Genomic DNA, 72,089 nt, shown 5'->3' with positions numbered 1-72,089 from the left:
GCAGCCGCAGCATAAACAACCTTAAAAGTATGAAAACATAACGCAAGGAGAAAATTATTGGTTAGTTTGCGCTCTCTTGCCATAAATGTTTACCAGATATGCCAAATATGCGCTTCTGAAACTTAAACATTATTCGTATTGAATGAATAACAATCACAGTAACGAACTATTTCCACTGAGTGTGTCATTACTTCAAAATTCAAACGCTTTGTTAACTAAGAAACCTACGTCATTCTGAAACACCGGCATTCCATCTGAATGCTCTTTTTTGTAAGGTGATTAGGTTTCCTTGGATTCGTCAAGCATTATTCGTTCTGCCAGTGTTTTGCGCAACCTCTTTCGCAGGCCTGGCAAACGTTGCGACTTTTACGGCACAACTGACTTGAGAGTGCGACACAATAAAAAAATGAGTTCCTTAAATTACGCCCATGCTTTCGCACTGTATTTTATTCGAATTCAAAGATGAAACCGAAATCTTTAGTTCTGGGGGTTGGGAATCCGCGTATAATGTTTTCTGTGGCGTACCAAAGCATAGACACCCAGGCATGTGGGTGTAGCAGTGCCGCAACATTCTTAGCGATGTCCCTTTCCCCTTTCATACTTTTAATAAGGTGTATTCGACAATACTGCGTGTCCATGAATTTCTTATGCTATTAACACTGGCATCAATAGTCACCCTGAGGAGGTTTCTGAAGTAACCTCTGCCTTTCAGGTCCTCTCATGTGTTCCTTTTTACTTAATTTCAGCCAATTTCTGCGTACTTAGCGAAAACGTGCCACTGCCTACAATCCTTGCAGCGCTATCCACACAGCCCACACTTTTAAGGTACTTTGACGCTTTCCGTTGCACCTTTTAGTGGCATTTACCCATGAAATAATATTTCCGTTTCTTTCTAGGCTAATGTACTCTCTGCAATACGACTCTTACATGTGCGCATTGAGCAAATTTTTCTGAAAGTTGTCCTATAGTCTATTAATGGCCTACGCAGGAACACTGGCGAGGACAGCCGTTTTAGCGCTCCTAAATAGATGCTAGGCATTCAGTGTTGCAGCCGTTCCTTAAGAAATTCAGCGACAAGAGTAACGAAATGGGTATCGGATATTCACTTTCTTAAAAGTGAGTAAGTCTTCGGATGACGCACCCTTCTGTAATAAAAGGACAATGAATTAAGGGCATACGTTGAAAATATAAAAACCCTCAGTGGAAATGCATCCTCTCAGTATGTCGTGCTCTGCGTCGGGCTATGCCTGCTGCTCGTAATAGATGAACAATAATCAAGAGCTTCTTGAGGCATCTAATGTGCTTATTACTTGATAATACAGAACATAATGGGTCAAGGTTTTTACGCCAATGAAAACATGTCTTTTATCATTTCGAGCATGGCCGGGTTCTGCCCGTGGTTTGAGATAAAACATGATGAGCTTCAGAAGAATTCAACAATGCACAATCTTGATCGCGCACGGCTTCCCCATCGCCACGAAGTTCTTGCATCCATCCAAGACATAGTTGCAGAAAGAAAAAGCACCACGTATGGAAGGGCAGCGGTAAAGTTCCCATACCACGAAGTTTCTTGCCGTTAACCATAAGCACAAAATATCTATTTCCCATGAATGGCTCCTGCACTACGGTAAAGGAACACCTTTTCTATACTTCTATGCCATACAAGTGCCACTGACAATGGCAGCACAAGTTGCCAGCCCCTGGGGCCCATCAGCAACATTGATAACGTAAGGCCCAGCATAAGCCGCGCTGGCATGGAGAAAGCATCAGCCAATGTTGAAGACGGTGCCACGTAAGTTCACATTTATGAAAATTCCATTAAATGACAACTCAACGACAACAGGGATGGCTACCAGTGTAACACTCACGCCTCCGCTCGGTAATTTCTCTTTTGGGAGTGCTATCTCTGATGGTTGAAACAGCTACTGCATCGGCAGTTTTGAGCGTTCGGCTGGCGCGGCGGGCCTCGACAAACTTCATGGTTCCAACAGCGCGGCCGGAGACCACACGGCACAGTGCACGCCCCATGCCGCAATCACGAAGCTATACAAGCTGGCCCGAATTTCCATGTTGTTAACACGCCCCAATGGGCGGTAGACTTGCTGGTTTGTGGCCTGCTTACTCGCTCCCCGTTACGGAACATGTAAAGATTGTGAAGGAGAGGCGCTCATCGGAGCTCAGGCTGACGAATTGAAACAGAGTTTTATTGTGTTCCTGTAAAATTCCTGAAAGAATTACGCTGGCACTCACGCACTTGTGCGAGGGATAAATGTTGCAATAACGTAAATGAAAAATATCAGCTGCTTTTCAGACGATATTGTGTCGGCGTAAAAAAGCAGCTTTCGCTCAGGATTTACGGCATAAGTAATTTGGAAAAGAGAAATAATTGTGCTTGGCAGCACACGGTAGGTGTATTGAAGCTCGTGGCATTTAAAGAAATGTGATGTCATAATTGAAGGAGTTGCATTTTAGATTCCTCAAATACTTGAGAAAACGTTGATAAACTCAAGTAACAAAACTACATCTTTAAAACTCAGCAGTGATAACACCGCTACGATTCAATCAACTGCACCAAATAACACATTGAAAGCGCTCAAAAATCACGTATTACGCAGCGCTATGAAATTTTCTGTTTTATGGGCAGATCATTCGCCAGTATTCGGACACATTGTATTGATTTCAGGGAAATTGCTAAAAAATAAAAGAAGTTGTCCACTTGAGATGCTCCAAGAGATGTAGCTAATGTAACTGCGATATATAATTTTTCGTGTAAAATGAGTAAAAGCTTTGTAAATTCTAACCCGCAGGGGTAGCACGCGTGTGGTGTATTTCTACACCACGTACCCGAGCACACGTGAGTTGGACCCATCTGCGTCTAACCTTGCGCGGCTTTGCCATGTCCAGAAAAAAGGGTATCCTGCGGGTTGAGCCGATGTCGGGAGGTTGGACCTTTACGGCCCCCCGGCGGAGGCAACACCACTTTGGCCTCGGCTTCACGTAGACGCAACCCCCGGACTGACCCACCCGGAGGAAATTGGTAGTTGCCTTTTCTTGTCCCCCTCTCCATTCTGCGTCTTTCTCTCTTTCTTGCAATCTTTACTGTCTTCTCCTCTCTTCTATTTACTTCCGACTTTCCTGGCAGCGAGGGTTAACCTTCTGTGGGTGGCCAACCTTGGGTACTCCTGATTGGGGTATAGTAGCACCGTACAACTGGCGAGGGCTTGTCCTACTCGTAAGACTTGCCCGGTCCCCATGTTGGGCTCGATGGTGGGCGGTGGGCGCTGCTGCCGAACTCAAGACCCCTATATGGCTTCTAGTCAACCACTTTCCCTTGATCGCCTTCTAAAAGGATGGCGCACCGACAACAAGCTTCACAAGCTTTAGGCGTGCAAGCAGTGTGGATTTCGGCCCACATAGAAAGAAAACCTCGACGCACATCTCTGCCAGAATAGTAGCTGCCAACTGTGTGGAGATTCGTTTAGAGATCCATTTACACGATTGCACATCTCGACACGCATACGGGTGGGCAGTCGTAACAGTGTGACCAGTGCGCAAGTGTAGTAAATTGCCCATGGGCTTTGCAAGTGAGTGGCACCATGAAGCCGTGCAGGAAAAAGAGTGCTGACATTCTCCCGCATTGGTGATAAACTACCCCAACGCATCATGTGGAGAGACGGGCTTCTTTTGAAGTTTCCTCAGTGAAAGGCAAGACGTAAAGGATGCCGCTTGGTTTTTTCAAATTACGTGAAAAAACGTCGTCTCCAGCAGAATTTGTAATGTCTGAATGTCGAAGTATACTGCAGGTCCTGGCTAGAGCTCATTGTTTGCATAACTATGTTGTTCGCCAGCGTAGCTTTAGCGAATTCATTTCTGGACAAACCCTAATGGGCTGCAAATTCGTGTTTGTGTCACTAGAAGGGTGAGACGTTCGCACAAAATCCTTGACACCTGGTTTAGTTCTGTACAAACATTCTGATAGTGTACTACCAAAAAAACTTTACCAACCTACCTTTTAATTATTCTCCAGTGTGAATAGCAGAGAACGCCTCTCAATAGGAAACATTTCGAAAGCACTGTTTTCTTGTCAACTCAAAAAATATCTGCCAATAATTAAGGCCCCTAGAACTTGCTGCCTTCCAGAGAGCTTTTACGAAAATATGTAGACATAAACATGAAGACATTTATTTCCTTTAGAAATTGTTCAATGCACGAAATGTTCTGGTTCTTTCTTCGGTGCTTGTATTCATAGCGAAAAGTTTTCTTCTTTATCATGCCGATGTTAACACGGAGACTGAAGTAGACTGAAATCATATGTAACTTCACTATATGTGTTCTCCCAAAACGAATATTTTAATTGTATTAACGTGGAACATCTGTCAATTTTAAAGTACAGCTTCTTATTTACTCCGAAGCCGCCTCTTTACCCTTGCGCTCCATTACAGCTGTAGAATTTTTAGCCTGATGAGACAAACGTGTCCATGGGAATTAGATATATCTTAAGTTATATTATTGACACGTGTAGTTCATATGTCTTCTTACTGTGAGCACGTTTCACGGGATGCACTGCTCTTTGCATGACGCGCCTGCATGCATCAGAAGTTGATCCAAAATTTTGTCTTTTTTTCTGTATTGTTCAAGTTTTCTCACCAAATTGCACGCGCAACGTGAATGTATCTGTGCATTCTGGAAGGCACGCGAGCACCGGCGATTTCGCTGGAATTTTCTACGAATGATGTGTGAAAAGCCGACGCTCGTTAATCGCAAATCACTTGTTCGACGATCGAGTCATGTGCCCGGCACTATCTTTCTACCCGAATGTAACGTGTTTTGTGGGTTCCGGTTCGCCAAATAAAGAATGTTTCGTGAGTGATGGTTCTTGTTACTCTGTTATTCATCGTATCTACAACGCCACATCTCGTAGAGGAGCATTGTGGTGACTGAATAAACCATACCAGCCATAAAAAATATTGGAGGACGCTTAAGCTTCGCCTTCAAAAGTGGAACGCGATAGCTTCATCGCACCCCATTCGCGCCGCCCATTATTAAACGCAAGGGTATTGGGGCGTCCTCGTACCAGTCCCCGCACGGCCCCAATGCACTCAAACGAGATGAACGGGAGAAGCGGGCGAGTGGTGCGCCAACTGTCGGGGCAGCGCCATACATTGCCAGGAGGTGGACTTCTGTGTTTGCCGCAAGATGGCTCTCCGTGTGCACCAAGCGAAGAAATGTAGTGGTAACGTACTTCGCTAGTCGTTTAACTGCGACTTCAGTAATTTACATGCTCATAATTACCGATATACATCGCAGTACAGCTTTCTACGGCTTGTTTTTAAAGCAGCACCGTTTCCACTTGAGCGCTTTTGTCCTGCTTTGACTCATAGAACTCATGGTTGAGTGGTAGCGACTCCGTCTCGCACTCCGGAGACCCTGGTTCAATTCCTACCCAGCCCATCTTGGGAGTTGTTTCTACTTGAGAATTGCCTTCTGAGATTTCTCGCTCATGACCGACACCGACAACACTGTCTTTTCTGCGACACGAGCTCCTTAACGCTGCCGCGTTAATAATGCGAAAGTTGTCATGGACGAGTGAGCTAGCCGCTGGCTACGCCTACCGCCCTAGTACGGAGCTCTTCCCGAGAAGACTAGGACGATCGTGGCCCCGACAACTGCCACAGTGAGAGTGCCCGTGTAATACGCAGTGACGTGAGCTGCAAAGCCAAGGAACCCACCGATCATTAGCGGATCATCGCTTGGAAAGCTGGCAGGAAATCTTTGCAGAACCGCTATGTTTAACAATTGAATCTGGGATGAGCTGCAGTTTCGCATCATACTTCTGCAAACATTCGCGAACGTCATGCCGAAAGAGAGGGCCGAACTTGTATAAAAACGCTGAATGAGAACACCTTGACCTTCAGGGCAGAAATTCAGCCACGTCGACCCGCACATTTCTGAGAGGGAAGCGTTCTTCCTCACTGCGGTTTGAAACAAGTGGGTTACACAGGATGGATACGTAGACCAGCCAAAACCATTAGTATTTTCCTAATGGAAGCCACGGGTATTGAAAAGACGTTGGAAAAGCGCACTCAGCAACATCGTCACCTGGTGTTCTCGCTGATGTGAAAAATTCAGACTATAGGCTCCGACGAACTCCGCAAGACCCCCATAACAGTTTCACGCGAAGAACTACTTAAGATGTTCTCTTCCACGCAGCCAGCAGCCTTAATTGCTTACGTTGTCTGAGGGAAGTCCAACAGCTATTGGCAGTCCCCGAGTTTCTGCATCCGAAGCCTGGAGTGCTCGATCTGCTGCCACTGAGAAGCCGGACACGTCTATTGCTTATACCCTTACTGTGAGATGATAGGATATTTTGCCGTCAACTGCTTGCGTTCACAGCATTATTGTTTGTGACTGTTTGGCTGCAACTGAATGGAGACACCGCCGACTGTGCAGATCGCAGTCGCCAAGACACTGCCTCTCACTGAAGCACCCAGAGTACACTGGGCTCTGGGCGCTCTGCGTGTAACGTGCTCTGGGTGTAACGTGCTTATATCAGTCACGTTACAATACGTGACTGATATGTTGGTCTATATCAGGTAAACTAAACACAGCAACCTACGGAGGTGCGGTTGCTGTTCGATGAAGTGGCGAAGGTCCTCAGCCGCTAACGGAAGATCAGTCTCCACGACGAAGGAACGACGAGCTGACATTTGGACAAAGTTCCGAAGAATAAAACCACGCTGCCTAACGAACACCCGACGATGCCACGTAAATGTGGGACAGTGCGATGCAGCCATGATCCGTCATTGCGAAATAACTAAGTCCATGAACCAACAACATCGATGCTGTCGCCACGCAGTCTCCGCTTTAGTAGACACGGGACCCGACTCCTCTGTCATGAATGAATCCTAAACTGCGCAGTCGATGACAGTTATGACTCCATGGAAAGGGCCCCAAATCCGGGAAGCTGGAGGTCACATGGCACCGAAGACTGGACCGAGCACGTACGTAGAACACAAGACATGTTAGGACAGCCTTGCGTCACAGAATTATCCTTGTTTCACAGAATCGCAACTCGCCCGAATATGCATCAAGCACCAGCCAAGAACGGTCAGGCAACGCTCCAATCTTCGACGATGCTTCCTCGAATTCTAGGGGGGCGAACATGCTTGAGTTTGCGCCCCTTTACGCCGACGTGTGTTGAGTGAAAAGCTGCGGTATTTTTAACTCTACAAAAAAATTTATTGACTGTGCGCATGCAATTTCCACATAATGCCAGGCACCACGCAATCACAGCGGCGCCACTCATGCTCGTAAGCAGGCCATGTTGTGCACTTTAAACAGTTTTACCACAGATAACCAACAAAAATTGTTTTGCTTTTGCCAATGTTCTTTTGTACATGTACTTTTTCTTTTGGCACGATAATTTCTTTAAGATGGGCGCACTGACACCATCTGATTTTTACATTCTTCCGCTGAAGCGTTTCACCGCCTAACAAGTGTTAAGTTATCGCTCCGTGCATGACGTGCTTACATGTATCAGAACCTTCTGTGTCATCCTCACTGAGTTTATCTTCTGTCTATGTTGTCGTGGAACCTTGTGTATTCAGATTACATTCGTGACAAGAATGGTGTTAAACATTCTGTGAGGCGCTTGAGATCATCCGATTACACCAGATCATACCAAACATGTATGACCAAACCAACTCGCTTGAGCCGCACATGAATTTTCCGACGGTTGAGGCATGTGGCCCCTGCTATCGTTCAGCCAGTTTGAAACTTGTTTTCTGAGCGCAGTTACGCTGAAAAAAGAGTTGGTTTTGTGACTCGCGGTTCTTGCGACTGTGTTTTTCATCATCAACATCGACGATTAAACCGCGCCTTAGTGGAACTTTCGTCGACAGTAATAGAACGTTGTGCATTGCTCTGCTACCACAAACACAAGAGACCACCGAAGCTGAGGGACGTTTAGGCTACAGAAAAATGCATGCCATCTTCCTCTGTGGGAGGTTGCGGTCGGGACCGCGCGCCACTGCAGGCGTCCGCCACAGCTGAAGCGATTTGTTGACACGCCATATGCGTGGGTGTCGTCTGCCAGACGCTGCACCGACGCGACACGGCGGCAACCGTCGCATCTCCGCTCCGATGCAAAGGTAGCTTAGCTGAACTTTAGTTTGGAACTTCATGCGATGGCAGTTCGTGGGGCGAAGTGCTGGTATTCACGACTGAAATTAGTCACTAAAATCTGAGCAGTCCGTGAGGACAGCTGCAAGATGCCGCGGCCTACGCAAACCTGTCGAGCCAACAAGACTGACAGATTTCCTTCAGTGATTCCGAGATGGGGAGGATCATCGTCTGTTTCTACGGTGATCAATGCAGTACTCCGGGGTGGTAAAGTAGCACAGTCACCCGAAATGCGTAACACCGTGGACTGTGGGTGGGAGTCGTTTGAATGAGTTGCGTGTTCGCTGGAAAAAGTGACAAGAAACTTGCGAAGGTTTATGATTGCCCCGTGCTCTCGAAGAACGTCCATGCCGAGAATTACCTGCCTAGAGCACTCTGCCAGTATAATAAATGAACCGACAAATGTCCCCTCACAAATTTGTACCCCCGCAGTGCATTTGCCGATCGGCGTGAGAACGTGACCACCGAGCTGTACGGAGCTTAGGTCCTGGCCACGGTGTATTCACCTTGCGAACTGCACTAACCAGTTGTCCGCTCATGACAGAATAATCGGCATCATTATCGACAAGAGCGGTTACAGGGTAGTTATCTAAAGAAACGAGTATGTCGGCTGAAACGGGTTCACGGTTTTCGAAGGAAGGTGTCGAAGGTACGCTGTCGTCGTCGTCGTTGTCGTCGAAGCCGTCGTCGGGGTGTCGCAGCGGAGGATCTTTCGAAGTGCGTTGGACAGCTGCCCCACCCCCGGAGGTCACTGCTCTTAGTTTCCCCGACTTGGGTTCGTGGGCCGGTTGCCCACGGAAGCGGAGAACGTAGTGTAGCGGCTAGGTGACGCCGATCGTCGAGGAGGTGGGGATCGTGACTGGCGCCTCTGTGGAGACTGAGATCGGGTCTTTGGCAGGGTCTGTTCAACCGCTGGGAACTACGCGTACGGCGACGAAGGTTGACTGGCCAAATATTGCCGGATTTCTCGCGGGCGCTCTCCCTCACGTGGGCGACGAGCGCCAGGGTGATAGCCCTGGAATCCTATTCTTCGGTAGTAGAAGGCGCGGTACAAGTGGCCCGCTTCGCCACAGTGGAAGCAGACATGTACATAGACCCGTGGACCCGTACATATTTGTACGCGAAGCTTGGCCCTGAAGGTGGCACAGCGGTTCTTCAGAAGAAGGGGGGTTACGATGGTTCCCGGATTGCGCAGGTAGCCTCACTGCTTGGGCATAAGTCAGTACGGGGGTTGCTTCAGGTCTGGTTTGCACGGATGCCTGTGCCGCCTGGCGGACTTCTTCGCGGACGATATCAGTGAGGGATGTTACGGTTGGTTGAAATCACACTCCCTGTAGTCGATCGAGCTCCTCACGCACGACACTACGTACTAGCTCTCGAAGCGCATCGGTGTCATAGGGCAACGAAAGAGAAGATGCTGATCACAGGCTGATTTAGACCGAGGAGCGTTGCTGAAGGGCTCGCTCCATTATTGTCGCCTCACTGACGAACTCAACTACTTTAGCTGGAGGCCTTCGCATCAGTCCAGCAAACAGCTGTTTTTTCACTGCACGCATCAGCAGGCGGACTTTCTTCGCTTCTGTCATGCCAGGTTCAGCACGATCGAAAAGCCGCGACATGTCCTCTACGAACATGGCTACGCTTTCGTTCGGCCTTTGAGCCCTATTCTGAAGGGCTTGCTCTGCTCGCTCTTTTCTTGCGGGGCTGCTTTACGTATCGCGTATCTGCCGTTGAAATTCTTGCCAGGTGGTGATAGATGGCTCGTGGTTAGCGAACCATGTTCGGGCAGAGCCCTCTAGGGCGAAGTACACGTTCCGTAACTTTTTCTGCTTGTCCAAATAATTGACGTCAGCTACACGATCGAAGTCGTCGAGCCAGTCTTCCACGTCCTCAAAAGGCTCACCATGGAACGGTGGCGGCCAGCGTGGGGTGCGGAGAACCAGCGACGCAGGAGGCTGTCCCTTACCTTATGTCTCCTGTGTGTGGCTTGCGGTTGTGGTGGACATCCTCGGCAGATTTTGCGGACCGTATTCCGGAGGCAGGCTTTGAAGCCGTCGGCTTTTCCGTAGGTTGTCTGTAGGACTACATAGACGCGTACCCAGCAGCTCCAGCAGTTTGTCACAGACAAAGCCGCAAGAGACTTTGGTCGACGCTATACATCTCTTTTATGTATCGCTGTCAAGGCACCTTCGTCGTTCCCTTCTTCTGGGAGCCACCCAACATGCCTAGCATGTGGCACCGAATTGCACCATGTGGCTGTCAGCTGTGTCGAGGCCATGTCTATATATATATATATATATATATATATATATATATATATAGGCATGGACATTTCATTTATTCTCTCATTTTCGCGACACTTGTTTCCAGTGGTCGCCATGATTATGGCTAATTCAGTGGCGCAGAGGCCAGCGGCGCAGCGGCGCAGAGGCCAGGCAGTTGTATCAATATATTTTCGTCTTCTCAAATACTGAAAATGCTTCGTGCCTACGCATTTGCCTTTAGTGTAAGCATTCAGCGAGCGTCTAGCATAGTCGGGCTGGGATCTTGCTTTGTGGACACTTATGGGTACACACACTGCCATCCCGTTGGCTGAGGTCAAGTTGCGTCTAAAATGCTCAGTCTTCCGTGTATATTTGGCCCTCAATTGCTGGAGGTAATGCCTCACAATGGGCGAGTGCTTGGAAAACAGCTGTTTTCCTAATAATTTCTTGTATAGTTTAGGCTGAGTGAGGTATTTTCTACCCCATGTGTGTAAAACTGAATTGAATTTGTTTGTATTACCTGTCCACAATTTTTGGATGTTTGGCCTCTGTGCGCAGTATTCCTATGAGGTCTAAATACCAAAAAGACAAATCCCTGAAATTGGCTTTGTTCAACTGATGAATCGGGTTGAGATTCGCACGGGAACTAATGCTGCTTTCCTGGCACCATAGCAAGAGAATAATGCAGAAAAGGTCTGGAACGGGCATTCATACCGACCAAAATAAACACTTCCTCAATTGACAAGGACTCTTGCATCTAGCTTACGAAATTGCACGTTGCACAGATTCGATGGAGGCTTGGAAGGAGCACAGAATGTTCGCAATAATTTTTGCCAAATTATGAAACCAAGCGTTTTCCGGTAAAGTTCATGGTTGCATCAGCTACAATTGCTGGGAAGCGGCAACTGTAGCATACGATCCAGGGAGCGACGTATCTTTACTCTCATGTGTAAAAGAGAACCCACCTAGAAAAACAGTTTGCTTCTGTTCTGATAACGGTATGGAAAGGCCACGCATAGTTAGGACTCCGAAAGAGCAGCGCGAGTGCGATGGACGCTGGAAGGAACGAAAACGTGAGTGTGCACAACAGAGCCGTATTCAGAGTGAGCAGGATCCAGTTGACGACTACGGTGATCTATAGGATGCAGTGATACCACAGCGTCGCTGGCCTTAATTGGAGCCAATTTTCTCCGGGAGAGAATGAGGTGGTACACAAATTGAACACACAAATGCAAGGGGGCGGAGAATGACGCCGATGCCTTACTCAAAGAAAGCTGGGTATTAAAAAATTAAGAACAAACGGAACATAGCCACCCAAGTTCTTGAACAATAATTTGTCTAACACCACCACTATTATTGGAATTCGCGCCCTGTGGCATTGTACACTTGGGCACAGGGACACTAAGGCAAATGAACACGCCGTACCACCATCTGAACAGTGCTTGGTGCCTATAGTTTATCGCACAGAAAACCTAAAACTCCGAGTAACATTCACATAGACACTACGTCACTGCACACTCGGTGAAAGCTTAGGCAATTAGAAACTCTTATCCAATAAATTAATCTTATCTGACGGCGGTTCCTGCACTTGATAAACATCTGGTAGATGTGTGGCACTTCAGACAATCATAAAATGACAACAAAATTTTTCGACATTGCACAATCCCAGTTTGATATTTCCCGACGCTGTTTCTTTGAGTGTTGGATTGAAATTCCACTTGTTCCAAGTTAAACTACATGCCTAAAACACTGCACAAATGCGACTCACCCATTTGAAACATTATCCTCATGTCGCTCTTTCCATTTTTTTCGAATGTTTTTCCTGGCGCGTTCTTCGATGAACAGGTATGTTGTCTTTCATGCAGATTTGCCATAGTGCTGCCATCATGAAGTTGCGCAGAAGAAAACAAAATAAAGGTATGCTGAAGTAAATATAAAGTACTCCATGTGTAAGGACCTTGTCTTCTGCTCTTGAAGACTTCCAGTAAATGAGCTTGTGGTATAGGATTTATACACTGTAAGGACGTAGCAGGCAACATTTCTGAATTCTACAACAATAATCAGACGGTATCAGCCATCATAATAAAACTAAATAAGAGATATTGCATAAAGCTGGTATAATTGTGTTCCAACGTCCAATCATGGCGATGAATAATTAGGGTATTTTTTATGAACGCGTGTAATTACCAGTGAGAAAGGTACAAACTCACTATACTGTCTCATAGGCGACTTCATTGCAAAAGTGAGGGAAGGCGCAATTGCTGGGGAAGAGGCGGTTTAAATTACGGTGTCGACTGTAGGGACGTTAGAGTATAGGTTATTGTATAATTGATGGAGAAGAATACATTACGTATAATGAATACCTTCTTCATGAAGCGCAGTAAAAGGAAAATGACCTGGAAAATTCCTAATGGAGAAAAAAGATATCTATTTCGTTCTCTCTGCCAATCCTACCACAGTACAGGTTAGACAAGTGCAAGGTAGGGTAACGGGAATGCATATCTGTTGTCGCGACGCAGTGTTTCTGTTGCGACTTAACAACTCTTGGTCATCAATAGAATGCTTCTGTTCTGAATTGGGAATCGTTTCAGAGCTCTTGTTCTCGCGACAAAATGTTTCTGTTGCGACGTTCCTTCTTCCATGTCCCGCACAGCGAAGCCTATAGCGTAGTGGGGCCTGCCCGCAAAGCTCCGCCTATAGAACGCCATCGTGGCGCTAAGATTTATATAGATTTTCGATCTTCACGGTTACGTCACTACTTCTCAATTTGGCGCGTCGTTGCGATTTTGGCGGGTATGACGCGCCAGACATTGAGGCTGTCGCTCAAATATATATATACGGGGGAGTTCGCGTTGTCTCGTCCGGTTGTTGTGGTAGAGTTTGCTGGATAGCTAAGCGCGGCTTCTCGCGTAGCTATCTGGGCAACTGGCCGAGTAGTACGTAGCAGAATTAATTTCGCACTTGCCTCTACGTCAGTCCCAGAATTCTCGACGGCCGAAAGAAACGTCGCCTTTATGTTCAGTCGTAACGAGGGTCGATCACAACTGCGACAGACCTGGAAAGTGCGCAACTCATGAAGCATACGTCCTGCTTCAGCCGGTAGTTGGCAATCGGGCAGCATCGCCATGCGCCAATTCACCGCAGTGCCGTCAGGCAGCCGCAGTGAACTCAGTGAGCGGGCACTTCGCGGTACCTACGTTACACAACAGACGCAGCTACAAGCAACTGTAGTGCGTTTGTTATTTGTACGAGAAGGCTGGAGCGCGCCCTCGTCCCAGATCATCTGCTCCAGTGTGGCCGTGCTACATTCTGCGTGTCAGTTTTGCGCTGCACCAGCTTGACCGCCGGATAGTGGCCACATCCAAACTGCACATTTAGAAGCGCCATCAGTAGATTTGCACGAAGCGATGTCTGTCAAGGCATGCCAAGGCACTTTTAGTTTCACGTAGATCGAGGCGTGTTGAGTTACAGAGAAAGAAATTTCAACAGCGGACACTCTCATAGAGCACAGCGGCCGAATAGACTAACGCACCAAGCGGATAGTATTGACACGTGTACTTGTTTTTCTTTATCGGACGACACGTTTTACCGCCTAACAAATGTTATCGCACAGCGCAGGACGCGCCTGCATGTATTGGAAGTTTCTGGAATGTTATCGATGCTTCTATCCGCTGTCTCTGACCGAATCTTGTGTAATCTGATTGAATGTGTGCGCGACGCGAATAATGTAGAACTTTGTGGAAGGCACACAGATCCCAACGATTAGTCTTGAACATTCGTTGACTGCTGTATAAAAGCCGATGAGCTTGACCAGCTCATCAGATTTTCGACGATTGCCGACTGTGTTTGCTGCTATCGTTGTGCTATAAGTGTAGCCTGTTTTTGTGAGCACAGGTTCGCCCAATAAAAGTTCGTTTTGTCTTTCACAGTATTGCCACTGTGTTCTTCAACGTCACCACCACGTGACAGTATTAACGCCTTCCGGCTTCGGTTCTGGGCGTGCGCGTTTAGAACGCCAGTTGGTACACGCCACACCGGCTCCGCTTATCGGCGCGGAATTCAATCTTTTTTTTTTCAATTCTACTGCTGAACGACGCGTGGCCTTGGCACGGAATCGTTCTAATATTTAGTAAAAATGATTGCGAACGATCTTTACAAGCCTTTACCAAACCTGTGTCACGTGAAATTTCATATGGAAAACGCAAGATGTCTTCTGAAATGATGAAATGTTTATTTTACTCTATATAAATGCTCTTTCCGGGCTTTTCGTGCATTCATCCAAAGTTCTGGCACCAGGTAAGCAGCAGTCGTTGCCGTACGAAGCTCCACCGGATGACATCACCTGAAAAAATTAAATTACAAGTATGTATGATTTGGTATATTGACCTAACCGGAGTATTGTGTCTCGTGGCGAAACGTGCGTAAGTGATGACTGAGTGGCATTACAGACAAATTCACTTTAACATAGAATTCGTAGCATATAGACTCCTCCCAAACAAGGCCATGAATCTGAAGAAAACATCCGATTTTCAAGGATCCCTCCCTTCCGGGGCATTATTTCCTGCACTTTAAGAGCACAAATACACGGGTGACTGCACGTTTCCGAAACAACTTTGCCTCAATCGACGCGATGGTACGCCAAGTACACAGATACGGCTACAATACAGGCTCTCAGCCAGACCAGGTTACACGTTCGCAGAATACCTTATAGTCGCACTCAAGACAGATTCGCTGGTGCAGGGCCTGTTTTCAGCCACTCAGAACACAGACATATCAAATTTTTCAGCTCCTCGGTGTTATCTTTGATGCGTCCTGCCGTGGCAAGCAACATACTCCCGTATTATCACTCTCGCCAATCGTTAGTCGCGTTTTTGACAAACGTGAGTACCGAAATAAGGTATATGTGGTTGCAGGGCCACAAAAAGCGTCACAAATTTGCCCCACTAAAATTCAGTGCACGCAAAACTAACTCACCACGGCCGGCTTGCTTTTTTTGCTAAGAGCTTCACAACACCCAGGTGTGGCGAGCATGCTTCAAAAGTGTCCCAATAAGTTACGAAATGAGTTACAATAATTTTAGGGGTCAGAGAATGCATCACGATCTTCTCCCAGTAAGATTCAGTACACGCGAAACTGCGGCACACGGCTCAGCTGCTTTTCGCTAACTGCGCCTATACACCGAGCGCGGCCACTGTGCTTGAAAAGTACCCGAAAAAGTAGCGAAATTAATTACAATAATGTTTGGGGACAGAGAAAGTGCCAAAACGTGTCCCGGTAAGATTCAGTACATGCGAAACTGCGTCATACGGTCGAGCTGCATTTCGTCACGAAGCCAGGTGTGGCGAGCGTGCCCGAAACAACTTATAATATGGCTTGGCCTCATAGAAAACGTCGCAACCATCTCCCAGTACGAGTAATTACCTCAAATTTCGATAACTGTTTTTCGATAACTGCGTCGTGATATAGGTTAAGTTTTGGGCAGTAAGCCTAAATGTGCTTGAAGTGCACCGCAGATTGTGAAAAAAACTTCCTCACCTTGTGTCGTCCTTGGTGCACGAAAAGATAGCTTGTCACCATCGGGGACCAACTCCCCTTTTTCGCATTTCTCGTGTATATATATATATATATATATATATATATATATATATATATATATATATATATATATATATATATATATATATATATACCAGAGCGAGAGATGAAGGAATTACAATTCGTGGCCACTGCTTCATTTATGAACACGTATATCTAGCGCAACTCAAGATGGTCTCCGGCGGACTGCCTTTATTTGGACCTCAATCCTAGGACGCAGAACCTGTATTGAGTGACTAATTTATTGCGTGCGATTAAGATGATGGAACTTGGAGCTCAAAAAGGTGCGACGTAATGCTTACGCGTTTCAGTCGCATTTGCCTTTTAATCGCCAATGATTGTTTTTTGCAAGATGTTTCAAAATTATACACTGCGTTCCGTTCCTTACTTGGAACACTTTTCACAGCGAAACTATGTATCGCTAGGGCACTTCCGCGTATACGAACAACCCGCGAACTAGCTCCTTTGGCAACTCCGCACAACCGCGTGAACGTGATCGTGCCAATGCTCGCATATTCGGGGCCCTCGTCTTCTTCGGTAGCTGGCTCTGTTGCCTCTCGTCATTTCAGCATCGAATTTCATTTCTCGGCCGTTGTCGTAATGGCGAGACCATGCTAATATTTTTCATTTCCGATGGCACGCACCATTGCTTAAGGGGGAAAAAGCCATTCACTGCCATACGTGACGGACACATCTAATAACAGAGGTTATACGCGAATGTGTTTGCCCACCTGACCTCACGATGACCACTGATCAGGCCAATGAATCTGTTCGTACCTTTGTTCAAAATACCGTCACTTCACTGTCGGGTGCTAAGTAGCTTCGCTGGTCATCCACCTTTACTGCGTTAAGTGGCTCATCAAATTTTTACAGGCAAATTGCCCAGGGCTAGTTACCCCAGGACTGTGTTCGTGTGTAAACACAAAACTCCCCATACGTGGGCCGATCCCGAAGATAGCGCGATGCGTGGCCGTCCCGCGGCGGAGATGCGCCTTGCCATCAAGGGGCCTGCACACACAACTTCGCTGGACATCCTTCTCCACACTGTGGAGGGACAGTGTGATTTGTTTTTCAGAGCCCAGAACATTTATTTTAATCACGTCCCTTCAGATCTGTCGAAGCGAACGTCATACGGAAGAAGCTCAAACCTATCAATTTATTATTACAACAATATATTATAATTACCCGCTTCATTCGGATTCAGCGGAACATGCTCTTTATGAAAAGTTGAAAGCATCGTCGTAAAAGCTGATTTTTGTCTTTCAAGATGGACCTGTATAAAATATAACTAGAATCAAATTGTCCGATCAATTTGCCTTGTTACGCAAACAAGACTTTGAATTGTGGCTCGCCGCGCACCGTTAGTAAATTAAAAAATCGATCGTTTCGTTCTTTTTTGTTTTCTGCAAATGATGTCTGCGTAGCCAGATGCCTCTTTCGTAGTAAAGTAATTTGAGTAAGCTTTGTATGTTTGCAGGTGTTCACATAAAGAAAGGCGCACTGCCTAAAGCCTATCAATTGTGCAAATTGTGCTCTCTGAGCATTTCGATATTATTTTGTGTGTAATTTTTGTATTATGCATAGATATTACAGCAGAAAACATGCTCGCCCACCTCCTCTGTGGCCAGTTCTTATTATTTTGTGGCAATGCGATTTGCACTGCTGTTTAAACACTTCTAGACGCTGTACGTCATATAAGTGTTATATTATAATAAATAAACAATGCATATAATAAACAATGCCTGACGCGCTCAGTTCGCGTTTTTCTCAGCTTCATCTGACAGATGTTATTTTGCGCGCAGCTGCTTAGCTTGTGCGAGAAAAAGTTTGTTTAATAGTCTTCGTACGCCATTCGACCTACGTATGTGCATCGAGTGACCTTCAGAAAGCGTTGCTGTTTTATGTTTTAAACAATATATCTGCGTCGTACTCGGAAATATATTAAATTAACGAAATCAATTACTCGTTGTCGTTCCCCTTTTAGGTATATGTAAGAGGCTTGCTTTGAGAGTTGTGCGATCCGCCCGTCAACTTGTGCACGCGTGCCATTTAAATGACAACTATGAAGTATTTCAACTTTGCTGTGCTTATTGCACTTTTTACCGTTGCTAATGCACTCAACATTGAAGTCCTCCACAAGGTAAGCAAAATATGTTTTATACATTACTCTATTTTATCTTATTTTGGTCAATATCAATGTCCTCAATAGAATAATTTCCGCTAAGGCGAAAAAAGTCAATATTTTCCCACGAAGCGTAGTGCATGGTGTCCTCTTAGGTGTGTGTGTCCTTTCCACACTACTTTTCTTTTTCTGTCTGACATGTTGTTTTAATGAACCTGCCAGACAGCGCAAGTGAACGAAATGACTTTCAGTAATTTAACCCACCTAACAATAGCCTAATTTCGACGATGCGCCATTCTGATTGCAGATAATGATGCGTTAGTATAATTAGGGTCTAGGTTGAAGCACCGCTAAGAAGACGAGGACAGGAAGCGAAAACAAGCACAGCTGGGCGATTGCAATTTCCGATTCCTGCCCTCATCTTCTTCGCGCTTCTTCAAGTTAAACTCAAGAGGGACTAACTTCCCGAAATCAAATAGTTTCTAATTGGGTACTTCGTGCGCTTTCCGGGGGCTTTGCATTTAAGAATCTATGTGAGATTCCATATAACCGTTTCCTTTTCTACGTGCGTCACTGGGTCGTTCCTGGTCGCATGGGCAGCACATCGGGCTGCTGTGCTGGGTTAACAGCAATGGAACACAACCATTGCACCGACATGGTCATTCAGTATTTGATAATTTATACATACCTTCCGTTCTTACACGAACCTGTTTCACGCCGACATGAGTCACTGTAGAAGCGGGACTGGGTACGAACCGCATTTGGCAGAAACACTTCGACGCCAACTTGGAGCACTGCATATGTGTCACATAGTCTGTGGTGGTCTTTAATGAACGTCTTTGATGCCTACTGAGGTGACCCCGGTATGTGCGAGTAGTTCATACATACATAGTCACCCATACATGCCGACCTTCATACATATAGAGTCACCCAACATGGGTGACTTGTGTGTGCCACTCGGAATGTGCCGCTCAGCGATGGCGAAGAACATGCCTTAAGTTATTGTTATGATGAGAGGAATCGAATCCACATAACAAAGATTCCTCAAGGACAGTAACCTGAAGCACTTCGCCAAAAATACCCTGCCTGTGTGTCACTTTTCAATGAACGCCTTTCACGTTAACGCTTCCGCGAGCTCCACATGACTACGTTGGGTATGTGCCGCACTGCAACGAACGTCTCCCCAACATGGGTCACTTAGTATGTGCCAAGTGATTGTGTGACAAACGAGGGAAGAATTCTCAGCGTTTGCAGGCACCGGCGCGCCACGCTGTTCGTCTCGGAGGCCAGGCACGCACTCGTCCGGAGTGCCCCTAGGTGGCGCAGCTTGTCCAGAAAGAAGCACTAGAGAGGAGCCCAGTGGTCACACGGCGCATTACTCAGCGTTCGCATGCAAGGACGCGCCATGTATTTCGGACGTCACGCACGGACTTGACGATGACGGCGGTAGATGGCACCGACAGTTCCTAGTTAAGCGTGAAAGAAACTTCCAACTGATGTACAGGCTTCCCAAATAACTCGTTTGAATAGCGGCAATACTTTGAGCCGCTACTTTGACTCACTGCTAACGCATCGGCGTCGACGGTCATCGTGACATGGGTTCTGCCGCAACCTTCTGTATCTTGGGAAGTCTCGGAAGAGAACAGCAGCTTACGATGGGTAGCGAGGCACCGGAAGCGGTAAGGGAATCTATCTACTTAGGGTAGGTAGTCACCGCGGATGCGGGATCATCAGACTGAAATAATCAAAATAAGAATCGGCTAGGGTGCATTTGGAAAGCATTCTCAGATCATGAACAGCAGGTTGCCATTATCCCTCAAGAGAAAAGTGAATAAGAGCTGTTTCTTACCAGTACTCAGCTACGGGGCAGGAACCTGAAGGCTTACGAAAAAAGTTTTACGTGACTTGAGGATGACCCAACGAGCTATGGAACGAAGAATGATGAGTGTAACGTTAACAGATAGGAATAGAGCAGATTTGGCGAGGGAAAAAGTGCGAGGTAACGACATCTTAGTTGAAATCAAGGGAATGAAATGGGCATGGGCAGGGCATGTAATGAAGAGGGAAGATAACCGGTGGTCATTAAGGGTTACGGTCTGCATTCCGAGAGAATGAAAGCGTTGCAGGGGGCGGCAGAAAGTTAGGTGGACGGATGAGATTAAGAAGTTTGCAGGGACAACATGGCCACAATTAGCACACGACCGGGGTTGTTGGAGAAGTATGGGAGAGGCCTTTGCCCGGCAGTGGGCGCAGCCTGGCTGATTATGATGATGATGATGAATACATCACGCACCAACACTATAGGTCTTTTTAAGGCCGATAGTGAGCCAAATAAAAGTGAACAGTGTGCTACGGCCCTCAATAATTATTTTTCACCATTGTTTTGTGGCTTGAGAAGCTTTTCTGTTTAAACCGCCATTAACTTCCCGTTGAACAAAATGCCTGAACTAACTATTACCGTTCAAGCTATACATAACCTGATTAATAGACTCAAACTATCTTCAGGTCCTGGGTGAGAACAAAATCTGGTGAGCTTCTTAAAAATACTATTTCACAATGAGTTAAATTATTGAAGATAACATTTACGCATTTCTTAAACTGAAGTTAGGGCCCCGACGACTAGAGAAAAGCGGAAATAATCCCTATTTTCGAAACAGGTGACTGCACTAACGATAGTAATTACCACCCAATTTTTCTGACAATCATTTCGTCTAAATTACTGAAAAACGTGTCAGCGTCCGGTTTAATCACTGCCCTAGAGAGAGAGAGAAATAAACTTTATTGTGAGACCCGCCTTCTTGAGCCCAAAGGTGGGTGGCCTCCTCAGTCCAGGTAGCCATGACTCACTGCCGCCGCCCGAACCCTGTTCACCAACCGCAGCTGGCTGTCAGGGTCTTGCGTCACCAGCAGAGCCTCCTACTGGTCTTCCAGTTCTTCTTCTGAATCCGCCTCTTTCTGCATGTTATTGCCTAGTGGTGATGATGATGGTGGTTCATCTCGATTATTCCTGCATCCAAGCACCATATGGCGCAAGGTGTTGGGCGTGTCCGGCGGGCAGAACTTGCAGTCTCACCCGTAGATGCCCGGGTACATGGCGTGCAGCAGTGTTCCGTGTGGGTAGGTTCCAGCCTGTAGTCTTCTCCAGGTTACCGCTTGGTCCCTACTCATCATCTTATGCGCGGGCGGGTAGCAACGCCTCTGCTTCCTGTAGTGCGCCAAGATATCCGAGTACTTCTTGGATATGCGTTCATCATCCTCGTCACAGTCGTTGGTACGTGCTCTCTGCGCGTCAGAGATGGCTCGGCGTGCATGATCTCCAGCCGCGGCGTGCGCCACCTGGTTCCCCGTGAGAGACTCATGTCCCGGCGTTCAGAGGATTTGCGCTGCTTCTATCTTGGTGTTGTTCAAGACATGAAGTGCTGCCTTTCCAATCCTTCCATTCATATACCTTCTGCATGCTTCTTGCGAGTCCGTCACCACGGTAACCATGGCCTTCTTGCACGTTGCGATGGCCAGGGCTATGCCCACCTCTTCCGCAGTGCTCGCGTCCTTGGCACGTATGGATGTGGCTGTAAGTTGTTCGCCCTTCTCGTCGACCACGCTGATTGCCAATCGGTCGTTGGTACTGTACGCAGCGGCATCCGTATATCTCATGTTTTCTTCTTTGCTGTTGGTGCGTTCGAGTATGCGCTTGAGCGCCTGTATTCTCGCCTGTCTCCTTTCCTTGTCGTACTCGGCATGCATGTTTGTGGGAATGGTACTTATGTGTAGCTTGTCTCTCATCTCATGTGGGATACCCTGAGGTAGGTGCCTTTCATCCTCGACTTGGTAGCCCAGATCTTGCAGCAGGGCTCTTCCCGTCTTTGTCAGCTTTAGTCTCTCCAGTTGGTTGACGTTGTGCGTCTCCACAAGCTCTTCCCACGTGTTGTGGACTCCCATTTTCAGTAATTTCACTGTGGACGTGGAAGGGGACAGACCCAAGGCAATTTTGTATTATTTTCTGATGAGGGCGTTTACTTTGTCTTGTTGACTGTTCTTCATGTCAAAGTATGGGGTCCCATACCTGACGATGCTCGTGAGCAGCGCTTGTATCATTTTCGTGCAGCCTTCTTCCTTGAGTCCGTGGCTTTTGCTCTTCACTCTTTTGATAAGGTGGGTTATTTGTTGCACTGTTCTCTGAATTTTTCTCAACTCTGCTCCCCCGGCGCCATCCTTTTGAATCAGGAGTCCGAGGATGCGGAACAGCGTAACCTGCGGAATCATGATGCCTCCCACCTTTACTACCGGGTCTGGTATCTGCTGCGGTTGTCGGCCTCTTGTGCGCTTTCTTAGCACCAAGAGCTCCGATTTTTCAGGTGGGCACGTCAGTCCACATGCGTCCAGGTACTTTTCCGTAGTGTCAACCGCTTCTTGCAGAGCGTCTTGCTGTTTACCTGTCGACCCTTCCATAGTCCAGATGGTGAGGTCGTCAGCATATATTGCGTGACCAATCCCTTCTATTTGCTTCAGCTGCTTGGGTAGTGAGCTCATCACCAGATTGAATAGCATCGGCGAAATGACGGAGCCTTGTGGCGTTCCCTTTTGCGGTATGTCGAATTTCTCAGAGCGTAAGTTGCCTATCCCCACTGTGGCTGTCCGTTCTTTCAGAAAATCTTTGATGTAATTATCTATTTTTTCGCCGCAGTTATATACGTTGAGGTGCTGCAGTATGGCTTCGTGAGACACGTTGTCGAAAGCCTCTTTCACGTCAAGTGCGAGGATGGCTCTTTTGCTGTGCGTGTCCAGCTTGTCGATGACTTTTTCCTTGATTTGGAGCAACACGTCTTGCGCGGACAGGTGAGCTCTAAATCCGAACATAGTGCTTGGGACGTGTTCGTTGTCTTTGAGATAGTCGATCATGCGGTTGTGCACCATGTGCTTGTAGAGTTTTCCAGCACACGAGGTTAGGGATATAGGTCGAACGTTCTGCACGCTGATGGGCTTGTTGGGTTTAGATATCATGGTTACCTCGGCATCATTCCGGTGGTGCTTTACCTTGTTGCCAGCACTCGTTGATGTATATTAAGAGCGCGTCTACAGAGGGTCCGTCAAGGTTCCGGAGTGTCTTGTTGTTTATTCTGTCGTACCCCGGCGCCGTGTTGCGGGTGAGTTTGCTCAAGGCCCTCTCGATTTCTGCTTCTGTGAAGGGCCGATCCAGTTCTATATTTGGGTTGCCTTGATACTCGTCGAAGTGCGAATCTACAGTTATGTTTCGCTCCGTACCGAGGAACTTCTCCTTCACTTCTTTGATAATGTCTTCCTCTTTCCCCGGGTGGTTGTGTATGAGTCGCTGCGCTTTCTGTTTTGCGGCGTTCTTGTTCTCCTTCTTTGATAGGAGGGTCTTGAGCACCGCCCAAGTGCGCTTGCTGCTGAAGGTACCTTGAAGCTTGTTACATGTTTCGCGCCAGTTCGTTCTTTCAAGTTGTTCAGATTACTCTTGCGTTTCCTTGATCAGCTTAGAGATTCGAATTTTGAGTTTCCGGTTGTACATGTTACGCTGCCAGCGTTTGGCGAGACCCCTCCGCGCCTCCCACAGGTGGAGTAGGTGCGGGTCGACCACGGGGGTGATTTGCGACAGCTGGATTGTCCTCGTATGTTTCTCGGCTCTTTCCACGACTGCTCCGACCCATATTTTTATGTCGTCTATCGACGCATTAATGGCGCTCTCATCTTTGCGAAAGGCCTGCCAGTCCGTGATCTTGGCTTTTCTTATCTTCATCGTTGCTTTGTGGGGCGGAATGATCGTTTGCACTATATAATGGTCGCTACCAAGATTCTCGTCCATGCAGCTCCACTCATACTGTTTGAGTCCGTGTACGAATGTGAGGTCGGGGCTGGTGTTTCTAGATACACTGTTGCCGATGCGCGTGGGTGTCTGCGGGTCGTTGAGTAGCGTGAGGAGGTGTTGTTGGGCTACGTTGTGCACGTCTTCTCCTTTTTTCTTTGAGGCCGCATAACCCCACACCACATGGGGAGCATTAAAATCTTCAAAGACTATCAGCCCGTTACCCTTGCACAGCTTCTTCACCTCTCTCATAAGCTTGTCTAGATCCTTCAGGTGGTCCTTTGGTGGGCTGTAGACGTTTAACACAAAGAGGCTTTCATGCTGTTTTTTCTCGGGTACGATTTCGACGAGGGTGTGTTCGATGCAGTGTTGGATGTCGCTTCGTTGAGCGTTGATGGCCTTCTTGGTCAGGATTGCTGTCCTCGTTTTACGGTTAGTGACGTGAGTGAGGTAACCACTGACCTTGAAGTCTTCTGCTTCGGTTTCTTGTAAGGCTATAATATCTGGGTCAAACTGCTTGCAGAATCGTACAAGGTTGCTTCTCTTACTTCGGATAGAATGACAGTTCCATTGCCAAATTTTGAGCCATGGGTGTCGCTTGTAGTCATCTTCCTCTTTAGTTTGCCTCGCCATCTTGTTCGCTTAGGGTCTGCATTATCTTTGCTTCTCTCGCAGGGTACTTAGGTTTCTTGAGAGCATTGTCTCTTTCTTCTAGCATGTGAATGCGTTGACTGAAACTTTCTCCGGATTGTGTCATTTTGGTCTGTAGAGCCTGAATCTGGTTCTCTATTTCCTTCGTGAAAGATTGGAAGCCAGTCTGTATCATCTGTGTTACCGTGTTAACGTGCACACACTTATAAAGCTTTTATCGTGCGAAATTCAACTCGCCTAGTTCACTGATGGCATTTTACATTACATGGAACTTCACATACAAGTAGACCCCGTATTTAGACTTCTCGAAGGTGTTTGATTATGTAATTCATTCTCCTTTGCTTAGTAAACTATCTAACCTCGGCTTTCCACGGAACCTAATCCCATGGAATGAGCGCTTTCTCAACGGACGGAAGCAATTCACTTCAGCTAATCACAATCGCTCGCCACGAACGGACGTCACTTTGGGAGTACCCCAGGGTGCTTGATTATCCCCTTTGGTATCTTTAATATATTGTAATGGCCTACTGCCTAACATTACTAAAAACCTATGGCTATTTGCTGATGACTGCGTCATTTACAACCCAATAACTCTATGGTTTCCTTGGAATTAAGACTTGATTTGCACATCATTGAAGACTGGTGTCACAAATGACATATGCCACTAAATTTCTCAAAGTTCAAATCAATGTTATTTACTCGGAAGTACACCCTTATTACCAACATGAACACGATGAATATTGTCTCCATTGAAGCCACATCAGCATACAAATACCTCGAAATACATATGAAATTGTGATCCCATATATAGAAATAATTTGATATAATGCTCCAAGAACGCTGGGCTGTTTAAGTCTTAATCTGAGCAACTGCATCACAAGAGGCTATAAAATTGACATACTTAACACTCATCCATCTAAATCTAGAATACGCATCGTCCATTTAGCATTCCTCTCAAGCACATCTAACCGCGCATTTGGAATCGGTCCAGAACTGTTCTGCTCGCTTCATCATCTCAAATTGCTCGTCTTACGCCAGTGTCTCGCCACTCAAGTAATCACTTGGCCTGTCAATGCCCCCTTCCCGCAACGTCATATCTCGCTGTTTCCAGTTCTACTGTTTCTTCTATCACCCGAAATCCCACCTCATGCTGCTAAATCCACAACATAACGCGTCCTCTCGACTCAGCCATACCAATGCAATAGTGCGTGTAGACGGCCACATGGCATATATGAACTCAGCTTTTTTTTTCTAATGCAGTAGTGTTGTGGTATTTCCTCCCAGAACACAAAGTAGCATACACCGAACGGGAAAATTTTCGCAAAAAAAAATACTAAGAATGTACTACGCAGCCCCAGACGACCACAGTTTCTTACACTAACACATCTTAAAAAGTATCTGCCTGCTAGAATTTTTCATATTTTTTCTACTGTTAACTTTCTATTTGCAATGAATTACCAACTGTATTTTTTACTTGCCCGGCAGTCTTTCTGATATATTTTTGTTGTTTATTTTGGTTCCAGTCCTTGAAGTTCCCATGTCTTTATGTCCCGCTTCATGTAATGCCTTCGGCCTTTAAGGAGAAATAAATGAAATGAAAATGAAGTGTTAGACCTTGATACTTACACCTTTCTTTCTTTATTCAATCCTCTATTCAAGGCACTCCTAGAAGAAGTATGTCTTACGGGAGTCGTCTAAAGACTTACTTCAATTGCCTGCTTGGGCTGAGCCACTCTTACAGGTGCAGCAATATGACGGAACAGAGATAAAAAATGTCAAACAACACCCACATACATACGAAATAAAAAAATCCACATTTTGTAGATAAAATTGCGACAAATCACAAACACTGAAAGGTTCAGCTCCTAAAGGAATAATTTGTATACATAATTTGTATACCTTTAGTTTTCAACTAGTAGTAGTTATTCGGAAGTCCTTTTTGAAGATTTGCTTGGAGGTATAGGAGGTATTCTATGTACAGCCAGATGTCTTAATAAGAATATGCAGCAATAAATAACGTGTTGTCCGTCTCATATTGCGTTATCACCCCTAACACAAATGCTGAGTATAACCTACTGAGATAACACATAGTGCTGCTTCTCTGCATTAATGAAGAACGCGACGTTCGCCAGGAGGTTGCGCGTGATATTGCTTTGGTCATCTTGGCTACCTGTTCCTATAAATGGCGATTACGTAAAAGTGCCTTATATTTATTGTGTTTGTTACCCGTCCTATATTACGCTCCATGCGGACATTGTGGTGTAAACTTCTGTTGTCACGAAACACGTGGTCTCTTATAGCGTGAGCATTATTCAGTACATATTCATTGATTATTCAAACACAGTTGCAAGCTTAATTGGAGGTTCGGGCCAACCAGCTGCATGCCGCCCCATGCTTCGTTCACGTATACTTTTTTTTTTGCCTTGAGACTTATTCTGCTGCTGTTATAAAACACCAGTTGTTTCATATCTAATCACCACATAATCTGCCCAGCTGCAAATACTGCCCAGAATCCGGACCTTGATTATCGGCTACGCCCTGTTTGCTCTGTAATTGTTGTTTTTTTTTGCTTATTATACTATACTGTGGAAAAATATAATTAAAGGCCACGATGATAAGACCAGGTGTAACGATCAACTAATCGTTTATTTTTAGAGAGATGCCTCACATAGAACGGAAACACTAATTGCCCACGCGTATTACAATCGCGACGGAAAGAAATCCTACACAGAAAATAAATTCTTGAATATCTGAAGTCTGGTCATCATACAGAGGCGACTAAAAGCGTACGTTATTATTCGATGCTTTCCGCAGGCCTTGAACACTACCGAAAAAGTTTGGTTGAAGAAGCGAAGCTTTCCGATACCAGATGACAAGTGTACATACGCTTCAAAGTTGTTTTTGAACGAGACTGATTACAAGTTCCGACTACATGATGAAATCGGCAAAGAAAAGTAAGTAGTCTTCCTTCTACATTTAGCATGAAGCTTCCCGTTCCTTTCTAAATGAACCAAGTTATTTCGCGACATGTATTTCTTCAAATAGAGAGAAAGAAAAAATACTGCCCGCGAGACCTAAAAAAAAATACCAGAATAAAAACACGCGATATGGCAACCAGTGTGTAAGCGTAATATCGAATAGAAATACCCTCAACACCAAAACGCACACCGATGCAATCTATGAATAGAGCAAAGGGTTTTATTTTCTTGAGTTTGTTTGTTCTTTCCTTCCAAAACGGTAATGAATCTGAGCCGATAGTCGAGCATAACACATGAGTGATATCTTTTGGTGAGGACATTTTTGGCTACATCAACCTGAACTCAGCAGGAGTCGTGAACACAATGTCATATAAGACCTTTTTGTAGAGCTCTGTAGAAGAAGTATAGTTCTTGGTCTGATGCAGGGAGTGAACTGTGGATAGCAACCAGTGATGGACGATGTAAACTTTGTTTTAGAAGCTGTACAGCTAAAGAAAGAGTGGATAATTTACAAGAACCATTTCGTGACATCGCTCATACAAGTTCCTTGAGCGCTGACGAGTCGATGGCAAAAATGTTACAGCTTTGTATCTCCGACAGTGCCTATCAAACTCGAAAAACTACTTTATTGGTACGAATATGCCACCGAGAGCGACAAGTGGCACAATGGCAGAAAAATTACTGAATACGGATTTGTTTGAGTGGCGTCATCTTCTGTTATTTTCCGTTATTTTCCGTTATTCGTAAAGATGGTCAATTTTAGAACCAGCGAAAAGCATTAAACCCCGTTCTCATTTTACAGAAGCGGTGTAAAAAGCTTATACATCGTGTTTAATTTCAAATTGACGCATAGTTGTTTCATCGAACAGTTTTAAAATCTGCCTTAGTAGTCCTTATGATGGCGAGAACTGCACGCTCAGATCCTGAAGATGTTCAGCAGCCATCCCGGAAAACGTTAAGTGGTTTCTTTGGGTGTCTTTCAAACATAGCTATCACCCGCCGTGGTTGCTGAGTGGCTATGGCCGACCTAAGGTCGACCTCTCTGCATTCTTTCAAGTTATCTTTCTCTTTTCGAACCATTATAATTAGGAGAAGACAGCGACAGCAGGAAGTTACTCAAGGCACATTTCATTTCTATACTGAAAGCAGCATCTTGGCAATGGTCGTTATAGCACGCCAAGAGATCACAACATTAAACACGTGTTCCGTTTAACCCCTGAAATCGCATACTTCGTTATGGAGAACAGCGTATTGGAGGGTTCCGGCTAAATTTTAGCGAAGTTATTTTGTTTACTGTTCACCAAAAACACGGTGCGCGAGCGTTTCTCTTTGCACCCCATGAGACTGCGGCCGTGCCGGCAGGCGTCACACGCACGACCTCGTGTTCAGCAGGCGCCACCCCATTGACAAGGCAAGCTCAAGTTTCCACCTGCCAGGCCCGAGCATACTGCTTCCTTAGTGGGAAGACGCCGTCGAAGCCAACGCTGTAATTGCAGTACCGTGTACTCCTAACAACTTGGGTATTTTACGTTAACTTCACAAATAGTTCGACTGTCTGTGGCGCGGCCGCGTTTTGTTGGCAATTCACAGTTGTGTCTGTTTAACATTAAGCATTTACTAGTTTGGTTGGATGTCATGCGCCTTTGCAAGTCTAGGTATTATCAGAACGTTACGGTTTGCAAAGGACATTTTTCCCTGTGTTAGATATTAATAAAGGGAAAATCAGACAGTTCAGCACAATGCGTTGGCGGGCTAGTTGGTGCGAATCTATGAATACTTTGTTTAGCGCAAAACGACAGACACAAGAAAGACGACAGGAGAAGGCGACTTGTCCTGTCGTCTTTCTTGTGTCTGTCGTTTTGCGCTAAACAAAGTATTCATGGAAAATCAGACATCCACCCATTTGCACCAAATGCAGATACACAAACAATTATAAAGATGCTGGGCAACCACCAGACGGGAGGCGCACTATATGCCTACGGCTCGACAAAAGCTCGTACTCGTGGTTCCCGCGTCTTTGTTCTTTACACGCGAAAGAATGCATGAACCAAACCTGCTTTCAAGAAGTAACCGCTCTTGCGCTCCTCTATTGGCGTTGCACATAGCTTCGTCGTATTTGTGCGATCTACTTCTCAGGTTGTCAATAGCATTTTATGTTCTCTCCATTACGACTTTTGTGGGACTTCACTCTATCAGATGTTCTGTGTTTGTATTTTTTTTTCACTGGTCCCAGGCCTACAAGCACTTCGATATATTTCAGAAGTTTCAACAGCGCGGTATGTCACGAGCCCTTCAGAGAGCGAACGGCTCTGCCATTCACCTGCAACCTCACACTGTTAACACGCCAAAAAAATAGAAAGAAAACAGTTCGTCAGTGAAGAGCGCCTCTTCCTTTTCACATGCTGTTCGAAGATAGTTAAAGGAAACGAGAAAAGCGGCTGAGAGGAAAGCGTCTCGTGCGCCCATCGTGTACGTCTCTGCTTGCCGTCCCAAGCAGAGGAGCGCAGCGGAGTGCAGCCATCGCCCGGTGCCACCAACGTTTGTTTCAATAACTCAGCTGGAGAAAACTACGCTTCCGGTATTGCCTCCGTATGCGATGTCAATTATGAATATTAGAAAAACGTTTTTGTAAGAGGGGGCCCCAAACGTCTCTTTCTCAATTATGCCTGACATACTAGAAGGTATAGCGTTGACTGCTGGCCAGCATGGTGTACCATGGAGTGTCGTTGAGCGGAATGAATGCGAGAAGAAACGATGTGAACAGAACGAGGAACAAACTGTGTGGGGCGTCTGTCCTTTCGACATCGTTTCTTCTCACCCTCATTACTCTCAACGAGATCCCATACTTGAAATTAGCTTCTGATTCGTTGGTGCTGCGGTCCTTCTCTTTCACCCATATCGATATTTGCAAGAAGCGTGCAGATAGTGAAAAATACACTTATGCTGAAGTCACTACGATAGTGCTAGCCTGCTACACACTCCAAATTGTAGGTAAAGGTAAATTACTAACAGCGCGCGATCGCCGAGCTGCAATAGCAGACAACTACACGAACACTGCAGCCATATAACCACAGATGCTAGTGCTATCTTTAATAGTACATTAGCAATGGGTCTCTAGAGATAATCATGAAAAGAAAAATGAAAATGAGCAAAAAGGGAACTATAGCCACAGCATATTTGCGAAACCCCAATTGTGAAGTGGAGACTAGTATTTTTTTAAAATATTTTACTTCTGATGCTCACATAATCTTACTTCAATATTAAGATATTGCAGCTTTCATATCTATAACAGCCGACATTTTAATACCCATTTACAAGATGCTTACATCACCTAATTTCCTGCAAAAAAATTATAAACTCTTTTCACTACACGACTCATACCCGATCCCCCAGTATGGGTTGCGCCGTTTCACTAAAAACAAGAAGGAGGACAACAAGTTGCTGCTAGCAATAGGAGCAGCTAGATCTGTGACGAAAGAAATATAGAATGCACTTAGCGGAAGTGAGCGGGTACAACCTGGTAGAGAGGACATGTTTATTTCATTTCATTTCATTTATTCAACCTTAAGGGCCCGAAGGCATTACATAAGGGGGGGCGTGCATCAAAGTAAAACAGCTTCATAAGAAAGTTACATAATAAAGTGCACATTAGTTGTAATAGGTACATAAAAAGAAAATTTCAAAAAAGAAGAAGGCGGAACATATACACAATAACAACAAGGCGATAAATAAATAGATGTGGTATTCATGTGGTTGTGTTGGCATTATCAAAATCGTTTAGTTTTTCGCGGAATATTTTGCGATCACTGCACGAAACAATGTGATCCAGGAGTGCGTTCCAAAGTGTTATGGCATGGGGGAAGAATGAGCTGCTCATCGCCGTCGTCCGGCACTTTATCGCCGCCAAGGGGCGACTATGAAATAAACGGGATGATGTTCTAAACGGGCGTTTTAAGAGGGCGTGTCCTGAATGGGTGAAATAAAAGAAAGTGTGAAGAAGGCAAAGACGAGAAGTTACGCGCCGTGAAGCAAGCAATGGGAGAGACAAAGTTTGTTTTAAGGTGGTTACGCTGATATGTCTAGAATATTGTGACGTAATGAAGCGAGCAGCGCGGTTTTGTATGGCTTCTAAGTCATCGGCGAGATAAGCTTGTGAGGGATGCCAGATAGATGATGCGTACTCAAGTTTGGGTCGCACATACGTTAAATATGCTAGTTTTTTTATTTCAGACGATGCAGATTTTAGGTTACGTCGTAAATACCCTAGTGTGCGTGAAGCTTCGCAGCGAATTGTTTGGATATGTTTCACCCATGAAAGTGATGGCGTCATATGAACTCCTAGATATTTGTAAGTACACGTGTGATCAATAGGAACAGAGTTAATGCGATAAGTGTGGTGTACGGTGGTGTGTTTGCGCGTGAAAGATATTACCTTGCATTTAGTGAGGTTAAGAGGCATGTGCCATTTTTCGCACCAAGAAGCGATAGTATCAAGGTCGTGTTGTAGGGCGATTGCGTCGTTAGATGTATGAAGGGGGTTATGAAGAACGCGATCGTCTGCGAAAAGCCGCGGCTGCGTTGATATGTTAGTGGGAAGGTCATTTATGTAAATCAAAAACAATAGAGGAGATAAACCTGCGCCTTGGGGAACCCCGGAAGTTACACTGGTAAGGGTTGACTGAAAATTGTTAGCATACGTAAACTGAACGCGTCCTGTTAAAAAATTTTCAATCCATTTGATAATCTCGGGGCGGATACCGAGAGAGGATAACTTTGCAAGGAGATGGTTGTGAGACACGCGGTCAAAGGCCTTAGAAAAATCTAGAAAAATTGCGTCTACTTGAAGGTGATCGTCCATGTGTAGTAGTAGGTCGTGGGTAAATTCGGCAAGTTGAGTTTCGCAAGACAAACATTTACGAAAACCGTGTTGTAAAGGGTAAAAAAAATTGATTGATTCTAGGTAATCCATTAGGTTAGATGCTATGATGTGCTCAAGGAGCTTAGATGGGACACTGGCTAGAGAGATCGGACGGTAATTAGTAGGGTTATCGCGCCTTCCTGCTTTAAAAATGGGAATTACCTTCGCTTTTTTCCAATCGTCGGGAACGTTTCCTGTGTTCAGAGATTGTTTAAATATAAGGTACAAAAATTTGGTAGAAAGATTTATAGTACTTTTAAGTAATTTGCTGTTTATGTCGTCGCAGCCAGCTGAGGATGATATTTTAAGAGAGCGAATTAGATTAGATATGCCATCTGGGTTTAGTTGCACTTCAGGCATTGTTTTTGCCGAGAAGCTAGGTAAAGGTTCGATAGTGCAGGGATTAGGAACGTGAAATACCGACGTGAAGAACTCATTTAGGGCTGCTGCGGAATTAGTCGGGCTTATTAATTCGTCATCTGAGTCAACGAGATTTATTTCGTTAGTTTGTTGTTTCGTGGAGATGACACGCCAGAATTTGTTTGGGTTTGAGCGAAGCATTGTAATTAGGTCAACAGAGAAGAATTTGTCCTTGGCCTCATTTATTGCTTTAATATATTCAGTCTCACAGAGGCGGTGTCGCTCCCATGCTTCTGGACTATTTCTACTTTTGGCGGTTCTGTAGAGGCGTTTTTTCCGGTTAAGTAGTGATTTCAAGTGTTTGTTAAACCATGGGTTATTTGAGTCGGACTTAATAATTATTGTAGGGACATATTTGTTTTTTAAGCTTAGCAACGTGTTTTTATAGAGCTCCCAATTAGCATTTACAGAACGGGTTGCGTAGGACTTTTCGAAATGTTCATAAAAGTGAGTGAGTTCATGATTGATTAGCTGAAAGTTTCCTCTATTATAGTCGGTGATTAATTTCTTCGTAGGTGATCTTCTTTTTAGTGGTATAGAAAGGGATACATGAAGAAGGTTGTGGTGGCTAATTCCGGGCAGTATTGTCACACTTGATATATCATCAGGGCAGCTGGTAAGTAAAAGATCAATTGTGTTATCGCCTCTAGTGGGGCTGGTTATTGTTTGATGGAGGTTGAAGTCTAGCGCCAGGTCTAGGAATTGTTTGGATTCATTCAATGGCGATTGATTAGTTACTGAAAGGAGAGCCCAATTGATGTGAGGGTAGTTAAAATCACCGAAAAGAAAAATGGGCGCATCGGGGAATTTGTCTTTTATGTTTGTAAGGGAACTGCGAAGGTGATCACAAAAAAGTGGATGACTGTCTGGTGGTCTATAGCAAATGCCGTATATTGATTTAACCGAGGAATTATGTACACATACCCATGTTAGTTCTAAACTGGGATCATGGCAGATGAGCGAGGACGATAGGTTGTTGTTCACTGCTATAAGGACGCCGCCTCCTATCCTTTCCTTGCGGTCATGCCGGTATAGCGTGAAATTCTGATTTAAGGGGAAAACTTCACAATCTTTGATGTTGTCAGTCAGCCATGTCTCCGTGAGAAGAATTAGGTCTGCGTCGATGTTTGTGATAAAACCGTGTAGCTGTTCACGTTTCGGAATTACACTTCTGATGTTTGTGAACCCAATGTTTACGTTTACTGACAAAGATGAACGGTTGCTTGAACGACCTGTGTTGTTTAGTTTGTGTCATTCGGTGTACGTATCAGCCTTGTCACGCGACAAGGTAGGTAGTGTAGCGCGATTCTGTAGGTAGTGTGGCGAAGGTAAACCGGAGGAATTGTGCAATATTTAGTGCCTAGCTATTTCAATAAATTATCCTCAATGGCTTTTATTGATTAAATTATTGAGTGCATTCGTTGGAGCGGCCTGCCGGTGCTAAAACTATCTGCACCTGGTAGGGGTTTAAGGCTACAGGACATGTTTTCTGTTAGTTCTTCATTAATGGACCGCGAAGCTCTGAAGCCAGCTAGCTTGTAAATATCTAAATAGCTGTGTGGAACGAAACTGCTTTTACCAACATGTTCGCACGCGGATATTGCAAACGTCGGCTTGTCTTGCGTTTGGTGCTAAGTGGACATGCCCTATGCTATCGCTGGATTCCTTTCCGAAATTGCACCATTTAACCAATTGTTCATCGGTACATATGATGTAATGAAGAACGTGATCAGACATTAGAAGGTGATTTCCCATGTCTTCTAGCGAGAATTATATCTGGCCGAAGGGATTATCTTTTCATTTTTGCCAAAACGAACAGAACAGAAGTATTTGCCAAAACGTCTGGCAGATGTAGTACCGTAGTATTTCACCCCTCCTTGTGTTTGCTGAAACGAAGAAATCTTCCCACAGCACTCTTGCAATTTCATGAACATGAGAAATAATTCAGACTCTTACGATATTATTACTATGCAGATTAAAATAACGAACATTACATTCACACGGTGGGCCAGGAAATGTGACGATTGTCTCAGTCTTTCGTTAAAAAAATGGCTAATGCTGAAAAGGCTTTATTAATTAGAAATCGAAACTTCCAGGCACTGACGAATGCAATTTACGGCCAGTTTAAGCCTAGGAATCGAAGTCGTATGCCGGGCCGTCCAATGCAGCTATTTACAGGGTCTCTGGTACAGGTCTTATGCTGCCTAATTGTATCTTGACTGCTGCTATATGCCACGGTTGAAATCTACGCATGAATGAATACAAGAAGAAAATAGAGTCACTTCGTATGCTTCATTCATAAAATTTAACGCCTAAACTCAATAATTAGAAATGCTGCAAGGGGGTGCTCCGGAATACGTTTAACGGCTTGCTACGCGAGCCTTTGTGTATTTTATCCTTCTTACTGACCATTATGGAAATTGTGAAACTCCTGCAATAATCTACGCATGTCCTGGCTGCACATGAACAGCTGCAATAAAGAGTCGGAGTGTACTTCCGGCTCACGGCCGTGTGTTCATCGAAGCGGTCACTGTTCGTCGCGATCGAAGCATACCTAATGGTGGTCCTACCATTGCTGCACGTAGTTTTCTCGAGCGCACGCGCTCGGATTTTTCGGAAACGAGACCAGCCATTCTCGGAAATGTAGAGAAAGAAATAGCCACAATGTGTCATGTGTTGTCAACTGAAAATTGAGTGTTTTGTGGCGGCTATCGAAATATAATGATGCCCTATCTTGCGGGTCCTTGATTGTCCTTGTCCCCTTACTAGTGTCCCGTGTCCACTCTTGCGCTGGTTACATCAGCATGGAATACCAACTAGCCCGGTCTCACAGCATGCTTTGGTTTTGTCTGATGGGCCGACCCCTGTTGCAAATATTCTGTCGACTCAGAGCTCCAAATAAAAAAAATACGGCGCCGCTCTTGCAAAAAAATTGAACGTAGGATACAACAGGTACATAGCAAATGGCCTTTACTTGCGCATCTTCTCTGCGAATACACTGTGTCAGCTTCATTTTCTCAATCTTGTTTCAGAGTTCAGCAGGAGTTCTTCGCTAAACTTGGAGGAGGAGAAAGGGGAGAAGATCCCTGGATGACAGTCAGCAGTGTGGAAGGTGACAATGATGCACTACTTAGCCGATTGTGATTCGCGTATGTACTTGGATTGGTCTCGAATATATGTGCTCGATAAAGCAAATAGTTCTGCACAGCAACCAGACAAATGAATACAGAGCCATCCTGGTCGCGTCAACGCTCAATCTAGAAACAAAATGAAGTTGCACTGTAAATACCTCAATGGGCCTTTTATTTTTACTAACCTTGAGCGCCGCTCTATTCCCAGGTGCCGGCGTTTGACGAGATGGTGTGCGTAACAGCAGGCGTCAATGTGAACCTGAAGGCGTCGTACGAAGTTTTCTTTTTGTTTTCTTTTGCTTCAATTTATGACTAATTTTGCGGTTGGCGGTTGCGAGCTGCCAGTGGATGTCGTGAATAATATTTTAACGCGATACCATTTAAGGTTCCGTGTTGCAGAAAATCCGGCGTTGGCGTCCCGCGCCTAGCGTCCACCGTTGTTTCGGGAAAAAGTCATTTTAAATCAAGGATGCCTAATTACACCTACCGAACCACGCAAGTCCTCCGTGTAGCACAAAGAAGTTACTGAAATAATTGAATTTCTCGAAGTAAAATGCGCCAGAAAAGTCGTAAGGTACGACTTACACACAATTTACAGACACTGGGCGTCGGAATCTAATTTAAATATAAGAGAATACATAATGATGTTACGAGAAAACTCAAACACAAACCGCTTTTCCAGAATTTATAGTATTCCTAGACCAGGCACGGTGCGTCGGAGATCATGGAGCTGCGCGCCTGGTTCCTTACAACATTTCCAGATGACGCTCGCCTCCGTGGCATCGCGGCGCGCGCAATATGCCGCGTTTCTATAAGAAAGCTAGTCTTCGCGCATGGCGTTCGCCGCCAGCGTTTCCCGGAAAACATTATGGTTACATAGGCCGCAGTTGCCGGGAAGCGGGAGAAGCAGTCAGGCATCTTTGAATTCTATCACGTTCCACTCTTAAAGGCGAAGCTTAAGACTCCTCGAAATTTCGACACGTATTTTCCGAGCAGCTTTATGCATTCAGCGTACCACAAAAGAACAAATATTGTGCGTCAACGCACTGTGCATCTGAAAATAGCTTAACAAAGAAAACGTCACTCTACGGGGCTTATATGCAAGGCGTTATAACATATGGAAGTAGTTCCGTCGCAGTGCCATTGTGCACTGCAGTGAAGCACAATGTATTGCTGCGATAAAGTGAAAATCAGAGACAGCAGATCTGATATGCAGTGGCACCAGGGAACGCCCTGGCCTCTGCAGCTCCAATCCATGGACCATGACTTAGATACTGCGTTATCCGCTTTAACACAATCTCACGTGCTTTCTTGATGCCGACGTAACCCGGCATTTTTTAAAGTCGGCATGCAAACCCATCTCACAATACATATACACACACACACATATATATATATATATATATATATATATATATATATATATATATATATATATATATATATATATATATATATATATATATATATATATGAATTATGGGTTATTACGTGCCAAAACCAATTTCTGCTTATGAGGCACGCCGTAGTAGGGGACTCTGGAAATTTTGACCACCTGAGTTCTTTAACGTGCACCTAAATGTAAGTGCACCGGTGTTTTCTAATTTTGCTCCCATCGAAATGCGGCCGCCGTGGCCGGGATCCCATCCCGCGACCTCGTGCTCGCCAGCCCAACACCATAGCCACTAAGCAACAACGGCAGGTATAGAAATATATATATATATATATATATATATATATATATATATATATATATATATATATATATATATATATATATATATATATATATGTATATATATATGTATATATTGTTACGAGAAGTAGTAACAAAATGGATTTATGCACAAGAGATCGATGATGGCGGTAGGGCAGTCTGGTCTCCAAAGCTCTTCGTTCTTTTCGTCCTCTCTTCTTCCTCTCGCGCAACGTGAAAGATGGCCACAGGAATCACGCAAATCAACCAGCCACAGACTGCTAATCGGTGATTAATTTGAATGATCTACCGTAAAGACAACAGCGAAAGTTCTGCACAGCGAAAACAGCTGCAAGGCATTCCTCTTCCGTAACTGTATAATTGCGTTCAGATTTACTCCAACAACGGCTTGCGTATTTGACCAGGTTATCTGCGCCACTGTGACACTGTACAAGGACCGCTTCTATTCCGATTCCACAAGCATCCGTGCGAACTTCAGTCGGGCAAGGTCGATGGAAGTGGCGCGAGAAGGGGGCTGACGTTACTGTGAACTTCATGGGAGAGAAAGATGCGTGAAACTGTGGTGCCCTATTGAAGGCCGCATTTTTTAGAAGAATACCTCTGAACGGGTAAACGATGTCGCGAAACCGGGGAACAAAACGACGAAAATACGAACATAAGCATATGAGTGAGCGAAAATCTCGTGCTTACTGCGGTGACTTGAAGGAGCTGACCGCTTCAATCTTATGAGGATCGGGTATTCCGTCATTGTTTCGACTAAGTGTCTCAGGACCAGTGTTTGGCGTTCACCAAACCGTCATTTTTTAGGAGTTAAGAACCAGTCCAGTTTTTGCGATGCAGTCGAGAACAAGGCTGAGGCTGTCGTTATGTTCTTTAAGCATACGGCCGAATATGACATCATCGAGATAACACATGCATATGTGGCACTTAGACCACATAGTACTGTGTCCGTAAATATTTTGAATGAAGCAAGAGCATTGCAAATGCCATAAGGCATAACATTAAATTCGTATGGGCCATCTAGAGCCAAGAAAGCGCTCTCTTCCTTGTCGTCAGATGTTATAGGTATCTCTCAATACCCCACTCACCAATCCTGTGTGGAGCAATAAGAAGCACCATCTAAACAATCAATGACGTCATCGATTCGCGGTAGCTGATAGGCAACCTTCTTTGTCACTGCGAAGAGACGTTTGTAATCCACGCAGAATCTCCTGGAGCCATCTTTTTTTGAACCAGGATTACTGGGGCGGTCCATGGGCTCGAGCACTCTTGAACGACGCCTTTGTTCATCGTCTCCTTGACCTCTTCTGCAATCACTTTGCGCGCGGGGGATTACACTTGTCGGGCATCTGGCGGGTGGGATGGGGCAAAATGGGTTCATTCACTGCAGATCAGTGATGGTGGTAGCGTAGTCCGACCTCCATAGCTCTTCGTTCTCTTCGTCCTCTCTTCTTCTTCACTGCCTTTCGTATATTCGCTTTACCGCTGTATATATATATATATATATATATATATATATATATATATATATATATATATATATATAGAAGAAAGGTGGAAGAAAGGTTTTTCCCTTAACGCAACTCCTATCTTGCTCAAGTTGTAGACGAAGATCGAGTAGTCTGACTCGTGCAGTTGACTGAAAAGGCCTTTTTCGTTACTTTATTAGTTTTTCGACGAAATATTGCCTATATGTCTTCGTCTGCTCCTCTCGGAGGCATCCCCGAACAATTACTGGAACCGAAGCTTGAAGGTCATACTCTGTCGCATTGCAGACGGCGGGATTGATGTAGCATGAATGTTTTGGACTTTAATCAAAGCGAGGTGCGTAGAAAAAGGCAAACTTGCAGCTGCTTTTCGACAAACTAGATAACTAACTGAAGTCTTATATAGGATAATTCTGACATAAACGGCGACATGTTTTGAACGATATTAAGGAACAGATATCTCTGTTTCTCCTCTCATGTTTTCCTGCAAGGTCGCACATATGGTCCGTGTCATTCAATATACGGCAGAGTGGAAAAACAAATCTACTATTTCAAACAAGCTTAAGATCCAATGAATAATTGATCGATGCATGTAAACGATACATTTAAGCACATCTTCTGTAAATGTCACTTAAATGTTAAAACATTCTATGTTCCTGGTCAGTTTGTTAGTTATAATAGGCCACAGTGTAATCAAAGGGTCCAGGAACACAGAACTTTAATACCGCATAATTGAACTTTTCAAAAGATGTTCCAACAGAAATCAGTATCATATGCAAAGCAAATTCTAGTTCATAATTACCTTTCTTGGAAAACATCAATTGAATTAGTAAAGTCATACACCCATTCAGTCAAGAAGCACCAATCAAGCGACCACTCAGAGAGGTCACCCCCCGTTTCGCGCACCTCATATGCCGCATTTCTGGCTATGTATTCTTAATTAAGGATTGCCGTGCTCTCATTTTCCCAATACGAAAAGACAAAAAAATCTGGAAATACTCAGAAGGTGAAAATATTACTTCATTGCCAGCAATTGGAAACTCTGTGCGAACCTAGGTCGCCGCACGGGACAGAAGGCGCAACGTTACTAGACTAGCTCCAGTTGTAAAACTCTCCGCCCGCGCGCTTACAGCCGGTGTCGCCACTTCTGTGACAGCCGCCAGATGGCAGCGCCGTTCCATCGGGCTCCACTGCAGACGCCTCGCCGCAGCCTTCAGCCCGTGCGGACGGGCAGTTTGCGCGTGTTTCACGCTCGCTGGCGTTCTCCCTTGTCCGAATTAGTGATACCATGAGAAAGCGGTATCCACCTACAGCAATAAGATTTATCGGGCCAGTTGGTTCATACTGTAATAAGGGTAAACTGCACGAAAGAAAGAAACGCATAGAGCGAAGCGCGGAAGCTGTGTTTTTTCCTGCCGTCTTAACGTTTCGCGCAGTTTAGGCTCAGAAGCCTGAACATTTGGCCAAAGTGTGTGATTAGGATGATCTTCATCCCCACCGAGGCTTCTCGCCACGCCAAAGAAGCGCAACAAAAAGAAAGATGAGGTCAGTCTTTGAACACACAAGCCACACACACACACACAAAAATATCATCTGCTCTTCCACTCCGTGAAGATGGTTAACCAGCGAAGCTGAAACGTGCGGCCCGTGTTTATCACTGGGTTAATCTAGAGGATTCATTAAAGTATTTCTGAATTATGCGGTAACACACACCATCGGCTGCGACGGAGAGAACGACGTCACTGACGATATGCCCGTAGTCCGCCGTTGTCGCTTGCGTTCGATGTCTCGAGTTTGCTCGGAGGCGGGATTAGCTGCTTTCGCCCGATTTGCGATTATTCAAAATTAAGTTTCTTCAGAAATTAAATCTATCTGTTACGTAAGACAATGAGTGGCTCATACTGCCTTAAGCAATGGCCCCTCCCACCGTAAACGCGGCCTCCCCATTACGATGACAGAAGTGAAATTCTACGCTGGAATGATGAACGGCAACGCAGCCAGCTGTGGAAGACGACGATGAACGTAGGAGCAGTGGCACGAGCGCGTGTGCCGGTCGGCACAAGGAATAGCCGAATTCATGGCCGTGGTGCTAGCATTACGCAAATTAGGACCATCAATTACGTCAGCCGTGATAGTTACTGATTCTTTATCATTGTGCTCATCCCTTACTGCTTCTAGTGATTCTCGCGTGATGAGGACATTTCAATCATTGGTACCTGGTTACTTGAGAAGCGTGCGTTTGATTTGGGTGCCCGGCCATAAGGGACTAATCATTAATGAAATTGCAAACTCTCTAGCCAAGGCATCGATAAGTGGCCCGATTCTTCCTTGCTGCCCTTTGACTGCTTATGTAACTGCAGCTAGATTTCGCAGGAGTATCATTATACAGTCAGTATCAGGCTCCGAAATTACTAACTCTGTGGAGTACGGACATCTCCTGCACCATTGGAACAGAGATTTATGCCGAACACGGAAAATTGAAGTGTCCATCACGAAGCTGCGCTGCCGTATACCTGCATTGAACTTCTACCTCCACAGGTCTGGTCTGGTCCCCTCACCACTATGCTCATTCTGTGGCGAAGCGGAGACAATCGACCATTTCTTGTTGTCTTGCAGACGTTTTTCTATTATAAGAAAACGACTACTCGAAATCCCGCTTCGCTCTATTGGTCTGACTTTATCAGTGCCTGTGATCCTATCTTTTGGAGCCTCCATTGTTGGGTTCAGCAACAGAAATGTTTGCTTGGCGATCCAAAATTACCTCATTGAAACTAATCGATTTCCATGTTAGATTGATCGTTCTCCCTCCCAACCATAGCTTTCTTTTATTTCTTATCTTTTATTAATTATTATTATTATTATTATTATTATTATTATTATTATTATTATTATTATTATTATTATTATTATTATTATTATTATTATTATTATTATTATTATTATTATTGTTATCTTATACCCGGTTTTCATCTGATTATTTCTTTTTTTCTCCAAACACAAAACGTTTACTTTTAAACTCACACGCCCAAATTGTTAACTCCCTTGTTATCATTATTATTTTAGGCACCTAATTAAACCGCCCGATTCTTGGCCAATCCCCCACTGTGGGTATGTGCCATGGCCACTCAGGACAACAACACCAACAGAATCGCTCTGTTCCACGCCGAGCGAAGCGTCGCATTGCTGGCGGCACAGAAAAAGCAGCGCGCCGAACTGTCGACATCGTTCCGATAGCCGCCTATGCAGCCAGGTGCGCAGCACGTCGGCATCGTCTGCTTATATTCTCAACAAACTCGGCGAAAGCTACAGTTTCGCGGATTACATGCTTGCTGAATTTCGCCTTCAACAACGAACCACACAATACGCTGCACCGCGCGCTTAGTCCGGCCCGCCCGAGTAGCCGGCTAGTGAGGAAGTGAAGCCGGGCGCGACTGCAGCGCCACGAAGGCGCGGGCGGGTGGCGGTTCCGCGCAACGGCGCCGAGTTTTAAAACTGAAGCTAGTCTAGTAACGTTGAGAAGGCGCACCTATAGCTGCCCGCCCCATTATAAGTTTTCGCGATGACAGACGCAGTGACGTAAGGCATCGTGTGCCTTGAATAGGTGAACGGAGCCGGACTACGGTGAGAACGAAAGAAGATTCGAGTTAGACTGACCACTGAACTCGCCTAACTTTATTTCCTAGCTTGCACAGCAACGGCCGAAACAAGTGCACAATGCCGCAGTCCGGTATACTTCTACTTGAATGTTTACTTTTGTGTCAACGACTGTTCATCGAAGGCACCGACACTGGTAAATCTATTTGACAGGTTCCATACGTGGATGTGCCGAAGTTTTTCAAAACCATAAAACCTCTGCCCTATTTCATTCAACACTTTAGTGTCCTAAATTATTATTACGTGCAGTAAATGCCGCAAAACCTAGGCACTTTGTCTATGCTCTCATGGACTAAAGATCGCATGCAATGATGAAGCTGTTTACGGCTGGTGAAAACTGTAGCGATCGTCTCAGATATGGGTATGGATGTATAACATGTGAGTTTACAGACATTGTTCGCGAAATAAGCGCTGAAATAAATGTCGGCGATAAGCTGTGCTTTTTTTTCTGAAAACCACGTTCGTTTCGGGCCCGCAACAGCTATATAGGCTAACTGTTCATGTCTGACACTCTGAAACGTAGTATGTTCACTTGTTTCTGTGCAGCTGCAGTTGTTCATTTGTAATGTTGGTTGCCGTAATATATGCATAATCTATTTGTACTTAGGTGGAACTGGGCAGGACTACACGCTAAAGTTTGCGAGCGACACAGAGAAGTGCGGTGTTCTTACATTTAACCTCGGAGGTGAGTGCGCTGTATTGTACAAAAATGGCTGAAATTGTTCACGACATATCATAAGAATGGCGCCATTGATTATTCGTTGGGGCATCAGCTGTGGCTGAACATGTAGTCGTTGTCTCGGGGTCTCTTTCGTATATATTACAGCAGTTATGTCGTAGACACTTCTACTCTTGATTCTGCCGTTGGCATCGTTAGTTTCCTAATACTACATCGTGAAAGCAAAGGAAGATCTCAAATTTCGACCCCAACTTCTGTGAAAAATGTTATTGGTTGATATTATTGTGTACAGGCTGTCCCATTAATCGTGCACAAAACATTAATGAAAGACGAATCAAGCTTTGCGAATAAAACAGAGTGAATAGTGTTAGGAGTACTGTTGAGAAACAGTCACTTGTTGTATAATTGACATGGAACTTGTTATATAAGTATTTACAGAACTGTCTAATTACTGCTGTAATTGGTGAGATTTCATTTATGGTGTTCCAAGAAAACTTGCAAGATACATAATTTAAAACTCTCCCGCGAAACAAATATTGCGCGTTGATCAATCACAGATGCATTGCCTTATCAAGATGTACAGAAAGTATACGTGAATATATTAGCAAATATGTGTGAAGACTCCGCAACTACTTTAATTAAGTGCAAGACAAACAGGAAAATAAGGATTAAGAAGGGCGTCAGGCAAGGATACACAATTTTTATAGAACTATACTCATAGCACGCTTAAAAAATTATATTATAGGGTTTAACGTGCCAAAACCACTTTCTGATTATGAGGCAGGCCGTAGTGGAGGACTCCGGAAATTTCGACCACCTGGGGCTCTTTAAGGTGCACTTAAATCTAAGTAGACGGGTGTTTTCGCAATTCGCCCCCATCTAAATGCGGCCGCCGCGGCCGGGTTTCGATCGCGCGACCTCGTGCTCAGTAGCTCAACACCATAGCCACAGAGCAACCACGCGGGTGATTGAATGCTTAGAAGTATTGAAGTTGGCAGGGGTTAGAAGTAAAGATCAACAGGGAAAATATGACCTCAAATCTGCGCTCACCAGATGACATGGTCTTGTTCAGAAAATTGGGAGCTGAATGAGAAGAACATTGAAGATTTTCGCCAAGAAAGTATCGCGGTAGGGACGACAATTATTATGATAATGTAAAGCTAATTTTAAATAGCTGGGCAAGAGAACAAGAGTTTGTCATTGGCAGTGAACCTCTCGAGTATGTCCAAGGGTGCGTTGATCAGGTCAATTATTCATAGAAGGTCCTGATCATGTGAAATAATTTTTTTTTGTATAAACTTGGCTTGGAGCGCATATGACATGCATTACGAAATAAATACCGGCTGTTTACCACCATTGTTGTAAAAAAGATACAATCAGTGCATTCTACCGGTATTAATCTATAAGGCTTATTCATAGAGGCTAACAAAAGCTTCACAATAAGTGAAAGACCGCGCAACGATCCAAGGAACGAAAGGCGTTTGGCGTGACGTCAAGTGACAGGAAGATGGCGGTGTGGATGAGAGAACGAGCGGGTGTAGTGAAAATTCCAATTGACATTCGGAGGAAATAAATGGAGCTAGGCAGGGCATCTAAAGCATAGAGCAGTTGATCGGTTGTGTATTAGATTGGCATAAGTGCCAATGAAATACGCGGTCGAGGTTGGGAGGAATTTAGGTGAGGGGATAAAATGAGAAAATTTGCAGGCATAATACGGAACCAGCTAGCGCAAGACACGTGTAATTGGAGATCACTGCCAGAGGCCTTTTTTCGGCAGTATACATAAAAATAGACGATGATGATTAGTGGCGAAAAAAGAAATCCTGCGAAACATGAAAGGCACCACGTCACTACGTGCCCGCATTCGCAGGATAGCATCACCATCAAACAGTCTGAGTGAGGAAGTCAGAGATTTGTTAGTTGTAATACTGGGCTGATCAGAAACGATAAGAACACTCATGTTTTCCCCCGAGCCACCCACAGCTCTTGCTTATTATTTCGCGCCAACAACTAAGAAAGTTGTTGCCCATAATGGCGGCTATGGAGATGAACAGCTTGCTTTCCCAATGAGGCGGTTTGACGGCGGCGCTATCACGCGCGCTGGGAGGGTAGTCAGATTGTATTTTGCTATATTTCGCGAGAGTTTTACCTTCGGAGAACGTGTGATTTGTAGCCTGATCGAAACACTATTCCGACATCCTTTACTATGATGAAAACGCTCAAATCGACTTGTCTATTACTGCAACAACAAATAAAATGTTTCTTAATCCTATTGTTCAATTATTGGCTGTCAGAAATGAAAAACTATAGGCCGTCTGTTAGCTTTTGCACAATAAACATTTTTGTTTAGTCACATAAATAATTCCGGCTTCATTTAAGGCTTCGTGGATGCCAGTTTGGACGCCTTGTATACAGACTCTAGTAACTTTAGGCAATTTTTACGCATGCTTATCATACAATTCGGTTACACCGTATGTAAAAGTCTGCTGGTATCCCTACTGAATTGAAGACTTTTAAAAATTCAAGGAAAGATAAAGATAATTGACAAATATATTTTATTCACAGGACATTCCTTTTGTTCTGTGTTCGTTGTTCGCGCTTTGAAAAATATTTGTCAATTACGCACCAACTAGGCCCAGACAATGTTCTTCTAAGCAATAAAGTTAAGCTGGTAATATACTCAATTAACTATCCCTCGAGTATGGTTCATTCAGGAATATTTTTTTGAACGGCCTTCATAATATAGCTTTGTTTATAGCATTAAGGTGTCGCCCAGAATCCCTCGAAAATTACCTCAATTGATTGTCAGGTTGTAGCTATGGCAAAGAATTGTACTTCCAATAACGCCATTTTGGGATTTAGCGCATTAATGAGTGATCTTGTTCCCCTGAAGACCAAGAACACACAAGACAACAATAGCAGTGAGCACAGCAATCGCTCGTCGAAATCGGGTCTACAGGTCCATATCAATCGGTGGTGCTCACGTGCGTTCAAAAGTATACGCGTCCATTCACTCTCTCACATGGAATCTAACTCGACAAAGAATCGTTTGCTTTTAAATTAACGATAACATTAGAGAAAGTTAGCATAAAGGAAGGCGCATCTCGCATCGAGCGACGACTTTCTAACGTCTGCTAGCTGATAAAAACGGTCGTCGGAAAACAAGGACGATGTGCACGTGTCGTCGCTACCGTCTTAGTGCCAAATGTCTCGCTCGTACAAAGAGAACGTGAAACAAAAAGGGCACACAATAAAGGAACCTAACAAAGCAAGTAAGAATTTAAATTTTCCCAGTAGGTTGTTTATAGCGCACATGAAACCTCTTAAGCTTCTCAACACGAACCACTGCAGACAGTGCGCAGCACCGCTGTGATTGCGTAATAATGTATGGAATCACCTGATACTCCAGTGCACCAATACGCCAGAGAAATTTGCGCTTCACTAAATAGCATCGCAAAAATTTTTTGCATAGTCGACGTATCGGCAACCAGAATCAAACACAGGCGCCGGGATGGTACTCCACATAGCCTCGGCGAAGGTTATAATATATAATGTCGAGATTAGGTATTTTGCTGCTTCTTGGTGCGCAGACAGGTGAGATAGCTTGTTCGGCACGCTGGAGGTAGCCTGCGACGTCAGCATCGCCGACGTGCATCACCGACGTGCATCGCCGACGTGCGGCAGCATGACGCCAAGCGTTGTGCCTAGCTTCCTTCAGTAAACCCACTTGGAGGGTGTCATTTGTGTTCTTTTTAGCACTGTCGCATTGTAAGCGAAGCTTATGTGGAATAACAACATCCCACGTATTGCGTGTGTGCAACGGCTCCTCTTTTTTGACTACATACCCAAAGAAAGTTGTCTGCGAGATATAACGAATGAAGTAAATGGGCACATCGCTCCACTCAGTCAGCTCGCGAGAGAAGCCCGGACATTCTTCTGCATTTCGCTGCTTGCGTGAGAGTGCGAGCACGTACACTAGCGTACATGATGAGCAACTATGAGGAATTGCGGTTGTGAGCAGAAGAAATGGTTATCTCGCAGTTTCACTGGTTGCTGAAAGTAGAAAACGAGGGTAATTTAAACAGGTTTTGCGTCGTGAAGGCGAGGATACCGTTTATAGACTCGGCAACTACGGCCAAGTGTCGCTGGTGTGCCTGTGTAAACAGCGCCTGTTTCAGCGAGAGGAGGGGAAAAGTGAACATGTCCCTAATAGAGATTACTAAGAGGTGATTGGAATATTGGCGGAAGAAAAGTAGGGAAACGACAAAAAACGGGGACGTACCAAATTCAAAGTTCACAATAGGGGGTCAGAAAATGTGGTTGTGGGAGTTCATAGTTGTTTTCTATTTTTGTTTTTTTTAACTTGGGTAGGGCATTAGGCAGTATAATAGCAAGAGCCATGGTGGCGCTACCCATCACCCCGTTACAACGGGGACGCTCATAACATGCATCCATCCATACAACCAGAAGCGCTTCCTTATTTGAAAACATCGCCTGGGTAGTCGTTGCGGAGTACCGACTGTAGTTTCTGCGCAATACAGCTGCATGCTCTTTCTTTCTCTTATTGCTTTTGACGCCCGTGCTGTATTTCGAGCTGCACTATGAGAACTGCTTTGGAAGCAGCAATGTGCAGACCCTGGTGCCGTTCTTTAAAACAGTTTGACGCAGCATACATTTCTTGCTGCGGGAGGTTTACGAAATACGAACGTCTGCTGTGCTTATGATGTAAAATATCCAACTAAATGCGAACCTAAGACGTGATTAAAGAATGTTCCCCTGATCAGCAACTAGGTATCTTGCAACTTCGAAATTGAAGTAAACGTCACTTCAATCAACAGAAGCTAATGTGCTCAGAAATATGCTAAACTGAAAACGAGTACACTTTTTACGATACTCATAAGCTTCCTGTTCTCGTAAATGTCCTTCAATATATTTGGTATGTGTACGTACATTCAAGGGAACACTTTCTTTTTTTTTTATGCTAGCCACCCTAAGAAACAAATACATGTTTCATTGTGAGACCAATTTCAAAAGCTATATACAACGTATACACATGATCTATATTGTATTGAGGTTGAACAAGGTAACTGTTTCATTAAAATTTCTATCATGCAAGTTTCACGTGAATGAGTGTGTTAAAAAATCCCAACCTCAGATGGCTTGCATTCACTCACGGCCTTCACTTCATTATATTCGAAAACTCTTCATAGGGGAACGGCAGATGTCACAAGTTTACCAGGCTGTTAACATATATTTATTTTTTACGTTGGTTATATCTTAATATTGCAGATGCTAAAGAAAAAAAACGTGCGAAAACAGACAAAACCAAGTGTTTAATGATAAGCAGCGCACAACTGCCAATCCTATTTGCTACCATTGATGTCGTACGACAACTGCCGCCTTACAAGCCGCCGATACAGATCTCGACACTTCATACTTGCCCTGTTCAGCGCGGCCAATACACACTATCGAAATTACAGGGTTTTGAAGTGAGCGCATTGTCTCCGAAACCACGACAATCTTTCTCGTCAGCTGGACTTCCAGCATGCTTCATCCGGAAAAGGCCCAGAATTTAGTGAACGTGCCCCTATATGCTCACAAATCTTTATTGCTGTTTGTAATCTTTATTGATGTTATTGCTTTATAACGGTCCTGCAGTACACTTCCGGACCGCTACATTAACGACACGACTCGAATGATAGGAAGGCAAGCAAAAGGAAAAACGTGCAATTTCACTCTTCCTACAGAATGGTCTCTGTCTAATCTATGAATTTCCCTGAGATGACCAGAATTTTACAGGCAGGTCACGCTGCTTCGTCTGATCACGCATGTTACGGCTCTAAACTACGCAATAATGTTTTGTACCAGGCTGGTCGGATGACGAAGGCATACGTGCCGCCATTTAAACCTTAGCACCAGTAGCAAACGCTGTAATGAAAAAGGCTGCGCAGTGGCGCTTGCGGGCGACCCTCGAAGCTGGAATGCGCCCGCTAGGAGAGCAAACGGCGCTGATGTCATGGGGTGTAACCTGAGGCTGCATCATATATTGTAAATCTGTATATTTACAAACACATGCTGCCTTTCTTCAAAAATGTTGGTATCAGTCCAATTAGGAACCTACTTTGTCTAGGTCTGTTAAGGATAGATGATTTCTGCTCAGGTTTGGCTTCCTAGTTTCAGCATGCGGCCTATGCGAATGAGTACATCGATCACTTATTGAACATTTCTTCATCAAGCATTTGGACGTGGCAATTTCTGGACCAGGTAATTCCTACTCTTTCCTGAAATCTACCTGGATTGGTTGACATGCGCTGTTCTGCAGAACCCAGTTCTTTCAAATCAGTTGAAACAACATATAATATTGCAGCTGGTACACTTAACCGGTTCCACCATGCTTCAGGTGAAAAGTACTGTCAGAGGAGCTTTCCTCAGCCTATTGCAGTTAGCTTTCTTTTCTATAGTAAAGTAACCTAACCTGTATGAAGAACACTAAAGGTTCATTAGAAGGTTCTCGTGTGTGCTGGTCATGCCAGTGGAACTAATAGCCTACGATAGCTCATTCCCGGACGCATTGTTTACATACGAATTGTTTCTTCTTTTACTACCTTGAACAAATATTTTTACCTGACCGGTCCATTCCCTCTGCAGAGGCAGTTTACGTAAAGTACATTACCGGAACAGACGGGCGCTACTTTGGGGAAAAGTCGGAATTTCCTTTTGACCGATTGTAAAATACTTACCTTTTCATTGAATTAGAACGCACGTTCCAAAAGCCGAATTGAATCTGAGGAGCAGTGAAGCCATGTCCGCTTTGTAGAGACTCTTGCACTAGGGCTACTTTAGGGATGCGCGATCTCCCGGAAGCTTTGCAAAAAAGAATTGGTATTCTTGAAATAGCCTCGGTCTGTTTTACGGATGCTTATGTAACACTATCAATTAAAAGATAAGTTCGAGCCCTTCCTGCGGATGAGCTGTGTTAATCCGCACGGAATTTACAACAGAGGCATCGGTGACAATTCGAATGTCATGCGATTGGTCATTGAAGTTAGAGTGAAACAACAAAGTTGTTTGCGAAACTGAGTCTGTCGTTTCGTATTTTATCCTCTCAAGCGTTTCCGACCCAGCTCCTACGACGCAGTCCATCCCTGTCAAAGCCCTTCTACGGAAGAGAGCGCTACACTTCAATATCACTCTTATGCGGCATTACGTACTCCATGTGACATTGGAATTAATCATATGAAACAGAAGAAACAGGCGGGTTCGTTTTTGGAGGACAACATTTATGATCACCACATCCTTAGGTTACCCTACGAACACTTCACACCTTTAGACGCACACTCTTTGTTGTTTAAGCACGTGGACACTACTTAACAAGATTACATGCACGGTGTAAATGTACAGGTTGGTCAGGCTGGTTTGAAGTGACAGCGCTGCTTCGTTTTGGATCCCTTCGCTTGAGGCAATGTGTCAGGCCTCTTAGACTACCCAGCGGTGTTCACATATCACAAATATTTCGGCTATAGCAGTTGCGCTGCGCTCACTGAAACAGCCCCTGCTACACTTCTGCAGTTTCGAAGCTGCACTTCGAAACTCCCTGTTGTGATCATCCTGAGAAATGTTGTCGCAAGTGGCTGCCGTTAATCACGCATTTCTTAAGCAATGTTTACAATTTGGTCTGCCATTGGATCCCTTCCCTTGTTGGTAGTTGTGAGAAGGAAAAAGTGCATGGTATGAGAAAGAAGTGCCCTGAAGGTCAACAACAGTAAGAGCACCCATCATCGAGTAGATTTAAAGGGATGCAGCGTTACCATTTCCTGTCGCCTTTAATCCTACGTAACGAGCCCTGTGTAGTAAAGGCCTTAAATGATTTGAAGGTGCTCTATTTAATAGTATAAAGAAGGGATCTACCTGCGGTCAAGAATCGTTATTAAAAAATTTGCGAGCTACCTATTGATTTTGCACTGAGTGTCAATAAATTATAGACAAGGAATAACATTGTTGCAGACTGGAGCCCCAATGCTAGAAGGAAGCCGCTAATTAACAACCTCTAAACAACACATTCTTCTGAAGCGTGCAAGCAACATATAATATTCCCCAAAAGACTGAGAATACCTCGTAAGCAACTCTTATTGACTTCTACTAGCATATCTACACGACACCAAACTTGTCCACAATACTTAATAATTCCTGACCTGGGACGAGCTGCACAGGAGGGGCAAAAGCCGGCCCAGACTGCAGGGCTACACCCGCCTGTAGCAAACACCTTAACCAACAATCCAAACAAGAACAAACTAATCCCAGTTGAAACGTTAATGTTTTTCACAAAACAGTTTGAAGACGGATATCTTGTAAGATGTGCTAGTTTGTTTCTGCTAAGCAAACCACTGCTCGTAGCGATGCTACGGACCAATGCCGTTTCTCAACAGCTTTTGAAGCAGCAAAAATTGCGTTTTTCAGCAGTACATTGCACATTCGGAAGAGATTTATGGAAGTGATGGCAAACTATTATACGTGGCTTTTACAATGGGCAAATCAAATAAGAGCAATTCCTGGTCACTGGCTAATAAACTGAATGCGAACACGACAAATGACCTCCCCCTCAGCCCACCTTCATCGCAGTCCATACTGCGGACTTAAAGTGCTTTATAAGCAATTTATTAGTTCTAAAAGCACTGCGGTACTTTTCTGTGCTCCATGAAGATATCGGAAGCGTTTTGAGAGCCTTCAAGGTGATCTAGCCACTACAAATGCATTCTTTAAGACTTACTACTTTGTGAAAGAACGGTACGTCAGCGTTATGAAAAATTTACTTATTTTTTCCTGTGTTGATACTGCACTGATATACTGTGTACATGAAATACCGCGATGGTCGACACTGCCGGGTAATTCGCTTTCGCTCTTCGTGCATTTCGATGTGCGTCGCTGCTGTCCTGAAGTGCAGATATATACGTGCGAACTTTGACTGTGTAACGCTGTCTGATTCATTATGCTGAGCGAATTCAGTTCGGTAACTTATGTCTACGCGCGAACTGTCGCTGTTCCTTCCAGCAAGCACAAACGCTAATTTAGCGAGAGCGTTTGTCGTAATGGCAAGCATGGCTTCCACGAACTCAATCTTGGCTTCGACCAGCAATTCTAGCCAATGATCTCACGGCGTGTCATCAAAACGTTGTACTCATATGGGTATATTGGAGGCTATCTTGCCGAGGAGACCTGCTGCTTTCCACTGCGTCAGCTGGCAGTGAATTTTTATAACGGCCGTATGATGGAGCCAGGCCTAAACAGCGGCGCTTTGGCCTTATCCAGAGGCGAATGTTCCTGATTGGTGTCGAGTCCACCAAAATCATAAAACTGGCCGTGGAACATTCTTACCTCGTCAAGTTGCCACTTCAACAAAAAAGGGGGATCCTTTTTCTTTGTATGGGAACCGCTAGCGACTGCGTCGGCTCTTCACATACCCTGCCCCTGTTTCCCCTCCTCTCCTCCATTCTATCTATCTTCCCTCTGGACTAGCACGTTGGTAGAAAGGTAAGCACTTGCCGGGAGTCTCGGATCATTACAGCTGTCAAGAGGCTAATGCCGCGACGACCCGGGATATCCACAGGCCATTCTGCACATTCGACGTGGTTGCAGTCCAAACGAGTTCCTGGAATATCTTTCTTCTCTGTCACGCTCCTGCAACGTATATGCACGCTCTGAACCACCCACCGACGTGGTGAGCCACCAACCGTTCAAAGAGCAGCAGTCACAACAGCAGCAGCAGCAGCAGTGGAAAAGTCGAAGGAAGGGGCAGAAAACGGCTAAAATTCGTATATCAATAGCACATATTTTAAGGAGTAGTAGAGCGCTTAAGGGAAGAAAATGTGTGGTAGCGCCGTATGTGGCTTTCAGTACAAAGCGCCTTCCACACTTCGGTTTCTAGAACAATTATATTTTACATGTTGTTTGCCTTCTTGCAAACAGAGAGCCGGTGTAGTATATTTAGCGTTTTGCGTAACTCCTTTAGCATATTTTGCAAGTTTGGTAGGAGTGGGCGTGATTTCTTTTTGCTAATGAGCGTCATTTTTCATTTGCAGGCATGGACTTGTGCAAAATGTATGTGTGGGACCAAACTGTCGATACAACATTGACTGAATGCGAAAAGAACTATAATGCTATATGTCAGGAGTCGCATACGGTTTATTCAAGCGACTGCAAAGCAAAGTCTGTCCAAAATAATTAGCAACGTTGTCGTGCTATACCGCTGGTGTCAATGTTATCCACTTGCACCATTTTTTTTTTCATTTCTACAGTTGGGACATTACACCGGCAATGTCCTAGAATAGTTTCGTAGCCATGTAAAACAGCAGAATAAATGTTTGTTCGGATGATGTTCGCTCCATGAAGCAGCTGAAGCTATTTAGGAACTCATTTACCAATGTTCAAATCTATAAAATTGTATTTAACAACTGTCACTGTAATGGCTGTAAAGAACATGTTGCTATTGCTGGACAGAAACCAGTTCATGCGAAAACGATGGTGGACTAAGAAGTCAGAAACTACTACCTGCGTTGTCTGGATATAGGTTCCCAAAACATGCCTCAAAATACATTGTTTCTCTTCATATTTTGTGCAATTGTGCTGGGCGAAGGTTCTCAGGGGAAAATAGGTGACAAGTTCGAAGATTGTCATCGTGAAACTGCAGTTGACTCTATGTTGACTGTTAAATAGATTTGTTTTGAAAGATGACCAGTCCTATTCCGATTGGAGGTTGGAATGCGCAACAGTTTGACGATACACACAGAAGAGACACACACCACAGAGCGCTACTTGCAACTTTCGTTTTATTCCCTTGTCAGTGGAATAAATACAGGAAGATACTCCGGGGGGAGGGCGGTAGCGACAAAACAAACAAGCAAACAAAAAACTAAAATAGTTTTGACAAATATTGCCATTTCCTCCAATATGCTATACCAACACGCCCAGTCGTCAACCTTGGCAAGTTTCCTATTCCGATATTGCAAGTTATTTCTTATATAAATACTTGTGGTGTTGCACATTTCAGTTGAATAAATAAGAAGCGACTACCACAGAAAACAATGATCATAGCAGTAATTGTTGTTCTCACAATAAATGTTTAATCCCATAACAACATTACGGCTATGGTTTATTCATTGATTCTTCTTTATTTATTAATTGCCTAAAATCTGAGCTGAGGATCATCGGATAGTAGTTTAAAGAAATAGCTGCTGTTCTGGTGATCTTTCTATTCCATGACAATTTTCAGTAAGCCTGCTGTACAAGTTTTGCGACCTTGTCAAATGGCCACAACCACTTCTTTTATCGGCACACTGAACGGCCTGGCACTACACATCAGAAATCTTTTTCCCTCTCCGTTCGCCCTTTGAAATGCACACTTCAAGGCATACCCTTATAATTGGCTACCTTCAGCAAGGCCCTGAATTTCGCCGGGGGAGAACGGCTCCTAGTGCTCCCCCATCCTTGTCTTAGGGCATTTTGACTGTTCTCAGTGCTGTTGACGCAATTCAGCCAATGGCGCTTATAATCGAATCGGGCGTGGGAAGAGCCACACGGTCACTCGGTAAATGAATGGCGGCCGCTGACTTCATCAATTCAAGAGCTGCAATAAATTGTTTGGCAATGAGCGACACAATAGAAATCCGACGCAACTGCTAGGTAATGAGAGATTTCTGAATAACGCGGCCTGTTTCTAGAAGCAGAAACGTGGCGATGCATGTGTAGCGTAGTGGCGTCATTGAAAAAAAATTGTCAAACATTTCAATTTAATAAACTGTTCTTACCCGCGTGCCTTTCGCAAGCTGAGCAATGTCGCGTCGAGTGGGCAGCCGCCTCCTATAGCAATTTCTGAGAATCAAGGGGCTGCAGTTCTTTTGCTACCGGTGTTCGCTCACGTGACTTCATCATATGCAGGAAGGCGCTTGAATAAATAAAAATTAAACGAATAGCTAGGTTATTCTTGTACCTCATGAACTAGGTGTTATTGTTACCTTCTACATTTGCTTTAAAAATGTTCATCCAAGGCTACCACCGCCGGATGTCTTCATGCTTCTGTGAGCTCTCTTTAAGTGAAAGGCAGGTTCCGTGCAGCTTTTCAATTTCTTGTTAAGTTTCCGACCTTGCACAGAAGACGGCGTGAGTTCCTTTTAGCATCCGCTATGAAACATAATCTATAGAGTGAAGTTTGGCTGTCTTCATTGAACAGTTTCTGCAGATTGGCGTGATGATTAAATTTAGCAGCTGAATTTTCCTGTATATGCTTATCAACGTCGCAAGACTCACGTGCGTACTCTTCTTCGGAAAGTGTACATAATTCGGAACTCGTCTCGTGTGTTACTGCCGCTGAGTTTGTTTACATAGAGGTGCCAGATCAGGTATGAAAAATTACTCGGTGGTGTTGGGAAGCCTACGGTTTATTTTTGGAAGTCGCTCACGGTACACACCGAGAAAGCGCCACGTTTGGTAGCAGAGTCTTTCGTTTCATTAAAACTCTCTAGTCAGTCTCTGCAAGGTTGAATGTTCGGGCGATGGTCCTAAAGCAAGGCTGACACTGGCTGTGCTTATTTTCCCTTCACCAGAAGTGTTTCCTTGGCACGCGCCCCAATGGATACCTTCCAGCGGCAGATTGTGAAAGGAAATTTCCGAGTTTCTTAAACTAGGCTCGTAGAACTGCACGCACCAACTGTATGTATGACACGAACATATCTAAGCCGTCTAGACTATTGTGGGTCGTAGGATTTGCACTTTCGAGACGCCTTTCGGAGAAGCAGAGGATGTGTCTGGTCGAACTTCTGCAGGCATTATCGATCAGCAGATACATGTCTGCTAATCAAAGAGACGTGCACAAGACAAGCCACTCGACGCATCTTCTAATGAACCGTTTGTTTTCCTGACGCACTGGGTGCCTCGAAGGAGCGATAGGAAGGGCGAAAAGAGCCGCAAAACATTTTCTTTGCACTTCCACTTGATGTTCCCGCACAAGCAAAAACAGTGCAAAGAGGATGATGACCATGATATATCGACATCCGCTCCGAAACAAGGCGGCTGCAACTTTCACCTAGCCTGCTTGATCAATTCAACTACTGTACAGATATGCATCAGCCTAGCATTCTGCCCCTGCTACTTATTTTATTATTTTCTCTTTCTTAAAACCTCTATACCTACCTGGTACAGCTACCTGCGCCCGTAACAGATACGGTCCTATGAATACGTTCCCTGTTTCTTCCACCAATAGTCTGAAAGTCGTTTTCTTACCTCCACTCGACTCCGGTTAATACTTTGATCCGCTTTTAAATACCAGCGCTTCTTGAGGATGGATGTTTCCTACGGGTCTCGCTGGTGGAACGCGCCTTGGAATAGGATGTGCTAAAATGTCTCCAGATTTTTTGAAACCGTAGTGATGTAACCGTGTATAAAACTGCGGCGGCAACTGTCAACTGTGGCGTCCAGCCTATGCGCATTATGCTCTGCGCGACGTCGCAGACCACTTCATTGAGCGACTGATCCAGCAGCCGTGCCTTGATCCCCACATGTTGCAGTCGGTAGAGTCAATGTAAATGTAAAAAGAAGTACAAATACATGTCTGTACAATTAAGAAGAGATGCATTTCTGTAAGTCTCTGGAGTGCGCGAAATATACTACCACTATTTTATTTGAGTGCTTTTCACTGCAAGTTTCCTCAAATGCGTATCGCACAAATATACCTTAATTCTTCGTAAGAGGCACTGCATATATACTGCAGTACTATGTCGCTGAAAACTAGGCAATCAGAGAGCATTGAGCACCGCAAGTTTGTGGGAACGAAATACAATCCGGTACTGAGACCCGTTTCTAATCTGCAATTGTTGTTTTCGCTTGTTTAGCGCAAAGTAACAACAAATTTCCTTGCCATTCATACATGGATTTCTTCGTCTTCTGTTCGGTTCAGCATCTGAAGAGAGCTTTAAAATGAAATAAACTAAAATGCCAGCACCATGTCCGCTCGCTTCCCTCTAATTTTGGAAACGCCTACGCCATCAGTGTTTTCAAATGTGTTTGCATTTTTTAGAATATTAACATTGGCTTTTCGTTCCTGCTTTTCGTCAAGCACCTTGTTGGTTTCCATACTGACGAAACTAACGCTAAAAAAAGAGCGGGGTCCATAAATCATTCGGCTTTGGCATACTCAGCGCTAAGCGTAAACGCAACGTGCTAACTACGGAGACATTGTCCATACTAGTCCCAATAAATCTAAATCAAGCACAGAAACTGCCAAAGCATTAGAAATACAACTAGCGGCATGTACTCGCACTGCATCCACAATATCCACAGAATCCACACAGTATAGTTTCTCTCATTTTTAGCCTTATGGATCCAGGGCTTACTGAGTTTCGATAACTAAGCTTAATATTCGCAAAAGACGCTGCTGCCTCAATAAGGACACATGATATTGAGGGCCACCACGGCTTCTAGGGTTAAAAATGGTTTCAAGTATGCTGCAATGTGCATGTATGTTCAAGTGCGCCTCCGATGAGCCTGCTTAGCAATACAATTCATAATCTCTGTGATTACTGAAGCATTTTTCTGCGGTATCCAATCGTGTGAAGAACGACGGTTGGCCAGCCATCGGTCAAGGCAACATCTGTCTTCCACCCATCCCAAGCCGACGTCGTTATTGTCTGGCCGAACAATGCATACTTAGCTTGGTGTTTTTTGTATCATTCCTCTTTGATAATTAGGGTAGAACTTAGGAGAAAAACAGCAAGCTTGGGTGACCTTGTTGGATCTCAGCCCCTTGGCCAGCTTCATTGACAAGTTCAGCTGCCTAGATATAAACTGCATATATTAAATGTGCCACGCATATGATTCACATATTTGAAACATTGCTCGCATATAACGCTTTCATACCCTCGGTGAAGAATGGGTTACAAAGCTTGCAAATTATTCATACATATTGTTAACTTCGCAACGACTTTGGTCGGAACGTTCATTCCATTTTCGCCCAATTTGCTCATGGTAGCAGTCAGCGTTCACCCAGCACGGCCAGCTAAATCGTGCCTCGTTAGTAAAACACTTTTAAAGCTACAAAGCGCTTCGATACCTGATTTACTGCAAAAGCAACAACTAATGCACGAATTTTTATTTTCATGAAGATATCACCCATAACGTGTCCCTCACAGGTGCGAAACATAAAGAAAAATGCCTTGTTCAGTTCACTTTGACACGACTGAAGCATACTACGGGCCATATGCAAACCTCGAAAATGGGAAGAGAATCACGGTTGAAAAGTAAACTCTAATACTCATAACTCACCTAAAATTAAGCAGTGTTGTTTCCTCGTGCACTGAAGGTAAAACATAATGAATGTGTTTCTAACGCTCTCACAAACCAAACGTGGGCCACAATTGAAACCCAATTGTAGCATTCGGAGTTAGATCTGAGTCCTGGCATTTTAGCATGCACCAAAATGATAGTACAAAAGCTCTGCTGCGTTCCAACACCGTACAAGTAAGACCGCTGTTTCTCAAACTTGTACCACGTTCGTACGACCTCGTGTTTGCTACAAAAATGTCATAGATGCCAATTGACTTCGCCAAAGCGCTTAACAGACAGAAGCTACATGGCCTATGCTTGCTAGAAAAAAGTATCAGTGAATAAAAAAACCCTTTCTAAGAACAAGTACAATACAATACTGGTAAACTTCACCTATATTTTGTAATGGTTGCATACAGCGAGTGACGCTGTAAAATAAAAAACCATGATGTTCCAATGTGGAGTGGATGGCAAGTCACATAGTGCTCTTGAAGTAAACTACAATAGTACGTTGTAACCGCGCGACGACTCGTAGCCAATGCCATGGACAAAAATCTTATTATTTTATTTATTTATTTATTTATTTATTTATTATTTATTAGCTACTTCCATCGCCCCGTAGGGCATTCCAGCAGGTAGGTTACAGACTTGAATAAATACGTGAACGAATTATTTCAATGCGTGGAAAAAACCATCATTTTTTGTGATGTATACAGTGCTCAATGGCAAGCTGTGCCAATCTCGAACAGTTCGAACAAAAAAAGGAATAACGGAAGACGTCACCCATACAATAAAATTCCCTGACCTTCAAACAGTGGTCACGTCGCTTGGATATGCAGTGTGGTGACTGGATATATTGTTCGCGGTTCATACCAATGTTAGAATAATAAATATCATGGAAAAATCTTAATTAACACGGCAAGCTGGGCAAGTTGGTGATTGAACATGCTCCTATGGATGGCCAGTGCAACCCGGACGAATGACAAGAGGATGTACACTGCGCTCGTATTGGACTTCATCTGGACGCTGCGCTCATATTGTGTACTTCCTCTCGTCCTTCGTCCGGGTTGCGCTGCCCACCCATAGGAACATGAAAAATCTTAATCTGATATGCTTTCTACGATCCTTCAGCTTTTGCCATTTAAGTTTAGGTTTGCTTTCTGTCATACTAAGCTGCCGGCTATAGTTACCAAGAACAAGTCTGACTGCCATATTCCGGGTTTATTAGCTCAGATGTGTGCGGGTCCTAACAAACACATCCGTGTTCAAGTATTGAACCTACGTAACTGAAATACAACGATATTTTTAAGTTACTCGGTAAATGACAAATTGCACCACGAAAATCCCAATACTCATGCTGTCTTATTTCCAATATAGTTAACAAGCTTGTTTCATCGTACATTACAAGTAAAAAACACAGCTAGATACTTAAGTTCCTTGCTTATGTTTAGAGTTAAATTATCAATTCTATACCTTATATTACGGACATATTTCATTTATTTCTGAGCCTGCAGCTACCTGTGCATATGATTTCCCCGAAATTATATTTTGCTGTCATGTTTATGGAGCGCAAGCTTGTGTTGAGATGCCAAAGAAAGCCATTGTCGATACATAAAAGAGAGCACTTGTGCTACACTTTGATCCTGCAGCCGTCCTCGCAAGTAATAAGCCGAAATCGCACGCCTAAATCAATAACTTGCCTGCCTGCGAAACCATTTGTCTAGCGGAGGGAGGGAAGCTTTCTGCGCGGCCGAGCAGTCTGCTTTAACCTGCAGCGCACGTGGGCATACGCCGACCTAGCTTACAGTCTCATGAAGACCTGCGCAGTTGCGCAAGATCGGCGCAACAATGGTGCGCCGCTGGCCGCGTCTTTCCGTCGCATATAGCTGGCCGATATAGTGTGGAAAACTGTGTCCCATTTCCAAATCTCTTGCCAAAGCATTGATGTCGGGCGGCTATCTCGAAACCGAGAAAATGATGAAGCAGACAAAAAAAGAATTAGCAGTTTCGTCCGGGAGGCGAAGCATCAATTGCGATAGTAAATTAGCGGACAGCCATACAAAGTAGGTATAAATGCTTTTATTAGCCGTATCAACTCATAATCATGCGCTTGTTAACTCAATTAACAAGCGCGTTGCGAGCGCGCAAAGCAAACATGATCACATTACACTCAATGCCCGCGGACAATCACTGTGAAAACGCTGGCCTGAGCAAACGCGGCAGCATCGGCGAGAAAAATCACGTTCGTGCTGTCTATCGCTTCGACGCAAACTGAGCGCCGAGAGCAGACAGTACGTGCAAAGCTACGAGCCGCCGACACACCTAGACTCGGCTGCCCACGCTGATAGTTCTCAAGGTACGGCCGCACGACGACACGCAGCCGCCACATGCGCAATTTCAGCCAGAGTAGGTCGCGGCCCGCCTCCCTCCCTCAGGTGCCTTGCAATGTTGGGTGCCTAGCGCAGACAAGGAAGGAAGACGAAGTGATTCTTGTATATATAAAGACCACTGTTCTATCGCGTTGCAGTAGTTTTGGCTTTTTTCCGTGTTTTACTGGGAAACGCCACTTCCATTGCCAGGGCAATGGAAGTGGAGTCGGCCGATTGCCGACGCAACATGATTGTTTCGGCAGGCACCGGCCCGAGGAAGATAACTTGTCCACCTAGCCAAGCTGACAGCGAGGACACTGTGTTGTACTCCTGCTAACGCGATGATGCCTGAGATGACAAATGCTTGAAAGAGTGGTACACCGGAAGGCCAAGAGAAGAAGCATCCGCGGGCGGTCTTCGACAAGTAAGTCTACCGTCATGCCACAGCGAAGGTCATCGGCGCACACAGTTCTTTTTGTGCCGGACACACCTGCCGACAACCTGAACCACCTTAATCGACAAGCAATTTCCGTTTCTCAGGTCGCTGTTGTCTCAAAAGAAATCAAGGATATCAGAATTAACACTCGAAAGAACCTCCTGGCTATTGATGTCCACAACCGAAGCGCAATAAATGCTTTGATGTCAGTACAGCTCCTGGGCAACATCAATGTCAACTACCTCTTTCCGCAGGACAACGAAACCACGGCTGGTGTTGCTTATGATGCTGACGCATCGATTAGCGACAGAAACCTGCCATTTTTTATCAAACCTGCGACTGGTGGTGTTGCCTTCCTACAAGCTCGCGCTTTGGCAAGTCGGCCTTTGTAAGGCTCGAGTTTAAAGGTGAGTGCCTAAGATCACATGTAAAAGTCGGCCACTTTCGGCACGTGGTACGATCTTTCGTACCCCAACCACTTCAGTGCAGAAAGTGTCAAAGAATTGGACATGTGAGTGCTCGTTGCCGAAATACGACGATATGCCCACGATGTTCCTAACAACACGACACTGACATTTGCCGTGCAACAGAGCTCAAGTGCCCAAAGTGCCAAGGCTCGCATGCCGCATCCTCAAAAGTCTATCCACGTCTAAAGAAAGAGCAGAAAGTCTTGACAAAAATGGCCAGAGACGGATCATCACACAGAGATGCTTCTGCAGCGATAAGGCGACATCGCGATCGGAAACGAAAGTCTAGGAAATCTTCTTCCGGTTTAAGGGAAAAGTCTCGTCCGGCAACGCCGCCTCCTGTTCCATCTGTTTCCAGTTAGAGTACGAATGTCAACGATAAAAGCGGCCATGCTATTCCTGCTTCGTTAAGTGAGGTGTGGCCAGTTCTGCCGAAGACATGCTACGCGCTAGAGCCACAGCACATGACTCGGCACCTAACGCCATATGTCACTTGAGTGGACTAAATGCGCGACAAGGATTCACAAGTGATTGCTATGCTCAAATCTCTCACGAATGGCATGCTTTTACTACTTACAAACATGGACACTCCGGCAGCTCGAAGCGCACTGCAACTACTGGACGCGCTGATTCCAGTACTTGAAAGCATCGCATAGCACTATGGCCCGCCCCTCGCTGCCCTTCCACAAGGAAGTCTAGAAAGCACCTGTATTGCAGTGGAATGCCCATGGTCTCAAACCGGAAATTGCAGATTTTAGACACTTTGTTTTGGAAAACCGTTTTCCCATCTTCTTAATTTTCGAACCCAACGTACAGAAGCTTATACGCATTTCTGGCTATGAGGTATTCATGCCCTCTATCTGTGGCGATCTGAGCAAGGTAATTGTATATATTAGATGTGACCTAATATATATGTTGCACCCAGTCCCGACTCACGACGACAACAAGTACGTTTGTTTAACTGTGAAAACGAATAAGCTTAAGTTCACAGTCGTGGCTGCTTACATTGCTCTTTCATGTGGCTTCGACTCTAAACGACTACACGACGTGCTATCAGCGACACGCGGCGCTATTATTTTCACCGGAGATTTTAATGCTCACCATCCGCTATGGGGGAGTTTGAAGGTGGACTCCAGGGGAAGGAGACTAGCATCCTTTGCGACAGAGCACGACCTGTACTGCCTCAACGATGGCACTCCGTCATATTTACGCGGGATTACATACAGCAGATGCCTAGATTTGATCCTAGTTTTTCGGGGTCTTGAAAGAAAGGTGCAATGGTTTCCAGACATCGAATCACATGGAATCGACCACATTCCGACGTAATTGAAGATTAAGGCACTAACTAAAGGTTCATCCACGACCCTCCGGCGAATTGACTGGTCGGCGTTTCGGTCGCACATGGAGGAAGTATATCGGCAAGGGAGCCATTGAAGTCTGGTACTCGGAATTCAAAAATCCATGCAAAAAGTTACGCGCGTTCTTCAGCCTTTCCCGAAATATGAAGAATTTGTAGCGGAACTGCACCAACTACGAGCGATTCGCCGGCGGGCTGAAAGAAGATACATGAGAACTAAATCCATCCACGATCTCAGAGAGGCAAGGCGGATGCAAAAGAAGATTCAACGCCGCATTGATGCACTACAATCTCAAAGATGGAAGCGTTTCTGTGAGTCATTGCATCCACGTCCGCGATTATCTCAAATATGGAGAACTGTGCGTAGACTTTGCCTATCAACGCAACAGCGTGTTCCTTTCAAATCCATCATTTTGCACCAACGTCGCAGCGAAATCGACATTGCTGAAGAATTTTGCTCAAGACTTGCCAGCTCACAGCTCCAACGCGCACTTACACCATGTGCCACTCCTTTGCCACGGTATTCCCGCATGGATGTAATGTTTTTAGTGGAGGAGCTTGAAGCGGCACTGGCGACTTGCCGGCGTTCTTCGTCACCTGGGCCGGACGGCGTTATCTATGCGGCGCTCACCAAGCTTGGGAAGAAAGCGCGACTCATGGTGCTAAACGATTAAAATATTCTTCGCGCAACGGTTTGTTGAGCCGGACGCTATTCAACCTAGTGCTTGTTGGCCTAGTCAGATGCTCGCCTAACACAGTTCAAGTATCAGCCTATGCCGAAGACATCTGTATTTGGGCGTCTACTGTAACACGACTGCCGGTGCGAGCACGGTTACGAAAGGCTGCTACCTTAACATCCCTGTACTGGCGAAAACAGAACTTATAGCTGTGTTCAGAGAAATTCTGCCTTGTTACATTCGCTTGAAAGGCAAGGAAGCGTTACTCTGTAAGTGTCAATGGACAAGCAGTTGCAAATGCACGGAAACACCACTTTTTAGTGGTAATTATTGACCGTGACCTATCATGGAGCCCGCACGTTTCATACGTAAAGAAGAGGTTAATGACAATAATACAGCTCCTCAAATTTCTCGGCGGAAACTCACGGCGCACATCGGCGTGGTCAATGCTGCAGCTTTATAACGCCTTCTTCCTCGGTTTCCGCAAGATACAGCCTCCCTGTGCTTGGTAACACCTGCAAAACAAGCCTGCGTGTACTTCAGAGACTACAAGCTCAAGCCCTAAGGACGTGTGTTGGTCTTCCGAGGGTGTGTCTACAGCGCCAACAATTGTCATAGCTCGAGATACCCCAATACCAACGTACTTGGCAACCGACGCTCTCAGGGCGCCTATTCGGCACGTTGCCAGACTACCTTCTCACCATCTTGCCGCTGTACCCGCAGAAAGGCCACACGCAACTTTCAGCTGTATAATTGTTGCCGGTCGTACCTCATTGCCATCGTACTACATGCCTGCCGTAATACCATCCTCGCCTTTATGATGCCTGCACAGATCTGAAATAGTAAAGACAACACTAATAGTTTTTTCACTTGAGAAACGAATACCGTTTTCAGACACCCACTGCGTTAATTTGTTTATTGTATTTGAATTTGCCTTTCACATGATGTCAAGTTCGATGCACGACACGCAATTTGTAGATCATCGACACATAATGAATGCTTTACAGAAGATGGAATTACCTTATTGACCGAGTTCATTTTCACCACAAACAATGTTAGGCTTAACATGCATCCTTGTGGCACACCATTTTCCTGAATGAATACACCTGACAGCACCGTTACTAAACGCACTTGGAATGCTCGGTCCGACATGAAATCGACTAAGCATTTGAGCATTATACCTCAGACTCTTAAATCTGCTATGTCCCTTAAGATACCAAACCTCCATGTTGTGTCGCACGCCTTTTATAGATAACGAAAACAGTCAGACAATACTGCTTGGTTATAAATGGCGCATGTATCTCGTGTTCTAGCCAGACTACGTGGTCCATTGTCGAGCAACCTTTCTTGTACCCACACTGATGTTTATCTAGCAGGCTTTGCGTTTGAAGGAGGTATGTCACTCTCATACCTCCTTCAATGGCTTCATAAGACTTTGCAAGGCAACTTGTGAGTGCTGTAGGCCTGTAGCTGGTTGCTGTTGTGGGAGGTTTTCCAGCTTTCAAGAAAGAGATAATGATGGCTTTCTTCCACTCTTTCGGCATTTCTCCCATTTCCCAGATTATATTAAAAAAACGAAGCAAGGTTTCAACTGCATTAGGAGATAGGTGAGCGTGCATTGCGTAATGTACTCTGTCCCGACCAGGTGCTGTTTTGTTGTCACTGGTGAGCGCTCTATTGATTTCCGGTAGTGTCAAGGAGGCGATCTCTCTGAACTTCCAGTGCTCGGAAATTTGAGTTTTTCTGCTAATTGCTTATATTTTAGAAATGCAGCCGAATAGTTTACCGAGCTTGATATGTCGTGACAATGCTGCCCTAATGTGTCTGCTTGTTCTACTAAATTTGTTTGTGTGCCTGGGGGTGAAAGTATGGGTATCGTGTAATCACTTCTAAACTTACGAACCTGATCCCGCATTGTTCTGGAAGTTATCGAGCTATTTATGGACGAGACATAATTTTTCCAGGACTGTCTTTCGGCTTGTCTGCGTGTGTACTTAGCTTTCGCTTTTGCTTTTTTGAAAGAGAGTAGACTATCTTGAGCGGGTATCGCCGACAGATACTGGACGCTTTTGTTTTGTAGTTTTTTCTTTGCGTACATTCCTTCCTCCACCAGGGTTTTAGGTTTTTTCTTATGAAGCCAGACGATTGTAGGATTGTTTCTGCTGCTGCAGCAAGTATACAGGCGGTGATCTTGTCAATATTTTCGTCTACGGTTAACTCATCTGATATATTATCCAGAGTTGCTTCTTCAGTAAAGAGAGGCCAGTCTGCTAGATGGAGTTTCCAACGGGGTGGCCTCAGTGGGATGGTGGGAAAAGGAGACGTTCTTTTAATGATAGCAGGCGTATGGTCACTACAATAGGGTTTCCAAATGTAGTGTTGTCATTACAAAAAAAAAGAGGCGTAAAACCAGATCCCACCCTTAATTTACAAGAAGCACACTACCATGAAAGCAAGAACACAAGTTTCTGGGTGTTCTGTTTGACAAAAAGTTGAAATTTCTCGCTTACATAGAGAGCCGTAAAATAAAAACGAACGGCGCGCCTAACGTCCTCAAAGTCCTGTCCCGGAAGCATTGGGGCTCTGACCGTGAATGCCTGCTACGCATCTACCATACTTTTGTGCGCAGCATATTAGATTATGGTAGTATCATATACGGTTCAGCCAGACAGTCTTACGTCCGTCGACTTGATCCAATTCATAACCTTGGACTACCACTGGCAAGTGGTGCTTACAGAACATCACCTATCCAGAGCTTACGTGTTGAATGTAATGAGCCTCCTTTAGAGTATCGCAGAGCGCTACTAACTTTTTCTTACGTACTCAGAATTCAGTCCTCACCACAACACATATGCTTCAATATTGTCACACAGTGTAACTCACGCTTAAACTATACAAACAAACCAAACACGACTAAACCGCTTGTCCTACGATATGTGGAATATATTCGGGATTATGACATTCCTCGCGAGGTCCTTAAGGTTGCGAGAAAACCACTGCGTTTGCCCCCGTGTCACGATTTTGCCTCGTTATGTGATTGGATATTGCCACAATTAAAGAAGAAAGACACCCCACACGAACACATTATACAAGAATTCCGCTTTCTACAGGAAAAATATCAAAATTACACGGAATTTCGCGCTCATGGCTCTAAAACAAAAGAACACCTGGGTGTGGGGGCCGTAACAGAACATTGGTAAAGAAGTATTCGTTTGCCACAGCACGCCGTTTCCTACACAGCTAAAGTATATGCAATATGGACTGCGGTTAAAAAGATTATCGCAGAAAAAGATTTAAACACAATCATATACACTGATTCATTAAGCAGGCTGAAGGCTCTTCACATGAAATCCGAATGTGAACCCCCTGATAGGGAATATCTAAACATGATAACAATAAACAAATACGGCAGGTCAATTAGGTTTTGCTGGGTACCAAGTCCTATTGGTATACCGGGTAACGAAGCAGCGGATAGATGCGCATCAGTGGCAGCGTACAAAGACATAATAAACGCAACACTTCCATATAAAGATAGCATCCGTGCCATTAGGAAGGCCTTAACGTAAAAGTGGCAACACGACTGTGCAGAAAACAAGCTACATCTTATTAAACCTGTAATTGGCGAATGCAAATTATGCAGTCACTAGTAATGGTTCTACGACGTGATCTTGGCTCGACTTCGAATCGGACACACGCATATGACGAACAATTTCCTCATTCGAAAAGAAAACCCGCCAACCTGAGAGAAATGCCCTGAACCTCTTACAGTCATACACATCCTAATAACATGTACACGCATCGACACACCGAGACGGAGGTTTTCACACAGCCTGTATAATTTGCACACTCAATTACACCTTGCCCTATTACTAGCACATGACCCCCTACGCCATTTGCTAACCGTTCTCAAATTCAGAGAACACGTGTTTTATACTACGTAAGATAAAAGTACAGGGTATGCCACCGATGTGAAACTGACATCAAATTTAGAGCTTCGCGAAGGAAAACGCTTCTGCCGCGACGACAAAACTTATGTCGTTGCGACAGAAATTCGTACATTTATAGCGCCGCAGAAGAAAGCGTCTGTCGTAGGGAGAGAGAGTTCGTCGTGCGAAGTCAAAGCCCTTGTCGCGATGGAAAGGTGTTTATTTGGCGACTTCAGAACACGTCTTGTCCCGACACAATGTTTCTTCTGTGGTTTCAGAACTATTGGTTGCAGTAACAGAGAGCTCCACCTGGTAGGGCTGCTGTTATTATTTTATGTGCTGCTGACAAAATTTGAAGGAGAAGACCTAACGGCAAACGGAAGGGTGAATACAGGGCCAAAATAAATGGCGCCGAACACGCTCATATGTCTTTGAGACTCCGAGATCACGAGCGGTTAGGACATCATGCAACTATACGAGTACAGACTCTCCAATACGCTTGGAGACCACCAGTAGCAGGGAAGGGCCATCAAGATGTATGTTATAACGGTACAATATGCCATCTTGGAGGACAAAGATACTCCAAAAAGGGAAACTTGTCTGGTCCATCATACTAAAAATGATGTCTATCGGGTAAGGGTCGCGTCATTGCTCATCGGCGAGGTCAAGAAACGGTGTAAGCGCGAGGGCGCAAGTTGCCTCGCTGGTCGCAGACTGGTCTGGTGGCTCTACTGGATGACCTGGGAAATAATCAGCGCCCTCATGGAGTAGGCCCGTCTTATACACTACTTGGTAAGAGTAACCTTGGAGGCACAGAGGCCGCCGACCAGCTGGATCATTAAAGACGATCGTTAAAGTACGTGGTGATTGGTGATAACCGTGAAAGGCCATCCATTGAGGTTAGGGTGAAACTTACCGACTGCCCAAACGATCGAGACGAACAAAACTGACTCGTTTACAAATTGCTGCAAATTTGCAAAATACATCAACATGCTACCCAACTAGGTATGAAGAAAGTTTGTTAGGACTCCTCATCCTAATACCGGACAACAGTGGTTATTTTAACGCGACAGCGCTAAGGAGCTCGTGTCGCAGAAACGCCGGTGTCGTCGGCGTCAGTGGCGCTGGCCGTGAGCGATAAATCCCGGAAGGCACTTCACAAATAAAAGACATCTTGCAAGCTGGGCTGGTGCGAATCGAACCAGGGTCTCCGGAGTGTGAGACGGAGACGCTACCACTACGCCACGAGTTCGTTCCTTCAAAACGAGACAAAATGGACTCTAGTGAATGCGGCGTTGCCTTAGAAACGTGCCGTAGAAAGGTATACTGCGGTGTATATCGGTAATTATGAGCACGTAACTTACAGAAGTAGCAGTTTCGCGAGTAGTGAAGTATGTTTCCGCTAAATTTTTTCTGCGCTGTGCGCACACGCAGAGCCATCTTGCGGGAAACACAGAAGACCCCCTCCTCGCAATGTACGGCGCTGCCCCGACACGTGGTGCGCCACTCGCCCCATGACCGCGTCCGCCTTCATGGCGCGTCGGGGCCCGGCTATCTCTGCCGATCGCGACGTTTGGCTGGCGTAGTGCGTTTGAGTAGGCGGTGCGAATTGAATGCAATAACGCTATCGCGTTCTACTCCTGAAGGCGAAGCTTAAGCGTCCTCCAATTTTTTACAGGTTACCGTGTCTTTTCAACGCCTAAAAAATAGATGACTGATTTATTTATTTGTTCTTATAGTGAAATCCACATTCTACAGAGTGCTTAATTTGACATACTCCGTTTCTCTGTGATTTCATGCGATCCCGTGGTTTGCGTTGTTGATAGAGTTTGCTTTTGTTCGAGAGACGATCATTATATATATATATGTATATGTATATATATACATATATATATATATATATATATATATATATATATATATATATATATATATATATATACATATATATAAAGAAAGAGAGAGAGAGAGAAAGAAAGTTTATTTGCCATCATACATATTAGATCGTAGGGCGCAGGGAAAAGAGTATCTCACAGGCTGCACCAGCCCAACGCCCCTGATTTGTTCATTTTGGGAGAAGTATCACAGCAACGCATCAACGCTTGCGCCAAATTGGCAGAGAGAGGAAGATGATGAAGTAAGAGTTCCTCGCCCCTTTTCATTTGATGAATACCTAAACAGAGTGTCCCATATATCATGCGCCAAATGCAGAAATAGGTAAATTCCACGTAGGTCCACCTAACGAAGTGAATGTTGTTGGCGGTTGCTTCGATATATTCAGAATTCTTTACAGCGAAGCTGTTTATGGCCAGAGTTCCGTGCATTTTTCGTGTCCTTCGAGAAATCTGTGTGAGCAAAAATTATGATAATGAGCAATGGTTCGCGCCATTATTCGCGCGTTCGTAGTCATTGTTCGTCATTGTTCGCGCGTTCGTAGTCAATAGCGCGATGCCTGGCCGACCCGCGGCGGAGATGCGCCTTGCCATCAAGGGGCCTGCACACACAACTTCGCTGGACATCCTTCTCCACAGTGTGGAGGGACACTGAGATTTGTTTTTCAGAGCCCAGAACATTAATTTTAATCACGTCCCTTCAGATCTGTCTAAGCGAACGTCATACGGAAGAAGCTCCAACCTATCAATTTATTATTACAACAAACTATTATAATTACCCACTTCATTCGGATTCAGCGGAACATGCTCTTTATGAAAAGTTGAAAGCATCGTCGTAAAAGCTGATTTTTGCCTTTCAAGATGGACCTGTATAAAATATAACTAGAAACAAATTGTCCGATCAATTTGCCTTGTTACGCAAACAAGACTCTGAATTGTGGCTCGCCGCGCACCGTTAGTAAATTAGAAAATCGATCGTTTCGTTCTTTTTTGTTTTCTGCAAATGATGTCTGCGTAGCCAGATGACTCTTTCGTAGTAAAGTAACTTGAGTAAGCTTTGTATGTTTGCAGGTGTTCACATAAAGAAAGGCGCGCTGCCTAAAGCCTATCAATTGTGCAAATTGTGCTCTCTGAGCATTTCAATATTATTTTGTGTGTAATTTTTGTATTATGCATAAATATTACAGCAGAAAACATGCTCGCCCACCCCCTCTGTGGCCAGTTCTTATTTTCTTGTGGCAATGCGATTTGCACTGCTGTTTAAACACTTCTAGACGCTGTACGTCATATAAGTGTTATATTATAATAAATAAACAATGCATATAATAAACAATGCCTGACGCGCTCAGTTCACGTTTTTCTCAGCTTGATCTGACAGATGTTCTTTTGCGCGCAGCTGCTTAGCTTGTGCGAGAAAAAGTTTGTTTAATAGTCTTCGTACGCCATTCGACCTACGTATGTGCATCGAGTGACCTTCAGAAAGCGTTGCTGTTTTATGTTTTAAACAATATATCTGCGTCGTACTCAGAAATATTTTAAATTACCGAAATCAATTACTCGTTGTCGTTCCCTTTTAGGTATATGTAACACGCTTGCTTTGAGAGTTGTGCTATCCGCCCATCAACTTGCGCACGGGTCCCGTTTAAATGACAACTATGAAGTATTTCAACATTGCTGTGCTTCTTGCACTTCTCACCGTTGCTAATGCACTGAACATTGAAGTCCTTCGCAAGGTAAGCAACATATATTTTATACATTACTCTACATTAGCTTATTTTGGTCAATATCAATGTCCTCAATAAAATAATTTCTGCTAAGGCGAAAAAAATTCGATATTTTCCCAAAAAGCCTAGTGCATGCTGTCCTCTTAGGTGTGTGTGTCCTTTTCGCACTACTTTTCTGTTTCTGTCTGACATGTTGTTGTAATGAACCTGCCAGACAGCGCAAGTAATATAACCCACATAACAATAGGCTAATTTCGATGATGCGCCATTCTGATTTCAGATAATGACGCGTTAGCATAATTAGTGTATAG

The 72,089-nt window shown here is 44.7% G+C and overlaps 2 protein-coding genes across 2 annotated transcripts in view; both read left to right on the top strand.

Annotated features, from left to right (window-relative positions):
• Nucleotides 1-17,847: 17,847 nt before the first annotated feature.
• LOC135905316 (uncharacterized) lies at nt 17,848-54,075 on the top strand. Its single transcript, XM_065436347.2, has 5 exons — nt 17,848-18,180; nt 27,452-27,591; nt 35,986-36,065; nt 43,550-43,627; nt 53,698-54,075. The coding sequence occupies exons 1-5, from the start codon at nt 18,094-18,096 to the stop codon at nt 53,841-53,843; spliced, it is 531 nt and encodes a 176-aa protein (XP_065292419.1). The 5' UTR covers nt 17,848-18,093; the 3' UTR covers nt 53,844-54,075.
• Nucleotides 54,076-71,467: 17,392 nt separating this feature from the next.
• The window catches only part of LOC135905317 (uncharacterized), a 63,901-nt gene continuing 63,279 nt past the window's right edge, over nt 71,468-72,089 (top strand). Inside the window, exon 1 of the mRNA XM_065436348.2 lies at nt 71,468-71,787. Within this exon, the coding sequence (XP_065292420.1) occupies nt 71,701-71,787 (87 nt within the window). The 5' untranslated portion in view covers nt 71,468-71,700. The remainder of the gene's footprint in view (nt 71,788-72,089) is intronic.

Source organism: Dermacentor albipictus, chromosome 3, assembly GCF_038994185.2.
Source record: "Dermacentor albipictus isolate Rhodes 1998 colony chromosome 3, USDA_Dalb.pri_finalv2, whole genome shotgun sequence".
NCBI lineage: Eukaryota > Metazoa > Arthropoda > Arachnida > Ixodida > Ixodidae > Dermacentor > Dermacentor albipictus.
Note: the sequence above shows the minus strand (reverse complement) of the source record. Positions and strands in the feature narration are given on the sequence as shown.

Excerpts from the sequence above, each read along its gene's own strand:
- LOC135905316 (XM_065436347.2), top strand. The coding sequence starts at position 18,094 with ATGACAACTATGAAGTATTTCAACTTTGCTGTGCTTATTGCACTTTTT. Across the intron at positions 27,592-35,985 it reads GATGAAATCGGCAAAGAAAA|AGTTCAGCAGGAGTTCTTCG; the intron begins GTAAGTAGTCTT and ends ATCTTGTTTCAG. Across the intron at positions 43,628-53,697 it reads TCTTACATTTAACCTCGGAG|GCATGGACTTGTGCAAAATG; the intron begins GTGAGTGCGCTG and ends TTTCATTTGCAG.